The sequence below is a fragment of the Larus michahellis genome, chromosome 1, assembly GCF_964199755.1.
Source record: "Larus michahellis chromosome 1, bLarMic1.1, whole genome shotgun sequence".
Classification (NCBI taxonomy): domain Eukaryota; kingdom Metazoa; phylum Chordata; class Aves; order Charadriiformes; family Laridae; genus Larus; species Larus michahellis.
The window spans coordinates 118,620,080-118,684,599 of NC_133896.1; the positions used below are offsets into that span (position 1 = coordinate 118,620,080).

At 41.6% G+C, this 64,520-nt stretch overlaps 1 protein-coding gene across 1 annotated transcript; it reads right to left on the minus strand.

Moving 5' to 3' along the window:
* Positions 1–17,695: 17,695 nt before the first annotated feature.
* Positions 17,696–59,277, minus strand: ADAMTS5 (ADAM metallopeptidase with thrombospondin type 1 motif 5). The gene is made up of 8 exons (XM_074600185.1): positions 58,213–59,277; positions 46,430–46,562; positions 31,377–31,544; positions 25,092–25,375; positions 23,671–23,854; positions 23,060–23,235; positions 22,038–22,213; positions 17,696–18,518 (listed from the first exon to the last, which is right to left on the minus strand). Exons 1-8 carry the CDS (start codon positions 59,140–59,142, stop codon positions 17,942–17,944), a joined length of 2,628 nt encoding a protein of 875 aa, XP_074456286.1. The 5' UTR covers positions 59,143–59,277; the 3' UTR covers positions 17,696–17,941.
* Between the last annotated feature and the right edge of the window lie 5,243 nt (positions 59,278–64,520).

Genomic DNA, 64,520 nt, shown 5'->3' on the forward strand with positions numbered 1-64,520 from the left:
GCCTGGATACAGAATCTTCTTTCACCACATTCTCCAAAGCTTGTCCCCTTGACAAGTCTTTAGTATTTTGCTCAGGTAAGGCATATGGCTCATATAATCATTTGTTTATAATATGGCTATAATAAAAAAAAAAACAAAACACCTTGAATGTCAGGGTTTTCTTCAGGGAATGAGCTGGAGCATATTCAAGAGAATTTGGTGGCACCTGTGGAAAAGCTGTGCGCAGACAAGGACGCACCAGCTGGCTTGGTTACTTTTAGTCACCAGAAAGCCAAAAAAAGAAGACACAAGGGAAGTATACACACAATGTATAGTGCGTGTAGTGTGCATACTCCTCCTGTGAGGAGCTGGGTTCTCTTTGTGCTTGTAGGACAGGAACGAGATCTACTCACTGCCAAGTAGGAGATTCTGCACAACGCCCACTGTTCAGAGCCACCGCAGTGGTTTCATAGATTTCACGGTTACATTTTGGATCTCATTGTCACAGCTTGTTGAAACTAAAGGCTTACCAAGATTAGATGTGTAATAGGGATACTCAGTTGCTATAGGCACTACTAATATAAAATTCAATCATTAACTTTAAAAGGTCTGTATTAACATGCAATTTTAATATCTTGTATTAAGCCTAAATGAAACAAATACCTTTGTGTCTCCCCAAGGCCTTCATAATTTTATTTTAAACAACTTCATATTAGTAAAAATTACGCAAGTAAGTCTTGGAAAAAAAAAAATTAGATCACTCCACAGGAATACATTGCAGGGGGATGTGAGGGGCGGGGAGCAAAGCATTTTTCTGAAAATCATTGCAGTGTGTATAACCTTCACATTCTGAGGGGTTTTGAATTCACTGCAGATATTTTTTGTACCAAAGAGGATGTATAGTTTCTTACACAAGCTTAAAGATAACTTTGCAATGAAGTAAGAGCTGGAGGACGTAAGGGGGAGGGATGATAGGGAGGGAGAGAGTTTGAACTAGAACATTACTAATTCTCACAATGGTAGCTCAGTGAAAAAAAATGCTGCAGAACAAACCTGCCTTCATCCAGTCAATTTTTGGAAAGAATTATAGCCATTTGGAACGGAGTTTTCACTTGAAAACTCTTTGGAAACAGGATACTGCTCCCAAGTACTTTCAGCCCTTTTGAGACCTGGAATGAGATTCATCTCACTCAGCTTCAGACATCTGCACTGTAGCTGTCTACATCTGAACCCTATGTCCCTTTGTCACTGGAAAGAAATACACGTTTGTAATGGGGAATTCATCTAAGCCACTATGGACATCTACTGTAGGGTGAAATGAATAGCATGTGTGAAGTGCCCGTTTTCTCTCTGTTGAATCTGAAAGGCACCTATAAAGACCGTTTCAGATGCAGATTCAAAAGTCCATGAGAGAGGAAACCCCTACCCAGTTTCAAAATATTTTTTTTTTAATTTTTGAAAGGCTATGAAACAGTTGCTACAGTTTTATGTATTTAGACTTTAAAAAATTAATAAGAGGAACAGTGTAATATACTCTTGGCAGACAACATGCCACCGGAATAATTTATGACCACTGTTTTTCTTCGTGGACCAGCTTGCATAGAAGTCAACCATTGTATCATAAAGCAGTCTGTAGAGCAGTCTGAGGCCAGGGATGGATTTGCCTGATCAAAGGTGGAAGCTTTCTCCACATCTAACAACCTAGATGCTCTCCACCCCCTTTACAGCCAATGGAGAGGCACAGCTCATCTTATCCTAAGCTCAATGGCAAAAGCCACAAGTCTCATACTTTTCAAGTGCCTACTTTTCTTTGTCAATTAGCAAAGGTGCCTGGGCTGACTAATTAAAGGCACTTCAAGAATTGCTGTAGGCAGGACCAGTGCTTCTGTCTGCCGTGGGGAACTGCTTCCGTGGATGCAGCTGCAAGAGGGGACTTGAATGAAAAAAATAACTGAGAACGTCAACTAGATGCTGAGAGCAGCTGTAAAAAATCCTGGTAAAAGAGGAACAGTTGTTTTATATCTCTATTTTAGAGCCTAGAAGCCCACGGTATGTTCTTGGCTGTGCTTTTGCTCACTGTGTGACTTAAAACAGGGTAATGATGACTTTTATGTCTTCCGGTTGCTTCATCTGGGAATCAGGGGTAAGGATATCTTCTGATGCCTCTTTGTTTGTCACCACTTCATTTGACCTGTGTCAAGCACAGGCAAATTCTCAAATCTTGCAGCTCAACTTCAGAATTAAGGGAAACTTGGGGATATTTGATTAGAATTATGCTTCAAATAGTGACACTTTCTTTTAGCTAGCTTGGTCCTGGATCAACCAAGCGTAACTTGTTTGGGAGAAAACCCAAGCCATGAATTTATCAGTGAATCCTTGGGGATACAAAATTAATTTTATTTTGCGGCACCATATGTATATGCTTTGCCTTTTCTTCTTATTTCTTTTCATTCTTCTGTTGCTGCAATGCACGCTGGCTCAAATTTGGGAACTGGAGACAAAAGCAGGAGCAGACATCCCTGTTGGTGTACAGCCTTCTTTTTTGGAACTACTCCACAGAGAGAGCTTGTGTAACTCCACCATTAGCCACACAACTCACTTGCACACTAAGAACATGCGTGAGGGGGCCACTTGATGACTCCGGCCATTAAGCTAACCAGTGGGAAGGGGTTTTTAAATACTCTGAAGTGCCATTTGCAATAGCTCTCTCTGTTTATTGTATAAAAGAAGCTCAAATGCCTAACATAGCCATATAATACATCACACACGTGGAGGCAGTGAAAATCATTCTGAAGGCAAAAATGTCTGTTAGGTAGGTACCTCATGGGGAGAAAAAGGGTTTTGATCAGTGAAAACTGCATTGACACAGAGTACTAGGTGATGCAGTCTTGTTGCTGGGCTTGGAATTAAAACCGTAGTAGTATCAGCCTTACAGTTTTGGATTGGACCAGTGTCTCTGCTGTTACTGTTCCTTCCCCTCTAATTTTCATAATTTCAGGCTTGTGTAGTGTATGTGCTTTTGGGTGCTTACACTGTCTACACCGTGTTTCTGCAATTTTTTTTTGCAAAATATCTTGTAGGCTGAAGTTACTGTGGTGGAAATGGTTAATCATCAGAATCTGTGCAATGCCTAATTAGTGCTGGAACTCGAGTCTTACCTTTTTCTTACACCATGCCAAAAATCTCAGAGACTTGTATCATGATGGTTGTGTTGCATTTTAATAAAACTTCCAAATTCAGTCTATAATTCCTGCTTTGTAAGTGGCTGTTCATCTCATTGTTATCAAGACTCTTGATCCATTCCATTTTTTGATGTTCTTATACATTTGTATTCATTCGCTCTACAGGGGCTTGAAAGACTAGCACATTAGACTGTTTGTTGAAGTGGTCTCTTGCAATGTTTTCTCATAATAAGAGAGCATGAAATCATCCAACTATCTGCTGGAAAATGTGCTAATTATTTTCTGAGTGGGTAAAAGGTCACAGCCAACAGGGCAAGGGAAAGACAAGCAAGCTCCACATAACTGTGCATTGGAATTACACCTAGGGAGGGAAAATAATATTTATAAAAGCAGTCCATAAAAATAATTTTAAAGCTTTTCTAAAAGCTTTACCATGTTGTCAAACAGGAAATATAAGAATTATTCTGTGTCAAGACCAGAAGGCCTACTCATAGAAGCAGAGTTTTGGTACTAGCAAAGAAAAGGAATATTTTATTTTCAAATTCATAAAGCAAACTTTGATCATCATGCAGGAAATACACCAGACTTCAGAAATCCTGCCACTGACCTCTATGGTAGTATAAAACTGAGAGAGAAGGGGAAATAACTCACCAATTTTTTAATTACTATTATGCCAAGACTTTTAAGAGAGTTTGAATTCCAAACGTGCATTCAAGAAAAGAAAACATTTTCTTTCATTGAAGAGCCCGGAGGGGTGGCTGGCTTTTCTCCCCCAACTCCCCCGAGAGTTTTTTTCTTTTTTCTTGTATGTATGTGTAAAAATACAAAATCACTTGTAAGAAGTGCGCTTAATTCCTCACTCTCAGCTCACATTTGTTACAGATTTTGTTTGGCTTCCAGTTTGCCAGAAGGGAAGGGAAGAGTGTGCTCCAGCCAGGGAATGCTGCTGTCCACTGAAAAATGTGTTTGGATGGAGCAGCTCTTTTTCATGGATGGATTGTGGCTTTTGGCAGCAGAGGTGGCAGGAAGCAGTTGCCATAACTACTATACCATTAAAAAAAAAAAAATGCTTTAAGTAAAGAGACATTTTTGAAATTATGCTTTTATTAACAATCCTGGTAGAATCAAGCAGTTCAATATGACGGGTGACAGGATGCTGAATGTGGTCTCTTGGGTGTAGGCTAAGGATACGGTTTTAGGCTATATTCAGGCATTGGCTTGTAAGGTACATAGGGGAGGAAAATATGTAGACAGCCAGAGAACTGAACATAATCTGCCTTGCGTGGGATTTCAGGGCTTGGCTAGAATCACACTATGGTGTTAAATAGCAGACTAAAAAAATAATAATATATGTTTTTCAAAAATTTCAGGGATGGGATTTACAAATTCACTGAAATGATTTAGAAACATGAGTTACATTTTAAGTCAACACTAAGGATTCGGCCTTAAGTGTAAGCATAATTTAATATTTATCTATATTCAAGTGACAGATGCTACTCAAATAAAAAAAAGATATAGTTGGTTAACACTGAATATTACCAGAGTAGACCCAGGGATGGTTTATACTGGGTCAAACCCAGCCCAAGGTTTTTCATCCTCAACATTACACCACGTGTTATTGTCGCTGGCAAATTGCTTTGGCAGTTTTCTTTTTGGTATTGTTGGAATCACAAAACATTTCACACTGCTAAAATAACCTCTGTCTATTGCCATAGGGATACCAACGTAGTTTTTGTGGTCCTCTAGTTACTTTCCTGCAGTGCTTTGAGACATGTCCCAAATGACCAAGCTATTTATTTACTCACGAGACCTTTTCTGAACTAGTCAGGTGAATTGGACTCATATCCCTGCTTAAACACTGGTTCTCAGACAGGTTTTATCCCTTCATTCTCCCAAGTTTCTGAGGTCATCACCTATGGGACTGTCCCTCAATGAGCCTTTGCAATCCGTGGTCATGGTGCACCTTCAGCTGGGACCCTTACTCTGGTCCCACGGAGAGAAGTGCTCCCACATTCCCGTTTCGTTCAGCCAGCAGCTTTCTCTTGTGTAATGACACCAAGAGCCCTTGGGGTGCTTGTTAATCAAGCTTAAGCCTAAATCCCTTGTCTGTGAGGTGCATTTCCTATGGTACATCTTACTGACCCGAGCGGGTGTATCAAAGACGCTTTCTAGCCTACCTACTAACCCTTTGCTTCAAAGGCAAGTGTGGCACTAGGAAGTACACTAGGAATGACCAAGTTACTCCCACCCCTTTGTGAGTTGTAATGTATATTACAGCTACAATTGCTTCTATGCAAGAGTAGGAACCTCTTGACATATCTAATTAAATAAATCAAGTAAGACTTTATTTCAAGCTTTAAAAGGGCTTAAAATATAACACCATTTGGACTGCAATTTTCAGGATTTTTTAGTAACAATATCCGCATTCTCATAAATAATCAGGCTATGAAGTCTCCAGCTACTAGTTCTAATGGAAATCCATGTTTATTCTTATAGAACCAAAATGCTCCTTACATTTATCTGATAAGTTTAATCTTGTATGAAATTATCTTAAACTGTCTGAGCTCCTTTCTTAGTTAGTTCTTGTCCCTCGCTGTACTTAACTGAAAAGTAAAGCATTTTTTTCCTCTATTGCTACTCCATTCTCTTATTTTAGCTGTTCTGCTTTATATTTTAAAGTTTACCCCAATATAGGGATTTCTACAAGATCCAAATTAACTGCCTGAGTTTTCCAAAGTTTTTGGATGCTGCGTGGTTATGGCTTACATCCAGATTCAAGATAGAAGAGATACTGTTTGGAGATACTCTTCCTTCTTAGAGATTCCCCCCCCTCTTTTTTTCTTTTGTAGTTGTAAATGAGAAGTAACTACATCTCCTAATCTTTTTGCCAATGTCTTTTTTTTCCTAATCTACTAGGTCATTATCATTCTTTTTTACATATTTCTAGAAATCTGACTAGGTCTGAAAACAAACCAGGTGATGATTTAAATAAACATTGTGAATGCAGCCAAAGGAAATGGCTCCTGGGGTAGAAAGTGCAGGCTCTGGGGAACAGGAGCCCAAGACAGGAGTCATGCTGGAAATGCCTTCAGCAGGCTGAGGCAGGCAGAGACCTTTTGGAGGCAAAGTTATTCCACAGTAACCTCACAACTTGTCTTTGGTTCTGGCTCTGGCTCTGCCTTGCCTTAAGAAGCTATTTTTGGGAAAAAAAATAGCCAAAAATACACAATGAACTCATCCCAAAATAATAATTATTTTGATGGAGAGGGAAGCGAAACATCCTTTGCTTCTTTCTCCTCTCCTCTGAAGGAAAAGTTCTTCATATATATTTCAGTTCACTATTTCATGTTAATCCGATGAAGGGCTAGGATTTTGATGGTGATTTCCGGCAGACATGAAGAGGCTGAGGTTTACACAGAGAAGTCCTGCAACTTTCCTTCTCCCTTTGAAGTGAAGCTGAAGAGCATTACAGCGTGTCTGCATGGCCAGGACTCTGACTGTGTGTTTTGGCATTTGAATGCCAGACTGGTTGGTAATTTCCCCTTAAATCCTTTCATAGCTCAAATTCCTGTCGAAAGGACCTGTATCTCCGTAGCTGTTGGTTTACCATACGGAGTCTGTCTCAGCTATCTGCGGCCACTCTGCCATTCGGTCTACCCCTCAGAAGCAACGCGGGTTCACGTGCTTTTATTCGGTTGTGTGCAGCATGTATTTAAAATGAAGTATTGGCCGAAACCTCTCTCTGGATGGTTGTCAGATCTTCGCATGCCACATAAATATGAGTGTAAAAACATTCCTCCCAGCCCACACAGAATGCATCTAACACTGTTTTTTCTGGATGAAACCATCCCTAAGTACAGCGAGGCCTTCAGCAAAGGACCACTTCCAGTGGGCAGGGCCCTGTCTTAAATTGACCACTTTAAAGTGCTCTGAAAGTTTCCAGTATAATTTTCGTTACCCTTTACTTACGGACCACCTTTACTAGGTAACTAAGCTTGTTTGCCAACCCGTTGGGGAGCTGCCATCTAAGCAATTGCCTAGGTGGCCTTCTGCCAGCTTTCAACTATTTCAAGATGTGAGTTACCTGATGCTCCCAGGCACTACGGGACCGTAGCGATGTTCACCGCGTTGCTGCCTTCCTGCTTACCAAGCAGATGTTTCTCTGTGGTACCTTCAGGGCTTTATGGCTGCACAGGGTCAGTTTCCAATGGGCCTCTCTGCTGGATTGCCAGTCGAGGGCAATTTGCATATTTTTTTGCAAGGATGTGCACTTTATGCGTATGGCCCTTCTGTGGTTACCAGTGTAGCTAGGGCAGAATTTGCATCTGCAAACCTCACCAGGGCGTATGGCCTTCGATCATTACAGCAGATAAGCAGAATTATCTATGGGCATGAGAACATACGAGAAATTATCCATGGCCATGAGGATGAGACTCCACTCTGATGAGACCCAACCTGGAGTACTTCATTCAGCTCCAGAGCCCCCAACACAAGAAGGACATGGACCTGTTGCTGGAGGGAGTCCAGAGGAGGGCCACAAAGATGATGAGAGGGCAGGAGCACCTCTCCTGTGAAGACAGGCTGAGAGAGTTGGGGTTGTTCAGCCTGGAGAAGAGAAGGCTCCAGGGAGACCTTAGAGCGGCCTTCCAGTACCTAAAGGGGGCCTACAGGAAGGATGGTGAGGGACTCTTCATCGGGGATTGCAGCGATAGGATGGGGAGTAACAGTTTTAAACTGGAAGAGGGTAGATTTAGATTAGATATTAGGAAGAAATTCTTTCCTGTGAAGGTGGTGAGGCACTGGAACAGGTTGCCCAGGGAAGTTGTGGTTGCCCCATCCCTGAAGGTGTTCAAGGCCAGGCTGGATGGGGCTTTGATCAGCCTGGTCTAGTGGGAGGCGTCCCTGCCCATGGCAGGGGGGTTGGAACTGGATGATCTTTAAGGTCCCTTCCAACCAGTTCTATGATTCCATAATAATTCCATATAATTCCATAATTCCATTCCATAATAATTCCATATAATTCCATAATTCCATTCCAGCTCCCATCAGCAGAGGGCCTGGACACAACGCCTGCTACTGCAGCAATTCAAAGCTTAAATGGAGTAAGGGCCTCAGTGCCTCCAGAGCAGAAAATGTAAAATCTGTTTTGACTGCGCTCTATCAAAGTAACACCACAAATGTGTAAGTAGGAAAAAAGGTGATTAGCAGAGCCGGCGCTATAAAAAGAATTAATTTATGGTACACACCTTGTGTGAAGCACTCAGATGAGCTAGAGACAGGCTTGTCCTTGCACATACGCAGGATCTGAAAGTTCAGCCGGCTTCAGCCCTTGAGACAGCCTGAGAGCCGATGCCAGCAGGGCTCTGTCGCGGCACTGCCAGGCTCGTGCCCCTGCCCTCCTCTTCTCCTGGCAGCTGCAAGGGCAGGGGGTGCCGTTCCTTCCGTGCCTGTCCGGCAGCAATTACGGCTTCCCAGGAAGCATTTCTGCTAACACGAGTCTGTTTAGCAGAACTCAAGCTTACGCAGTCAGAGATGTGGGGGGGGGTTTGGCAGATTTGGGTGCTTTAGGTAAAGTCTTATTGAGACAGAGGAATAGATGGAAGAAATTAAATAAAGACACATCAGTGAACCAAATTACAGGGAGGCAAAAATACATGCTTACGAGCTTCCTGTGGCAAAATACATTAAAAACAGTAAAGATTACAGAAAGCAACACTTCTTACCCCTTATGCCTTCTGAAGCACCCCTCTCTCTCCCATAGCTGTGAGAGAACGCATGGAGAACATGTGTTCTCCAGAATTTCATCCGACTATCCTGTCTTACTCTATTTGTTTAGCAACACTTGGAGCAGTGAGGCCATGGTGGCAGCGGCCACAATGGCTGTTTTAATAAGCTCACCCTTAGGTTGCACATCATTGCTCCAACAAAGCTTTCTTGAGGAGCTGCTTAAGAAAATGTCAGTGTGCTTTCACTTAGATGCACTTTTCCCAGAATAATCAAGGGAAAGCAAAGAGACTGCCGCCCTGGTCCTCCCAGCATGGAAAATAATAATTTTTCCTCGGCTTTTGTTAAATTATTTTTTCCCACGCATTTACTCTTCAACCCTATCCTTGGGTCAGAGTAGAATGCTGAGTGGCCTAAGTGTGATTAATTTATTACTTTAAACTTTGCAGAGCACAGCATAAGGAGAGTGAGGTAACGGCATAAACAATGTGGAAAGACTTGAATATTTTCTAGTTTAATTATTGGATATGTTTCGAGGTTTCCAAAACTTATGGTTTTTTTTTTTAAAAGGATCAGTTTGGCTAGAGGAACAAAATTGGATCAAATCCATCGTGCATCCACACCTAAAAATGAGATTTGGGTCTGCAAGTTGAGAGTCTTGGGAACAGAAGTCTCCCTCCTCATATATAATTACGTATAGTTTCTGAAGAGGTGAAATGTCACATTATGAAGAGATGGAAAATACATTAAGAGAGAATGAGTTCATCTTCCTGATACAGAACAGTGCCTGCACAGTAATGGGATTATGACAGCGTTGGACATTTGAGAAAGTCTATACTTCTGTCTCTGCTCTATTTGATTTGTATACAAATGGATTTCCGTTCCCAGTAAGGGCCTTCTCTGAGCTACTGCAAACTTTAAAATGGGACATAAAAATGGAATTTTGGGAAGATATGACCTGCCATAATTACTTGATGACATTGAAGCTTGCTACACAGACAAAAATACCAAGGAGGTACTGAAGTATCTCTGAGGTGGTAACACCTGTGGAGTTCTCTAAGTAAAAGTAGAGGACAAAGTTGTGGCATAGTTTGCACATCTGCTGTTTCTACCTGCAGGTGGGCAGGAGGAGACAAGGAGCTGGTGGAGGTTTTGCTCTGTCCCAGCCTCCTGGCTGAGGAAGGACACAGGGAGGGATGAAAACCTGTTAGTCAATTTTTACCGAAGAACGTAGCAGATAATTCATGTCCCTAGACCCTTGAGACAGGGTAAATGGTAAAACTGCCTTCTAGCAGAGGTTTTTCACTTCACCCTTTGCTGCTGTCGACCACTGTGTTCTTTCTGAAGGGAAGCAACCATTCTTATCACTATCGAGCGTAGATCTAAAAGCAAGATTTTTGGAAACATCTTTATATAGACTATGTAATAGTAATATTACAAATATCTAATATTATGCATATATAGAGAGACATATAATGTACCAAGGAGTAGCAGAACAGCTCTCTTGTAATGCGGTTCAAGCAGATTTATATGTAGTGTAACGGATTAGCCAAATTTTTCTGAAGACCTTGGTACCGGCAGCTCTGTAAAGCTTCACTGCCGTTGCTTGAACAACCTAGGAAGAAAAGTTATTCCTAGGCATATATAAATTGTTTCTGTAAATAAAAGTCAATTTCATTTACAATTTGCAAAATGAAATACAGCAAAAACTCCACATTAAAAAAAGGCAAAATCCCAAATTCATAAAAATGCCAGGAATCAACAGATTAGACACACACATGGGGTAAGATTTAGACAGGATGAGTTTACTTCTACTTTTGGAAAGAAAGCATTGTTTTCGGGAACAAGAAAAACTTCAACTTAGCGCTGTGGAATGAGAAAGGATAAGCAAGAAATCAGCGTGCAAACTGAATTATAATGCATAATAATACAGTTCTATTAGAAAAGTAAATCTTGGTAATAACGCCTGTTAAGAGCCGCAGTTCAATCGGAGTGGTGCACAACTGTCTCACCAGCCCAGCCCCCTACTTACTGCTCTTACCTTTCCTTTGACACATACACGGTACCACCACTGCTGCACACAGCGTACACCGCCACTACCCGTTCTGGCAGGTATTTACCACTCTTAGACTGGTTTATATGGCTAATGACGAATCTCATTCTGAATATCTTAATCCGCGAATTCTGCGGGACATTGCGTTTGGACAGAAGCCACGGATTTCACGGGGGGCTTTGGGGATGCTCAGGAGATGACAGGTATATGCGATCTTTCTGAGCAGCAACAAACAGGAACTTCGTCTAAGGGTCTGGAGAGGCACTAAAATGCCGCTGTCTGCACTCTCCTGTTCTATTTCACGACCCACAGACACACTCCACCCCACCACAACTAAAGCGCAGTGTTTACACACAGAAAGAATATCAATGCCTTAATGCAGGGATCAGCTCACACTGTCTCATCTGTCTCTAGGAGGGCACAAATGGCAAACAGTAGCCCACAAATATACCATATAGAACAAGTATTTTGGACCTATGATACAGTTTATATTTATTACTTTTACTGAGATCACAGAATCAAATGTTTTAAGATTACAACTGGTAAATTATACATATGTAATAGTTTACAAAACAAAATATTGGCCTTCAATGTGTCATAGTACAGTGTAGACCTTGTACAATTCAGTTCAAATGAATTTATATTTTGCATAATATTTATGATGTAAACTGGCTGACATAGCAGTGCTCTATAAATGTTAACTCTCTTCGATTAGACACGTACTAGAATGAAAAAAGGGTTTTTGACACATCTTGTTTTTTCAAAGGGTACTGGTATTTCATCCAAGTTATCTGCAATGCACAAAGTGACACTTTCCAGAATATGCCGAGTGTATAAAGAGGCCCATGAAATAAACCGAGCAAAACCAAACGTTGTGCTTTCCCATTAGTCTTCCCTACAATACCTCTCCTGTTTTATCTTATCTGATGTTAGGCAGATGACCTGGCAATAGCAATTAAATGGATTTATTGCTATACAGGAGTATTACGCCGTCTCTAATTTACTTGAATTCAGTCTATTATTTCCTGTATCTGATGGGATTTTAACAACACATACATGCTTGCCTGTCAATGAGTATGTTTCATATGATAAACTATCTGAAAATTTCACAGTTCATAAGATAAATTGTGTAAACCAGTTCCTATAAATTAAAAGACAAATTATGCTGTCACTTAAAGTGGTATAAGTCTGAAGCAGCTCCTGCAAAGCCAAATGATGTAATGAAGTTACTCAGAATTTACACAGGTATAAGTAAAACTGGTGTAACTATTTTACCCTGTAAGTGGGAGTAATGGAGACCCAAATACTCGTTTGTGTATATATGTACATGTTTGTGTTTATATATGCACAAGTATACACACGCGCACACAAAAAAATATGCATTTGGCCACAGATAAGTTATACATGTGCCCATCTATGTGTTTCAACACGGGCTGCGCAAGGCTGAAGTACGTGGAAATGATTTTAGTGTCCTTACAGTGACCGGGAGCCTCTACAGACAACTTTCAGGGCAAATGACATTGCGAGTTTTGTTTTCGAACTGCAACTCTGCGGTGCCCTGAGCAGTGGGGCAGTACCAGCATGTGTGGTGCAGTGTGTCCGGAGAGAAGTTCTTACACCACTCACCTGGAAAGACTAAGAATGTATTTGGGGCGTTTTAAATTTTGTATGCTATCACTGAAAGCTTGCACTGGTAATAAAATCTTCTAAACTACAAAGTTACTTTTTGTGGTGCCAGCTGAGGACCTGACAATTTCGTTAAGAGTCATTACCGGTACACATGATAAACCAGAAATATCTGCATTTGCAGCGTTATTCAAAACAAGAATGTTGAAGTCGCTTTACTATACAAGCTAGTATCAGTGTACCCACAGTAAAAAACCCTTTTGAAAATGTTACCAATGAGAAGCATGAATGCAATGATGCACTCTGGCAACTCTATAAAAATTAAAAAAAGGAACAAACCCCTCCAAACCAGCAACTTTTTTTCTTAAAATTGCAGCCCATGCTCAGAGAATCTAATCTTGGCTCTTGCCATAGGCTCCATCTGCCTCAGTGACACAGAACCCCACGGCATTCATTAGCCCGAGGAGAAACACTCACCTGAACACATTGCCGAAACCCCACAATTATTAAGGCTTCATCCTCACAAGTCCAGTTTAAAGCCTGGCCTGCCCTAAGGATGGTCAAAGTCAAGGCTTATAGTAATTCCCTGGCATTTTGGAGTGGGTTTTAAGTGAGGGAGCATCACCCCCTGGCCATCGCAATTTCATCTAAAGCCTTGTGGCTGGCTCTGGGTCTTCGGGGGTGCCTGGGTGGCAGCAGACACTGGGCAGAGAGGCTGAGCTGGAATTTAACTCGTGTGAATGTGGGCACTGAGAAGCAAGATAGCTTTCAACAGTCTGAAATGGATTATTTGGGGTCTGTAGTACTGCCCTTATGGTGAAGCAGCTACAGAAGTCATTTGTATTGTTAAATAAACTGACTGTAGAAAAGCTGTAGGTTTGTCTATATTGCATTTTTTCCCCTTACACTGGGCCCAAAACAAGTTCCCTTGAGTACAGCAGTAGTTGGACTGGATGAAAAGTGGAAGCAAACAGATATTTTTCTTTTCAAGGAAACACCGGGAATGCGTGCTTTGCTGGCTTTTTTGTGTCTAACTTTGCCTGACGTGGTGCAAAGAGCTAGAATACAACGAAGTAAAACACCACAAAGCCTTCCAAATTGGGGTTTTGACTTTTTATAGCCATATATACATATTTATATATGTATATAAATGGTGGAAAGACGGAGAAAGTAGCTTTTTGAATGGTTCATCCTTCGTAAATCACATCATACATTGTTTCAGCTCTATTTTTAAAGAGGCACCCAGGAGTTTCTCTGTAGCGTTTTCACTTCAACACAAGAAGCCGCATGAGAGAAGACGCCCTTGCCACCCTGACAACTCAGAGAAACTTCATTCCCATCTAGAGGACTCCCACTGACTAGAAGCCTGACCTTGCTCCCATTGACTCCTACCAGCTCCGGTGGTAAATCCCGGAGACGTGCAGCATGAACCGCAGGCACCTGTGCGAAGTCAGTCTGTTGTCTGACTTCTTTAGGAGATGGTATGTGGTTGTTTTTTTTTTTTTGGTCCAGAGACCTTTATGACTTGCTAGTTGAGAGATTTTAGAAGCAAAGCGTAACAAGGAGCTTTGAGCTTGAGGTGTCACAAAATCAAAAATCTACGACTTCTCTAAGAAAAAGATGGTAGCAGAAAAAGAATATACATCTATACAGTGTGCACACATGTATACACATATACTCCTGTTTCATGCAGAAAGCTTTCTAAATAAAAATATACAAAAAATAACCAGTGCCATACATTATGTAAACTCACAAGGTGTACTTTCAACACAAATTTGAAGCATAAATTAAGAGAGCAAGAAAGAGAGAGACAGAGACGATAGCAAAACATTTTAAATATAGAATTTGCACAATTGGTATTTTTGTTAAATAAGAATAAATAAATTCATTACATCCGTTCACATACCAGTTGTAAAAACAATAAATTATTTTATTTTTTTCAGTGCTGTGTTGCTTTTTTTTTTTTTTTTTTTTACAATTGTGATTAATCCACAAGATTATTCCCTCTCCCCCTTGTGATAAAACTGTTTCCACAGGAGGGCAGCTAAATTTAATTTCTTGTATACAGTCAAACCAAAGATGACAGGCTTTTTCCTAGTGAGATTGTCTTATTTGAGAAGCAGTTGCTCTAAAACCCACCGATGTTTACGGGTACAACTCCACCCAAAGGTGCTGGAGATGTGTGTCCCCAAAAGTCAGCAAAGAGCAATGCTCCGGGTTTCTATCCCCTGGATGCATTTTCTGAATCCTGTTTGGCAACACTCGGTGGTAATGTAAACAATGACATAACAGTGTGAGTGACAAGGAATTTAGTTGAGAACAGAAGCTGAAATGACAAAGTCACATACCTTGCACCAATTTTTTTCATCAGTTACATGAGATATAGCCATGACTGACACAAGCAAGGTTTGGAACTGGAATCTGATTACAGAGAACAGCTCAAAAGCAAGTGCAAACTAGAGCAGGCTGACCTAGTATAACTTACACTTTTAGGGTTGCTGCCTTGGTCTGTCTCCTTTGCCCTCTCACCATCTAAAGGCAACTGCATTTTGCTTATCACAGAATCACAGAACGGTCGGGGCTGGAAGGGACCTCTGGAGATCATCTAGTCCAACCCCCCTGCCAGAGCAGGGTCACCTGGAACAGGTGAATGCCTCATGCCAATTTGCTTCGTTACTACACCGTCGAAAAGGGAAAAATCACTCTAGTGGTTTGTTCTCATACTTATTTATTTTTTATAAATAAACTCTTTCTATGAAAAAAGATACTCAATCTAAGGAAGCATTAAATTTATACCCGCGTATGGTATTACTCTTCTGGAGCCTGAATAGCATCCAAAAGCTTTACTCATCCTGTTGAATATATAATAAATTATTACTATGATGCAAACACAAATACTTGCACATTCTGTCTCTATTATGATAAAACACATGCCACTTAATACAGCAGTTCTATGTTGAGACAAATGTTAAGTCTACACTGAGACGCATTAAGTCTCCGTATTTTTCCTCTCATGATGGTTTCTATTTGTTATGAACTTTTTTGAGAGGTTCTAGAACATGTTTAATACATATATATAAGTACAAAAATTAGATTATTTGAAAGGAAAATAAGACACTTCAAAATGATCCTCTGTTAATAGGAAGAGAAGGCATAAGTCTTAACTTTCTAGAACTCTGCAACTATTCAGAGCCTTGATCTCAGTTCTTAGGGTGGGATCACAGACTAAGTGGGGAATTTTCCTCAAGATCCACAATTTTGCATAGTCCTACTCCTAATAAAAAGGCCACACCATTCTTGGAAGCTGAAGATGACTAGTAACATTTGCTGGCAATTCATTTTGTCAGAGGAAGAGGCCCTGCCCCTATTACTGTTTATTTAGAACAGGCTACACAAATAGATACTTCTCCAGGTTTCATACTTGTAGATGTAGCATTTCTATGCTGTGTTGAAACCATCACATGCTTTCTTAGAGTTCATACAAACATGCCACAGTTGCAAAAACATGTTTGTGTCAGCCTGGAGTGAGACCTGCCCTTCTTGCTATGCGCGCCAACAAGTTTTCTCTCCTGATCTCACGACTGGGATTTTCAGAGGTGCCTGGGGTATTTCAGTGCTCCAGTACCACTGACTTACAGCTGCGAGGCTCGTCTGAAAATCCTCCTGCAGTCTCATACTCACCTGTGGGGATGAAGGGAGGAATGAAAAACAGACGAGATTCTTTTTTCATCCACTTATTACAACTATTTCTTTTGGTACCTGTTATTTTAGAGCTTAATTCAAAGCCTGCTGATACAAAAGGAAGCGATTTTGACAGGGTTGCTATGAGGCCTCCACCTGTTACCTGCATAAGGTGAAATGCCCATCCTCGGTCACAGAACTTCCACCAGACAAGAATGGGATTCAGAAGCTGCTGCCAGTGAAAACAATTACTAGTACGGTAATTGTTACAGTACAGCTACTGCCTGTACTGTGGAAACAGTCTTATTGGTATCGGGCAAGTCCTCCACATCCTGATGTGGTTTGACTTCCTAGTCACCCCTCTTCCTCCCAGATGTGGTAGACATACAAAACATGAATGCCTTCTGTAGCTTTAAAAAAACAAAACAAAACAAAACCAAAACCACACACACAACAATCAAAAAAGACAAATAGTTACAAACTTTTGCTGGTAAGATGAATACCAGAGTTAGACATGATGGACAAAACAGTGATAAAATATTAACTGCTTGCTGTGTTTTTTTGACCTTTATAGCCTCTTCAGAAGATCCAGGTACATTACACATTGTTAGATTCAAGGTGGAAGCCATAGAGAAAATAACAGAGAAAGCAGTTGAACACAGCCTCAGAATATCTGAGTTAGAAGACACTTGATTATCTTACCTGTAATTTTTGGTTCTCTAACTAGTTTCTACAAAATACAGTATGCCTTTGTTTTATGGAAAGAAGAAGCTGGCAGCCATTGTTCATCGACAACCCGGACCCCAAGCTGCGACACAGCTGGAACTAGTGGAAGGTTGACAAGCAAAGTGTACACAAATTCCTTCTAGCAGCCAAATCCTCCTCCTGTGTGCACCTGACACACACAGGGTGAGGAGTCACTGATGGTGCTGGTATTTCAGCAACGTACATGCGGGAATCCCTGGTCTGCAAGCTGCTGCACTGCTCCTTCTCAGAATTACTTGGTGGAAACACAGTATTTGTCATAGAGTAATGATCTGCTGTCAGGAAATTCCTAGCACGAAAATGTGTTTCCTTTTGTCAAAACCAAAAGGTATTGTTTTTTAAAACCAGCAGCAAGCTCTTCATTTTCCAGTAAAACATCTGCGGCCCTTTCTGAAGAATGGATCGAGTCCACAAGGGCTGCAGATATACTTTGGTCAATCACTTTGCCTATGTACTTTGTCTTTTGATTTTTTAATAGAACCAAGTGATATAAAGTGACATACCAAATGAAAGATATTTACAAAACAGTATAAAACAAGCTACTGTGGTATCATGGGTACATGTGACGCTTTCTAAGCACATACTGTATTAGAGGTAGGTGAAAAAGGGGAGATGATTCTGTAACCTTCAAATATCCCAGGATCCTCCATTCACTAGTTTTTCTTCTTTTGCATTATTTTATTTTATACTTTTGCAGACACAGAGGGCTTATAACAACTTTAATGCTTAGTTTTTTGACATATTAAGATCACCCTACTATTACTTAAAGCAGTGCACATCTTCATTTGGTCCAAATAGGCAGATTCTGCCCATAATTTGAGACTGTATGTAAGTACATTGAAGCCTTTGCTTCTCTCTCTGGGCAGACCTAATACCAGTATGTCAACAATGGCTTAATCAAACCTCTTTCAAAGAAGGTCGCAACCACAGGTTAACACTTTTTCAACAAGCACTGTTTAAACGCTGACGGTCTCTGCGAGAGAAGACATCCCTTAGCTAATTTTCCATGCCCGTCTTTGCACTGGACAGTCCTGGTGTGCCATCCCGTGTCACATGTTCGAGAACAAGAAAGCCACGGCCCCGTAACCCAGCGGGGTTGCGTGAGCTGTGGAGTTACTTTGCTGGTGCTGCCGCCGCCACTGCTGGTGACAGAGTTAGTCATTTGCCCTTGCTTCTTTGGCACGAAGAAACTGTAGCGGACATCCACTGGTTGAGTGGGGTCAGTCGCAAGTATCTGCACAATAAGAACCTCTTTTGTGGCAGAGTGTCCCATCGCGTGCAAGAAATCATCTTTGTGACTCCAGCCGCTGTAGTTCATGACAGTCCCATTGATGTCAATGATTGTTTCTGAAGTGGAGATCATGTATTTTCCATTAACAAGGTACTCACCGTTTTTCTTTTTCAGGGCCAGGTAGGCAGTGAACCTGCTCTGGTCCTTGGTCTTGAACTGCCGAACTTTGATGTGGGTTGCCCCTTCCGGGATTTTCACTATATCCGTGTAGCCCTTGCTGAATGAAGGGAGAAGAAAAAAAAGTATTCAGTAGCTGGTGTGAAATAAACCTCAGGTCTTACTGGAAAGCCCAGTGAAGTCACTGGAATGACACATCTTGCTTCATTTTAGTTCAAGCCCTGAATCCATCTGGCTTGAGGCTCATCTAAGATTAGTTTAACAAGGTTCCACTGTTTGTCTATTGATTTGTTCTTTATGTTCTTGAAGAAATATCTACCACACTTGAGTTGCTTAATCTTAAGTTTTAGTAACGATTTTACGTGAGTCAGATACAAGAGGAATGAAAAATAACAGATAGCTTATATATTTCAGCAAAGGGTGGGAGATATGAAATACGATGCACGCTTTGCCTGCCAAGGAAAGATAATGAGATATGCATTGGTTACAGCTGTTTCTTGCTGTCTTTGCTATAATGATGATTAAGGAAAGCATGAGCAGAGTAACAGCTGGATAGAGGTACCTTGGGATCATATAAAAATAATCTTGATCACTGAGAAAAAATTTGTTTACTTTGAAATTCATAAAGCCAAAGATTAATTGTCAAGTGTCTAATACGAGGTGCACCCAAATGTTTAATTGGTACCACCACAGAGTTCTCTCAGTTGCTACTTATGAAGTAACTTAATGCAGATTAGAAAAAGGTATTTAACTCTTCTACGGAAAGTGACAAGCATTCAAAACCTGCAAGCGTGCTGGAACGTATCATTATCTCAAGTATGTTATTTGTTTTAACTTTACTGATATATAGAAAAAAATCTGAAGACTACACATAGCTATAAGCTACCAGCTGGACTTTGGAGACATGCATTTTTCGTTTCTAAACCTGTGACAAAACATTCTTCAAGTATCTCATATCTGAAAAGTTTAGTGCTGAAACTTTTAGAAAAAAAGGGATGAGAAAATATACTAAAAATATATAGAAGTGAAGGTGTCTCCCTTGGGATTGCCTAAAGAACAGACTGATAATTTCAAGAATTTTTTGGCTGTAGAGACCGCACAGACTACAGATTAAACGCTTGTGCTATTCCCCTGCTATTGCCAGCCGCTATGGGACAATGAATAAAACTCTATTGATTTAGCACCTCCATAAACCTGAAGGTATATGGTGCAAAAAACAGGCTGGGGGGACTCTGCTCTACAGTACCGCATACATATTTTTACGTAACAGTTGCCAAAATAACTCTGTTATTAACATTAAAAATGTTATTAAAGTTACAAAATCATTTGTTTAAAAACTAAAAGCAAAGCTGGAGAATTCCAGTCATGTGCACAAAGAACTTTAACGCTCCACGTACAGAAAGAAGCACTTAATTCTCCTGTTTCACAACTTCTGACTATTTGGCGTTACTGCCTTTTTAAGAAAGTTCTTAGGAAACAAGTTTTCCAGAAGATTATGTTTTGATTGCTTTAAAAGAAAAAAGTACAAACAAATGTTATTATGGCAATTGTCTGCAACGGGAAATACTAGTTTCCCCTTGTACGTTTAATAGTTTCCCAGTACATTTTAATGAACAGGTTGCTACAGTTCGGTTTCTAATGGACAGCAATGTAGGAGCTGCTATTTTTCAGTGTAGAAAAGATAATTTTACTATAGCCACTGCCATTTTATATGCATAAACAAGTTTACAGACAATTGAGTTTTCACTATTTTAATAAGGGGTTTAATTTAAAGTCAATTGCTCACATAAGGGAATTGTCTCAAGCAATATTTCCAGCAAAAAATAAATCCTCGTCACCCCAACATTAAATCAAAATCAAGTTAGAACATGCTTGTTACTTACAGGTTGACTATTACTTTCTAAACAGGACAATATTTTGAAGGCATTGAGGTTGAATTAGTATTTTATTGTCTGACCAGTCTCACTTAAGTTAAAGGTATGATTTGAGGAGTAAGATGGTAACTTCACAGGAATAATTATAATAGAATCTCACCATTTCCAAATATATCTATGCTACAAATCTGGCCACACTGAAACTCATGGAGTCCCTTTAACATTTTTGCTGGAGCCTGGATTACAGCAAAGGATCATTACTGAATCCCATGAAGTGTATGTCACACTGTCTTCTTCATTTAGACATCCCAAACATTTCAATATTTACAAATTGGAAAAGATTTGGTTTATATAATAACTAATTTGGATGGAAAGTCATTCTTTTTGGCAGAGGTGTTTTGGCATCCTTAGGTGAGTAATCATTGGTTTACCAGGAAGAAGATTAGTTATGTTTATTTTTAGAATAAATTCACTTTCAAAGCCATTTTTGGCTGCTATTAATCAGTATGTCAAAATGTATAGAAATAAAAGGTCATTTCAGGAGTCAGATTTCAACTTCTGGTAGCTTTCAATATGCTATGTAAGAATTTGGAAGATATAAACCAAAATCAAGTTTATGTACATTTGAAAAGATAGTACACTAATGGAGTCACAGATACCGAGTAGAAATTGTCAACTGAAAGTTTCTACGAGTAGATCACTACAGCAGTCCTGTGAGAGCTTAGAATCTGTATAAATGATAATTAAAAATCCTCATTTTCCTATGAATCTTTATAATTGAAGAGGGAGGGTAACAAGAGTTCAGACAGAAGGCAGACTTACTTGACATTGGTACCTCCCTACAAAGCTTGCTGATGCCCTCAATATGGTCAGGGAACACCATGGGGGCAGTTCCTTCTATTTTACTTGTATTAAGTTTTATTACAGTTAAAAGCTGAACTCTGACAGAAAGATGTCTCATGGATAACTGCTATAAATATTTTGACTTAAAAAAACCAACCCATCTGGAGATTGATATTATGCCAATGGACATGAAGGGATATAGGAAATGCCATGTTTAAGCCTATGTTTACTTTTAACATCTCATCTAGTCATCTAAACTCCACATATGCTCAGGAGTATGAATGTATTTTTAGGGTATAATCTCTCTCAGCTATGAAGGAAGACTTTTACAGCTGTGCTCTAATGCTGTCTGCTTCTCTCCACAAACTACACAAGGAATTAGTGTCGCTCAATCAGGTGGGATGTCCTCATTGTCATTCAACATCAGATGAGATGAAACATGCTCTCTGCGTGTACTTTCTAACACAGCATCATCTGGGAAATGCAGAGGTTTGGATACATCCAGATTATTCTGACTCCAAAAACTTTCTGATTCATTCCTCTCTTCCCTTCCTCCTCTCGTCTAGAAACCACAAGCCATCTGACCAGCAAGATTAGCAAGTAGCACAAGATACTATGGCTTATTCTAGGCAAACTTCCTATTACTGGCGGCTCACCTGTATCACTGGCACTTTGTGTCAGAAATGGACTGGGTACAGTGTTTTGCCAGTTGATTTTTTGGCATTTTCAGGGTATAGTTAAGAGGCCAGCTGTAAACATCTGGAAAGCGCAATAAAGCACAGGCAATGTACTTTTTTGTTCAATCTTCATGTGAAAGTAAATTGCATTTCGGGACAGAAAGCAAGCAAGCACATGGCACAGATGCACAACAGGATACATCTACTAATACTCAAGATCAATACCTCTTTTTGGTAAAGGTTCCCATGACTTTTGTGCAGCTGGAATTGTCTCCTCCACACACCCCACATTTGTCATATTGGAGCTTTGAACCAATGATGCCATCACAACCAGTTCGGATGCATTTTCCACGGACGCAGACTGAATTACTGTACGGTCGACACTCAGTACCATCAGTTACCTAGGCAATCAAGTGACAGTTAGTTAAAACTACCAGGGAAAAGATTTGCTTTTGTGAATCTGACTGGCAAAACCCAGTTGCTTATTTATGTCCCCCATACAGAACAGAGTGCCTACCCTGACAGCCCAGACTGAGTTTCTCTAACGTTCCCAGCACAAAAGCTGATGAAATTTAGCAAAAGGCTGAAAGTAATGACAGACAACTCCACTGTAAGGCTCTAAAATGACCCTGGCTTTAATGATGATCTCACAGCTTATTCATAATAACAGTACTTGTAGATAGTGTTGCATTTGAGCTATCCAGGACGAAATGTGACCTTCATAACATTTCAAGGCCGAAAACTGCAAGTATAAGTGTGGGAGACATTTCAGTTTGAATTGCATCTGATATAACAAACTGGCCACAAGTTACATCTATGGTAATTGGCTAATTATTCTAAACTAATTAGCTCCATAAGAGTTACTCTCAACTCCCTTAACATAAGTCAGGGTAAGACTTATTCTTTTGCTCATATTACTCTTTCTTCTCCAGAAAACCCCAGAATGACAGATGATTCTCCAGGTAGAAAACCCTTTATCTACTACTGAAAACAAAGTAGTGCAGAGAGCACTAAGAGGCCCATATTTTTTATGATTCTACATACAGAGATGTGGAAAAACTTATCTCATTCTAGAGGCCAATTCTGGCCCTAATATATAACCAGTGGATCAAACCATTAAATCTAATCACGCAGTTAAATCTTTGAATCATATGATTAACTTCTTTTGCCTTGTTATAGGGAAAGATTTCTAAGATACAGGACACTTCTAAACTGGAGCATGAAATCATGATTGGAGATGCCATTACCTTCTGAGAAAATACCACATAATAGCCAGTTCCTTTGGCTCGGCAGGTGAGCTTGCAAACGTCTCCGGGAAGTACTCCAGCGTACTTGGGGACCCATTCAACAAATGTCTTGACACCCTTTGCGTCAGACTGATAGCCATTCCTTGCTTCACACTGCTCTTGTCGGAAAGATTTAGCTGTAGAATTATTCACATCATTAGTGACTATTTCAGACCACACTGCAAATATCATTATGCCCATCTATTATTCCAACTTCTTTTTTACATGATTTTTAAGTTATGTCACTTCACCTCTTTAGTTAGAACTGGCCTTCAAATCCTTCAACTGTTTTAGCTTGGAAATCTTCCCATGACATAATAAGCATTAAAGGACTAAAGTCTGCATTACGGTTCATTTTCCAGGACTGAAATTCCTTTTCATTCAAGTGTCCTTTCTATATGGCGTCAGGGTGGGGATGGGGGAAGAATTACAGTATTGTATTAATGATGAATGTCTTGCCTTGGTAAATACATTTTGCAGAAACTACAATGCACCTTTGTTGTTTCCTTTCACAGTAGCTGTTCAATATTTACTATCAAGGAACATAGAGGCTGGAGCACGAAGGCACTTACCATTTGCCGGGCAGGGTGCGACGTTGCAGGAGCGGTAGATGGCCCTCTTGCCGGTGCAGTACCGGCCGTTGTTCCTAGGAGCTGGGTTATTGCAGTGACGATAAGCAAACTGCACTCCTCCGCCACAGGTACGCGAGCACTGTCCCCAAGGCCCCCAGGACCCCCAGTTACCATGGCTTGAAGCCTGAAATATATGGAACAGCAGGAAGTAAGGACATCATCCAAGCGCAAATAAAGGTCTCAAAAACACTGCTAATGTTTTCCTCAATTGAAGGTGATTCCTTGGTCATTTTAATCAGGCATAACAGGTCTTAGGAGCCTTCTTGCTCCCAGCAGAGTTAATTTCTGTCTTTTATCCGCACATTGATGACATCTCATTTGGCACTGTGCATGCAAAGGCAATAGTAGGCCTTGCTCTGCACAGCTGCCTTCAGCCTGTTTCATGGAAGACACCCATGCACCAGAAATAGCGCCCATAGTCTCGTGTGCTGCGGTCTTATTTTTTGCTATTCCTACCATTAGGGGCCATTAAACTAGCTCCAGGGGATTCGGCTCCCAGAATATGTTCATAAGGCTAATCTATGATTAATTAAATGCAATTATTGTGATGTGTAGGTATTGTTCTGAATTACCGGCAAGAGACGGACTTGTCAGATATAGTTTGCAACTCTGTTAAATTGGCTACCTAGAAAGAATATTGCAACAGCATGTAGAAGTATATAATTCCACGAAAACAGCTGTTATAAGGGCTGTAGCTTGATTGAACGCTTGCAATAGTTTGCAAATATCTTCACAAAGCTCTACAAGTCCATACCTTTTCTGTGGATGTAACAGAAGGGCCAGTGCTACTGTCTACCCAGTAAAGTTAGAAGCATCTGAACTGTGCAGTTGACAGTTCTCATGAGCCTGGGGACTCTTCAGATGTATAAAGTTGACAGAAGGGATTCTGTCATTGGAGGTACAAACTTTTCTGCTGCAGAAATTATGTTCTGGATGAACTTCATCCACCTTTCTCTTCACTACAGTTAGGGCCCTGGGGTCTCTCAGATGAGGGCTGTAAATTAAATTTACAGATTTAATTTACCTTGCATGCCATTGACAAGAAGTTGGGAAGCTAAGAATAGGTCCTTGACAATCCTTCCGTATGAGACATGACTTACCGAATGGGCAAATCCTCTACTCTAAAGGGATGCTCCCAGCTTTCTAGGAATGAAATCTTTCATATTTGAAGAAGAAAACACGCTTCCTGAAACTCGGCAGCCTTTTTCCTATATCCCTCACCAACGACACTCCAATTACATGCCAAAATATAAGGCAGCTTTCAATCTGACTTCCATAAAGTCCCCTTCACTCCCACAAAAGTCAACGCCTTTGAGGATCTTGCCTTCTAAAATTCCCTAGGGTCACAGCTGGTAACTTACTGAGTAGTATTTCTTCTTGGTTTTGTCAACGCATTTTCCCTGGAGGCAGATCCTCCCTTTTCCACATGGTGTTCCCTCCACAGCAGGCAGCTTCTTAGTCAGACAAACCATCTGACCTTGGCGCACAACTGCACACCAGAGGCGAGAGCAAACATCCATACCGGGACACACTGTGTATTCGGGTCCAAACGCCAGTTTGCACTGACGAATGGCATCGTAGGTTTGTCCCGGAAGCTCCTCGGGGCCCAGGATCTGCTTTCTCGGTTGGTCCAGCAAACAGTTACCTAAAAGAGCAAACCAACCTATTATTACTCATTTCCTAGTTTTCTCTGCAGTGCTGGAAATCTGTCATTCAAGTCAGACAGACCGATAATGACATTGAACCTTATTCAAAGGATGCTGACGTGAATGGAAAGGCTCTCTGGGGTGTCATCTGGTTTTGGAGAAGGTCATACTATTGCAACTGTGTTCTCACCCAGCAGCGTACCAGGTGTTGAGCTGCTTATTTCCAATCTGAGGGTGTAAATGAGTTTTACTCAGGTCCCTTTTGGCCTTTTATCCTGCTTTCCTTTATTTGAATTTACTCTGAACACATTCCACTCTATTTATCAGTCTGTGATTTAAGGAATGATCAAGACTCATGGCAAGCTGTCATTTGAATTTTGAGACAGAACGTCAGAAGTGGTAAAGCTTCTAAAGGAATGCCAGAAAACCCACAAAAAACAGACTTGTAATCAATGAAGCACTTAAAAATAAAAGAAAAAACCCCAACAGATCAAAGGAAAAATATAAGCTGTGTATCAAAACTAATGTTGGCAGTAAATCTGGACTGGCTTTCCTTTCTGGACTGGCTTTCCTTGTAAGGAATAATACTTGGCTGCTTCTGGAATTAGTTTGAAGAGGGCTATCCATTTTATACAGAAATACATAAATAACAGAAAGAAAAGAAAAAAATAGCATAAACTTAAAGAATTGTATATGTGTTTTGAGATATATTGCAGAGATCAAGATTTATCTGGCACACTAAAAATGAGAATTCACATTTAGGTTCTAGAGGGTCTACTGATAGATTTTTTTTTTTTACTATTGAAAACCTCAGTTGTTGACATGCAGAACTATTTATTCAGTGTAACCTCTTTTACACTTCATGAAAGGGATATGTGGTCTGGGCAAGCTTCACTTACCCTTGGCCAAAATAACTTACCACAATCTACCTCACTTTGGAACTTACACCAGTATTCTTTAGTTGGATCATGGGTGAAAAAAGGCTATCTATAAAAACATCACTACTTACATGAAATGGAATAGAATTGCAAGCTATGGCGGTGAATTTCAACAAACCAAATACCCCATCTCTCAATGGCCCGGGTTTTCCCTCCAGAATACACACTTACTGCAACTGTTCTTTTCCTCTAAATACTAAGGCCAATTAGCCAAATCAGATGCAAATTCTTTCTGCAGCTCTTTCTAACTCCCTGTCTTGTTAAACCTGTTCCATTTGTCCTTTTCTGACCCTGATTTACCCTTGCCTTACCTTTAATCTGGATTATGCTGACTTTTTTAATGTTGACAAGGTGTGCCAATGCTAACTAATGAGCTGAATGCCATGAGATAAAGACAATTAAAAGTACTCTAGTGTTCAAAGCCTGTCTAATGAGACACGGTGAGGAGAGAGGAAGCACAGATATTTTTTTTCTGGAGTTTCTGAAAATGACATAATTGGCCTCAATTGCTGTCAAAAAGAAACTTTGTAAAAGTAAGTAACAGTGGAAGTCCTACTTCATAGAACTTGTGGTGAGGCAGGAAGCTAGTACAGTGTTAGAGTGGCGATGGGAAGGCACTAGCATGTCAACACTCAGTAGTATACACTACTATTGTATATATGCTGCAGTTTATCAAACTCTCAAGTGGAACTCTTATTCAGTATTTTAAAAAATCATAATAACACTAAATTCTGCCATGACAGACATTGCTGTCCATCACCGAGATCTACCATGACTGACATGACTGGAAATATAAATCTAGAGAGAGAATGGTCAGAGAATGGTTTGCCCTGGGCGCCCTGATTGAGAGGGAAGAGAGGGCTTCAATTCACTACAGTACATTGCAACATACAGAGCATGTAGATATTGCTATTCCCATTTTTTGTCCTGAGTACCAAAGAACATCTGTGCGCCCTGCAATAGAGCAACATTGCTGGCTGATGACAGTGTTAATTAGAGTCATCTCATTATCTCTCCTCAATGTTATGTGCAATATATCTTGGAAAAAAACCCGACAGAGTAAGATCTGTGCAGGAAGCAGATAACCAGGATATAAATTAATTAAAATAGAAATAGTCCTTGTTTCAGGTTGCACAGAGCACTGAGCACTCTGACTAAACACAATAAATTGCAAGCAATCACACCACAGCCTAGTGGTTGGCATGACAATAAAGGCAATTAGTACCTTAGGAGAGTGTTGGCTAAAAGCAAATGGAAATAAATGTTACTGTCTTCTGGACACTAACTGAGCCTTTTCTTCCTAAATGTCGAACTGCTGTCTGGGGTCATCTCATGAGTGCAAAACAAATGGTGATATCATGACAATGATGTTTATAGTTCTCAGAGTGGGCCTCAGGAGACAGGGAATCAGCACCTTGATCCTCCCCAGACCTCCTGGCTGACCTTGGACGAGACATTTATATTGGGATTTATTTAGCTGACTTTAACTGTATGTAATGCTGGTGTCTGCAATTGAGTCAGCTGTCAGATGTTTCACTACTCTGGCAAATGAGTTTATAGTGTAATTCAGCACCACTAATGCAACTGATGAGATCAGTCAAACAACTGATGCCATTGATTAGACCCCTCTGCACGACGATGGGAACTTAAATACCCTGTTCAGGAGTAGCTGCCTACATAGTAAATACCCACATTTTATAAGATGAGTCCGCTGTCCACCATCACTTTCCAAATTTAGAAAACAGGAGCATCAGTACTTGACAAAGTAATGTTAAGGAATTAGAAAGTCAAGACTGTGATGTTTTCTATTATAGTAGTATGGGGTGAATATCTAAATCTACATGGGAAACTTACTTAAAGCTTTGATAAGACATTGACTGTTGTCATTTGTTGCCATTTGTAACAGAATACTGCCCACAGATCCAGACTTCTGGAGTTCACTCACAATTCATTATGCTTACCCATAAGGAGCAGCAGATGAAGCACTTTATTTATTTCCTCACACCAATGCTGCCATGCCCTGTTTGTCACAAAGCACAATTCATAAGCTCGTGCCCATTCAGACCAAAAGCCCAGTGCAAACTGCTTATCCTGCCTATCAGAGAATGGAAGAGTCTGCTCTTGTTCAGTGTTTCCCACAGAAACTATACAAAATCTGGTCGCAAACATCCTAAAAGAAAGGCTGGTATGCAAATATCTGTATTCTTTTGTTGCAACTGCTATTTCGTACCGTCCCTATCTACATTATGCCTGCAGCACTGCTCAAAATTACACCTGAATGGTTAACGATTTTTTCCTCTGCCTCACAGCACTTGAGAGAGGTAGGATTTTCTTCTTTCTATGGGAAGATCGCAGGAGAGCTCCTTCTTGAAAACAAAAAGGGAGAGGAAACACTGCAACTATAGGACAGTACATCTGCGACAGCTAGGGAAAAAAAAATGAACAACCCGAAAAGCAGGCACATGCTTATTCTGAAGGAAACACAGAAATATGGCATGTTTGCACTGTATTGTTATCAGCCCAATGCAGCGTGTGAAAGGCAGTGTCGTGCTCTACTAGGATCCTGTGGTTTCTGGTACACTCAGCGTACACTACAAATGGGAATCATGGAGCTATGAATTCTGGCTGGAAGAAGAAAATAAAACCAGAAGCTCCCTTCCTAAAAGAACGCATGTCCTTTCAGCGCAAAAATTTGAAGAAACTGCAATTTAAATCGTTAACTTCCCTTTTTACTTCATAGATAGTGTTTGTGTGTTAAGACAAATCTTTGATTTAAATAACTGAAAAACGATAAACTTCAACAGAAAAGGAAGACCGTTACTTAGAAAAGTTCTCTGAAGGCCTGATCTATCAAGAAAAGAGATTCCTGAAACATTGTACATTTGAAATCACACCAATTGCACCAGTAATAAAATCAATTCCCCAAGGACTACGGACCTCTATGATGAGAGGTTCAAATTTTCTATGAATTATTTCATCACATCGACAACTCTTTGAAACTACATGCCTGAGCAGTAACTACTCATGAGTATTAGAAACGGCAATGTACCCTAACCCATCCGTTAACAGACTGACAGATCCAAAGCCCTTTACGTGCAGCAAAGAATACATGACTTTGCGAAAAGCGTCAGCAGTTGAGGACTGCCAAACTTCTTGTACAGGACAGGCTGAGAGAGTTGGGGCTGTTCAGCCTGGAGAAGAGAAGGCTCCAGGGAGACCTTGTAGCAGCCTTCCAGTACCTAAAGGGGCCTACAGGAAGGATGGGGAGGGACTCTTTATCAGGGAGTGTAGCGATAGGCCTCAAACTGAAAGAGGGTAGATTCAGATTGGATATCAGGAAGAAATTCTTTCCTGTGAGGGTGGTGAGGCACTGGAACAGGTTGCCCAGGGAAGCTGTGGATGCCCCGTCCCTGGAAGCGTTCAAGGCCAGGCTGGATGGGGCTTTGAGCAGCCTGGTCTAGTGGGAGGTGTCCCTGCCCATGGCAGGGGGGTTGGAACTAGATCATCTTTAAGGTCCCTTCCAACCCAAACCATTCTGTGATTCTGTGAAGTCGGCGCTCATGATGAACAAGGAGACCATAATGCAGCTCTGGAGGATGTGAAGCTCCTACCTACTTTACTGAAAAAAACCTGGCCAAGTTATAATCTTAGACCTGTAGAACATTGAGACTAGGTCCAACTCATGGATAAGGGTCCAAATTTCAAGCACCACCCCAGGTACAAACAAGGCAAAGGTGAGGTGGGTGGGAGAAATGCTCTCTTTGCTTTCTTTATTGTTGGAGACAGTAGCTAGCTGGATGCATAGTAAAGAGAAAAAGTCAGGCCACAAAAAAAAAGGGAAACTATGAGAACAGCCTTTCTACTCGCCTGCAGCAGGAGAGGAACAGAAGAGGAAATATAGTTCAGAGTTCCTTGCGCTCTCTGAGAGATCATTCGTGGATGGCAAAGGAGGGCTCTTTTTTTCACTCCAGTGAACTGTACTGTACCTCAGTAACTAAACTCAAAAAGGAAAGTTCTCTTCACATGTGGAAACTAACTTGGTAATATTAAGTCAATGCCAGAGCAATATGGACCATAAAACAGGACGGTACAGATTAATGGATCTAATAAAATTGAAAGAAAAAATGAAGTCATTGTCCAATAGAGGAAAAAAGGAGAAAATATTTCAGAGCACACTGAAATTAGCCGACAAAATATTTAAAAGCAAAAAAACCTTTACATTCAGCAGACACACCATACTTTTTATCCATAAGCATTTCAGTTACCATAACAACTTGATCCATTCACTCAATTATGTCATTTTTATCTCAGCATTTTGGAATTTGAATGGTTTGTTTAAGAACTGCAGTTGCTTTGGGAGCACAATGAAGACTGCAAAATTCATGAAAGAGCGAAGACTATGCTTTTTTATTACTACTTTTGGAGAATGAAAGTTTTGCACTTGTTCTCCAAAGGGTAAATGACATATTTAACAAATATTAGTCACATCAGTTGGAAGGTAAGCTTCCAAGTAAGAAGTAATCTTTTATCACATACAGCTCAGAGGAGTCTTAATTCTTGCTTACAGCCCCTCTACATAGACATAATAAATACAATGGCATTATAGACATAATAAATATAATGGCGTTATAAACATAATAAACGTCATTAATGGTAACAAGAACACATACACTCTGCTCATATCTGTAGTCTAACATTAAGTAGCCTGTATCACCCGTTTTAATTTCTGCGAGGAAAAAGCCATTCTCTTGTGTCCTCAGTTTAAAGTACTCTCTGAGCTTCTATCTGTGGCATTTGAGAAGACAAGACTAATTTCAGGCTTTTAAAAAATTACTGCCAACACACACTCCATCAACTTTTTCTTTTCTCTTGCATTTAAAACATGCAAAGGGAGGGTGAGCCTCTGCCAGCCTTTTAGACCTTTGCCTTGTTTTGCAAGCACTTCCAAGATAGTCCTGAAGATGAGCAAGGAATGAGCAAGCTGGTGTAAAATGTTCTTACCAAAAAAACAGATCACAGTAAAAACTAACATGTAGCTGAGGCAAGGTGTGATAATACGTACCATGACCATCATCGAAAAATTCTGTTATAGTTGCCGAAGTGCATTTGGACCAGGGTTTTGAAGCATCGATGCTAGTCAGAATGGAGGACATCAGGCGCTTATCTTCCATGGAGCCAAAGTTCTCCTCACAAAATTTGGAGTCATCATGGGAAAGCCCAAGCAAGTGCCCTATAGAAATTAAAGAAATAAATAAAATGACATGACTATCCATAACTGAGTTTACCAGCTGGAGCTTAGAGTCAAAGTAAAATGAATTGTGTAATTCATCCTAAAATTTTGAACAGCAGCCCAAAGCAGGCCACCTGAAATGTGGTATCTCTGCTTGAAGACAAAAAAGCTGTGACAGTTTACACTATTGCATATAGCAAGGAAGTAGTGCCATCAGCTGACATGTCATTGAACTGTGCTAACTGAAATCTGATGAAAACTAAAATGAACTGCACTCCTTTATATTACTCAACAATTTAGTTCTGTTTTTCCAAATCATCTTCAGCAAGAAAGACTAATACTTCACTCTGTAAACATGTTCTGCAACTGTCTAGAAAGGTGCTACAATGTCTTTCTAAATGGACAAAAATGCTATTATTTATGGAGCAATCAAACAAACTGTATGTAAATTCTTAAAGCGCACTCCTCACTGAGGTGCGAGTACTCTCTACAGTACATCAACAATCTGAATATTTTCAAACAGTCACATCCATACAGACACTCTTGTTTTGTGGGAGGGTGCTTTTTAGTATTGCTTTGGTTAGTGTTTTAGTTTTGCTGGTTTGTTTGGTTTTTTATAAAATGTATAAGGTATTGGATATTTATACTCCAGAAACAAAATAATGGCACACAAAACAGCACATGATGGAACTTGCAAAAATCCTTAATGTCCAGGGGAGTTCAGTCCAGTGCTAGATGAGTTCTTTTAAGTGCAACTGCAACCTTTTCTGTAGATCAGTGATCCCCATCTTCTCTAGTCCCAGGGCAACAATAATAGATTGCAGGCAACACACTTTGTTCCCCCTGTAAACATCAGGTTTAACTTTAATTTCCATGCCCACACTGGATTATTTTACTATCCAAGAGCTAAAAGATTGAACGGGAACCAAAGCCACAGAGAGCTCAAGCCTGACCTTAACACTCACAGTCTTCAACCTAGGCCAGAAGATGATTAATCAGACAACCAGGGCTAGACCAAGAGTGCTTTAATGATAAGGACAAAGACCACCCATCAAAGAAACTACACAGAAATAAACCTGATGCCCTCAAACAGCAGCTGAAGAGACACAATGTACTATTCTGCAATAATTAAAAGCCTTCTACATACCATCAGATTCATGTTTTGGTATAACGGCTGTAGACTCCTGTAAAGTGACACGAGTAGGGACACTGATTGCAGGATATATTCTAATATCCATAGTAATATGCATGACAATGGTAACAACAATACAAATACCTACAATATAGGTTGGAAAAGAAGAAAACCAGCATTTTTTATCCATTTGCCTTATATAAACTTGCTGTTACGTTGTTTTCATCTGCTTTGGGGGAGAAGCCAAGAGGAAAGACATGGAGGCAGCACTCACTGCCGAGCTGTATCTGAGGTGAAAGAAGTAGCTATCTGACCAGAAGACTGCGTTAAGGCTGCAGGAGATCAGAAAACAGGGTTTCTGTCCTGTGAGAGAAGCCAAGGTATCATCTGGCAGCCTTACTCACATGTTGCGTTCCTGACCTAAGGACTGAGCTACAGGAAAAGTGACAAGAGGACCTCGATCTATCACTTCTAGATTTATCTGTGGTGACCGAGAACAGCCAGTCTGTCTTCTGCAGCAACTGAACCCCCACTGGAGGGGAGGTGGGACGGAGAACGAAGAGGGCATTTCTCTTGTTTTCTCTCTTCCCCTGATGTGCACATGTTTACCAACATCATTCCAATACAGCTCCTGTTTGAATAAAAGGCCCTGTAGTATTATAAATGCTAGCAGGAGTTTATTCAAGGAACCTGGGTTAACAATGATGAGGGTTAATACTCCTTTCCCTGTTACTTTTGTTGCTAATTGCTATTGCAATGCTGTATCACAGGTAAATTTCTGCAAAAACATAACGAATCAAACTTTTATACTGAAGGCATGTCTAATTACTGGTGTGTTTTATATGCAAGATTTGGGCTTATTTTTTTTCTGACAGGTAAAACCACTTTCCTTTGGCAATACTTATTATATATGGGCCAGATAATGCTATTTTTATTCTACTGAGACACGGCTGAATATCAGTAGGTACATGTCAAGTTCCAATCTGATATAGCACTATATAAATACTTGCTCTGGAGAGAAGACAATCTCTTTGTTTTATTTAAGCCAAATGCTGGTGTTGAGCAAAATAATTCACTAGTAAGATTATTATTTCGAACAGATGCATTTCTCTGACAGAGTAACCAAATAATCAGTGCATCGCTTCTAACCTATAGAGCAAATTCTGTGGACGTGTCATAGCCTAAGTGTTTAATGAATCAGCAGCTTCTGTGCCAAGAAGGACTGACTACCTCTGACTTTGCCAAAGTCCTAGACACTGACAATGAGTGTCTTCGGGAAACTTAAAGATGATGTTATTTTTGGCTGCTGCTCTATACAGCGTTATTGCTGAGCCTTTATTCATCCTAAGGCCCTGAATGGTACCAGGTCACACCTCTTGTCTGAGAACTATGAGCAGAGCTGACAGGTTAATGAACCTCAACACATGCCTAGTAGCAATGTAACTAGAACCATTTTCTGCTGACATTAAGTAACTCCTTGTAGCATGTTTCACCAGTGTTTCACTAACTTAAGCAAACATTTACTAGAGAGGGCTTTAGGCCTGTCCTCAAGCTTTTGTTGACGGATCCCTCAAGATGCGGCGCAGCTCCCCATTTAAATCAGGAGGGCACACGCTCTGCTTTGCAGAACTGTTCAGGGGTTTCAGCCAGTTCCTCGTATTTTACTTGAATACGTGCACTTGAATATGCATATACTACCCATCAATTACACAGAAATATTTGCAAAAAATTAGCCCAGCGAGCAATAAAACAGCATGCTGGTTAGATCTAAGCCTCACTATAGCAATCTCCTCTGAGACAACTTGTATGCTTAAAGGTTGCAGGAAGAATGCTCTAATATTTAATGTCCCAAGACTGCTAGTAGTTGTAACACTGCAAGAAATTACTTCACTGCAGCATGCTTGTGAAATAAGGTAATGAGGTTCTGTCAGTGAAAACGGAGTCTCATTTCAAAGCCATTGGGCTTGGTACTAAACAGCTCTGGGCGAACAACAAAAGCTGGAGAATTGCTGTAAGGAGCTTGGCTGAATAACACCACGTGGCACACAATGCACATTCGGTGTAGGACGGGGATAATAGTTGGGTGCAAACCAGCAATCTGAGAACTTAATTTTTCAGAGCGCTCAACATTTTATAGCACCATTCAGAACTATCGCAAACTCTGTGATATGAAGGATTCAGTCTTGTAGGGCAGAATTCAAGTTTCTTAACCTTAACATCCTCTGACACCACTCTGCAACAGTCCACTCATTTAAGATATAACTTTGCTCTCTGTACAAATCCCTTTCTTGCATAACCGTGCTTCACCTTTCCTAACTTGGTTCATCTTACGTGACAGACATCCCACATGAGCACATGATAAAAGGCTTAATACAGGGCAGATACGCACAGGCCTGGCCAACAATGATGCTTCTGAATGTGCAACTTGGACATCTCTGTGTTTTTCTGCTACCTATGACATTCTTTTAACACAGTTTTTGTGTGTGTAAGTTCCTCCTTGCACCAACTTCATCATCCCTGGTTTTGGAAAGACCTCTTTGTCTTTCCTACATGTGTTTTTCAACCCCGGCTCCTCCAGCAGTACGATTTGTAAGCAACCTCAGTTTAGACTACCTACTGCCAGAGCAACGTGGTCACACCACATCAAACTACGGAAATCCTAGAGCCAAGCAATGTGCATGTCCCTGGAGCAGGCCAGGGAGCATATTGTGCTTCAGCTTGCTCCTGGCTTCCCTGCCTAAAGCTGGTGTAGTTTCCTTCCCTCTCTACTCCAAGGCGTGCTGGCTCTGCAGAGAATGTAACCGCTGGACTGTGGACTGAAGTTGTCCTTCCTTTTTCCTCCTTCATATAGACAAAAAAAAAATCATCCTTCAGATATAAGAAAGCTTGCAGCCAAATTTCAAGCTCTTCACTTTGAGCAAAGAGACTGAAATTTTTTGCATAAAATGATTGCAAACTAGTCTCCCTCTCATAAATGGCCAGACAGTCTCTGTGGAGTTGTTCAGAGTAAAAAAAATAAAATGAAATGCTTCTCAAGCGACTACTCAGCACAGAAAATTTCATCCCAAATGATCGGGCAAAAGCACAGGAAACTGAAACAGGGTCATCTTCTGGAAAGTGTCAAGCTACTGACTTCACCTTTAATTAGAGTACAGCATAACTTCTCTACTTTACAGTGATAAATGGGGTGAACTGAGGACATACCTCATTAACAGTGTCTACTTTGTCATATTAAATCAGACCATTGTTCTAATGCATGACGAGAACTAAGTCACTTACTTGGCAGACTTGAGCTTTTTGAGGAGAAGCTTCCCCAAGTATTTGTAACTCTCTCTTGTTATTTTTAAATTTTTTTAGAAATTATTTTAAAAAATCATGACAAGGAAAGAAGTAGTAAGTAGCGAATAATTTCCAGATTAAATTATTCTGATTGTCTGTAGTTGAGCCTCTAAATTAGCCACCAGTGATGTTAGTAAGGACAATAGCTGTTTATAGCATTAAATATATGGATTTTAGCTCTCCATCATACTGATTTGCCAGTTACACTGATTTGCCAGTTAACTTTGTGTGCATGCTTAAAACCACCATGAATGCAACTTTCAAAGAATTCTATGGAACTAAAATTCCTAAATCTTATCACAACCTAAATCTTGCACCGTCTTAACTTTGCCTTTTAAGGCATTCTGACCAGACTTAAAGCAGATTAAAGCATATGGCAAATTTCCAATGACTCTTAAAACTGTTTTTGCATTTCATGAAAAATAATCAAAATTCAAAATACTGCCTAGCCAGGGTATGCCTTTTTTAGCACAGAAGTGAGAACAAAGTACTTCTACACCTGCAGCCTTTGTCCTTTTGCATCCAAGAATTAAAGAAGCGACACTTCCCTTCCTACCTGAAAAGTCTCCCCCACCCCTCGCAGGTATGAACATGCTGGTATTAAAACATATTGTTCAGGACATTAGGGTGGTTTCTGGAATTTACTGGCGGGGTGCTTCCTTTTATAAGAACCAAAGTGAAAAGGTTACAGGTGATCCTTCAAGTGATTGTGTATGTAAGCATAAATCCAGAGAAAGCTTTGGGCAAAAGCAAAGACTTAAGGAACATGAACCTTATTAAGAAGGCTTTGAAAAACAATGCCAGCATCACACCATTTTGTACTACTATCAACTTCAAACTAGGCTATTGAAAAAAAAAGAAAAAAAAAGGCTCCCAGCAGCTGTGTAAAATGATGACTGATTGAGAATGGGCTAGTAGATCATCTGATGTTTTCTACTTAATGAAGCATCTTACTGGTGTTGACAGTTCCCACTGAGTGAAAATGACATAATATAATTTTACCAGCAGGATGGTGTTTAGTTAAGTTATGCTGTAGGAATGCACAAAATGGTAAAAGAAACAGATGGCGAGGAGGCAGGGTTTACCCTCGTGCAAGTGAAGAGGAGCTAACCTTCTTGTAAATTGTTTCCTTCCTAAACAGCAAAAAGACCAACGACCTACGTGGACTGACAGCCTTCCCTCGCAGCCTTCCTTCTCCCCATGAGGCGAGACAAAGTGTGTCTATGTCGGTAAACTGTTGCAGGTAGTATGAAAGCAACCTGCAGACTTTAGACCCTAGCATATTTTGGAACATCTCTGCAAAGGGCTCTTGGCACAACTCAGTCCGTTGGGAATCTGAAGCAAGAAATGAAGGAGTCAACAGCAGTCATCAGCCCACGGATCCCAGCTCACCGGCACTGTCTGCATCTCTGATAGTGGACCTTGCACTGCACAAGCTTCCCTATCCCAACAACTACTGAAAGCCAATGCCTGTTACAGCCCAACAGGAAATAATACCCCCAATGGGTTAAAAAAGAACTCCTACACCTTGTAGGAATGGGGTGTACATTTCTAGTATAAGGTGGGAATACTCCAAAGCAATTATGACAAGTCAGATAAAACTTACATCTTCTCTAAATACCAGGACACAAAGAACTCTGCAGGCAAATGAGGAGCGCATCAGAGCTAAGTTGGATACGTGGTGAAGCAAATCGCACTGCAGCTATTTTCTTCTCAGGAGCACTGGGAAGAAAACCTGAAGTTTGGATATTTCTAAATTTTCTTAAAATATGTTGCCAGAATATCTGTAGAGGTTCTCTGAGTGAACAGCATGCCAAAATTTCTCTAATCTGATTTATGTTCCACTCGTATCTCAAGCATAGGAATAAAGAAAACAAAAAGCATCCCCCAATGTCCAGCAAGTAATATCCAGCTTTTGCTAAAACACAAATCATCATGGGTCTGCTGGGAAAAAACCCAACAACCTTGTTTATGGACATACACAGATCCCTAGTGCTTGAACTGAACAGCATGTCAAAGTACAGCTCTTGCACTGAATTTGACCACAAGACACATGCAAAGTGACACAGCACGCTAAAAAATGCTGCAGGCATTACAATTTGTTTTCTTAGAAAAGCTCAGCTCCGATGAAGCATGTGTTTTTCAGTGAGGTCATGCCTTTCACCTAATTTTCCGTGGGGATGACTGGGGTGCAAAAGAAGGTCAAGTGATTTGCCCAAAGTTACCCAGTGAGTCACTGGCTCTCACGGGATCAGGATTCAGGAAGCTCCTGGCTCAACATTCCTTGGTCTAATCACCAGCCAATGCCTTCTGCATGAGCCTCTCGTTCTCTCCTTTTCTAAACAAAGATTGCATGCCGTAACTCTTTTAAAATAAAGCCATTTCTTTCTGCACGTACTGTTTTTCTAACTTCTGTGAGTACCTGACTCTTCGTTAAGAACTGCATACTGATACCACTCAGAAATCCTCTTGAAGTCATAGGAATTTTGCATAAAAAATGATGGACCTAAGCAATAACAATTAATAAAGTTGGGTTTTTTTATAAAACAGAGTGTTTTGAATTACGCCAGCTTACAAAAAACATGCATAGAATAGAAAACTGGCTATTCCTCTTTCTTCATACTTGAACTTTCCTTCCAATTTTCTTTTCTTTGACTGCTATCCATCACTGATGAAAGAAAAAAGAAAAAAAAAAAATCACTCTCTCTTTTAAGTCTCCAACCCAGAGGCAGTTTTTAATATTTCTGGCTTAAAAGAGTTCTTCAGACTGAATGAAACAACAGTCTGAAGTGCAGCTTCTTTTCAGGAGCAGACATAAAAAAAAGCCACAATCAGACATTCATACACCAGTCCTGCAGACTTTACACAAAACAAACTTCTGCTGAAACGGCTTGTTATAACAGACTTCTGTGGGAGATCACAGATACATCACCCCCGTCAGACAGACAACTTGCAGGCAAGATTCTGTCCAGGCGATGCAGAGTAGGCAATCAGAAACCACTGTGTCCACACAGATGCATATAATCATTAAAAGGATGTGGTCTTGGAGGTCCATGCTACATCTGCTATGCTAATTAATGGGGCATGTAGAAGATAATTTTAATGAAAAAGTGGGAGATGGTGACACCCATTTCACATCTGTCCAACTCAGAGTAACTGACAAATAATACAATTCATGGTTAGCTGATGGTAAATGAATGAACTCTGGGAGAGCGGATACTACAAGAATGCAAAAATTGCATTGCCTGCTGACTGTTTGCTGGGTAATTCTGCCTTCCCCTCTGTACCAGAAGTACTTTCCGCACAAAAACTATGTGATCATACCAGTAGCATCTACATGCCAAGGAGGAAAGTAATCCCTACTTTACCCTAAAATCTGGAAGACTGGGGATTCAGGCACACACAGACTTCTTTCAGAATCATAGAATCATTTAGGTTGGAAAAGACTCTTAAGATCATTGAGTCCAACCACAAACCTAATGCTGCCAAGTTCACCACTAAACCATGCCCCTAAAATAACTTTTGATAATGATTGTTCTGAAACACTAGGCAAAACACGGTTTCATTCTCAATTCCCTTATGGTTGCAGAGATACTGATATTTCACTCTATATGTTTGGCTTTAAGTTATGATGTTTCAGGATCTGTAGCAGCTTTTGAAAGCATAGCACTTGTTTAATCTAATTTTTCATGAGGTTACACATACACAAATATCAGCAAAACTCCATAAAAACCTCAAAAAGCTCGGGCAACATTAGTGCTGTGTCCGAGTTGCTTCCTGAAGTCTCTGGTTAAGAACTTGGCTTTCCGTCTCCTCACTGCTCTGTCTGAATCGCTTCACAGACGTTAAGAAGGCAAAGACCCCCAACCTACTCAGACTTGAATGTACATGGTAGATAAAGAGAAGCTCAAGCATATTCAGAATCCGAGGATTCATTTTTTTCTACATCATACCAATTTCCCTCCTCATTCTCTCCACTTTTCCATACAAACTGTGTCAGCTTCACTAAAAAAAAGTTTGTTTTAAGCACCATGTGTGCTGCAGGTGGAACAATTATCTGTTACATATAAGTTAATCCAAACATTGTTGGGCAACCCAAGAATTTGTACCCAAAATTTTAACCAGCGACCTTTTGTACAGTTGATGGGGTTTTTTTGAAGCATGAGTTAAATTTTTTGCCTCACTCTTCATTCACCTCTTGTGAAGGCTTAGCTTTGGCTGGCCATGCTTCCTCCTAACCAAAGGAAGTATGTTCATGAGAGCTTAATTCAACAGCTTTTGCAAGCAGAAGTTTAGATAGAACTTTGAAAAAGATTCAAAGAGAAGGAATCAAGCAATTTTCCTGATGTATGTCATCAGAGAAGACTTGGATGAGTGCACTCTCTCTTTTTTGTTGTTTTAAGAAAGCAAATCTGCCTAATTACGATTACCTGGATATTTGCCTAAACTTTGTCTGTCATGAAGGAAACATAATACAAAAGTCAGACAACCTTCACCATTTTTTCATGCGCCTATGAGATTCTGTGCCCTTGGCAACGTATCCTCCTTGAAATGAAAGGCTACAAAAGATTTGTACCTGTCAAGTCTGAAGCTTGTCTTTATCTGCTTTATCTTGACAGCCTTGAAATCAAAGGGCTACATGTTCAGCAGTGGAAAAGAAAAGATGACCGTATTTAGTTACTTTTTGAGTGTATACAAAATGAGCACGTGGGAAAATATGGAAAGGGAGTATTTTTTTGACTCTTCTATGGACACCAAAAACAAGATTACCATTTAAATATCACAGACATAGTTCTTGGTTTCATTTTTTTCTGAAGAAGGGTCAGAATTTGTTTGCTATAAAGGTTACATAGGTTAGACATGGTTGACATGGCCTTCTTTCTAGAGAGGCCTACAACTCAAATACAGGCTCAGGGCTCTGAATAAATACTTTCAATCCACTCAGAATTCAGCAAAATGGTATTTGGATGTATTTCAATGAACCACCTACGTAGGGACCCCAGGAGCAACACCTCACTTCTAAAACGGCTTCCTTACATAAAATTATGCTCTCTAATAAAGCACTACACTTCACTGACAGCACTCGTGGCATTTTTGTCCTCAGAGGTGGCAGATGCCACAGAATGAAGGCATGCTGAAAAAGATTTGGTATTAAGCATGGTATTTTCTAGTTTTAGTTTCTGTACAGTTCCTTGATTTTAGGTGTTATACAGTAGGGCTGTGGAGGAAGCTGTGATAACTTCACCTGACCACGGCAAGTGAGGCTGAGAGGAGACCTTGAAAAGTCATCTTGTGCATCCCTCCGCCCTAGGGTAGGATCAGCGTCCCTTAAGCCACAGCTGTTTCAGCCAGCCGGCTCCTGTGAACCTCCAGTAACCAAGATTTCACAGCCTCCCCAAGCAATTCATTCCTGCCTTTAACTGTCCTTCTGGTTAGATGATTTTGGCTAATGCTTAAAGTAAATCTCCCTTGCTGCAATTTAAGGCCATTACCCCTTGTGCTGTCCCAGGTGGACATGGAGAATGATTTATTACATAAATTTTCGCAATGATTTTTTTAATATATTTGAAGACTGTTTTAATGCCTCCCCTTTGGCCTTCCCTTCTCTAAAGTCACATGTAAAAGATAAAAGAAAACTAATGAACAGAGGTTTAATTAGTTCCATGTAGCAATTTTAAAGCTATATTCTAAAAATAAAACACTTGGAAAGAACATCAGTAAACCATATCACTCAGGAGGATAGAAGGAGTAATGGCATGCCAGCGTGGTTGCATAACAGAGAAACAGGAACTTTGCAAAAGGTCAAATGAACATTACCACTCAGCAAAAAGGCAGCGCTTTCTCTGTATCTCCTCTTAAAAAAAAAAGAAAAAGAAAAGTTCTTTGAGATTGATGGAAAGAATAAAGATACATATAATTTACGTTATTGGACACTTGAAACTCTCACTGAGCTAAACTGGAGCTTTGCCTGCTTAAAGACTGCAGGAAGGATGCTTTTGTATTTAAGGGCTAGATGGAAACTCAAGAGACAAGTTTAATACTTGGCTTTCCTTGAGACTTCGTGATTTTAGAAAATTACCTATTGATAAAACAAGCAGTAGCTTCACTTATTTTCTCTTGAACTCTTCTCATTCTGTTTTTGTAGAAAACAAACTCTTTAGAACGGTGGGCTGTCTGTACTGAAGTATGTGGGACTCCAGCATAGGAGAAGCCAAAGTCATCAGAAACTTCTGACTGTGACTGCATCGCAAAACACAACACCAGGCTACTAAACAAGGAATTGCCAGGTACTGGATATATCCCATTGCAAGAGATGTTAAACTGAACTTCAAATTGATTGGCTGTGTCTGTTGGTGATGTTGGATCATGCTTATCTTCACAGGATGGCTTGTAACTCAACACGGTAAAGCAACAAATCTCCAACCCAGAAGTCCAGAGTATTAGAGTGAGAATCTAGTTATTTTTGTTTCCTGATGGTTATTTTAATAAGGGATATACGGAGAAGCAATATGCTAGTGCTGAGCTATGAAAAACATTAAATAAATGTTGAGATTACAAGCAACCATGGGTTCTTTAATGTTTTTCTCCAGATGTCTCTGTGAAGCAGGGATGTGCATGAAATAAGGAAACACCTTTTTTTTTGTACGAACAATAGGGTGATGAAAGCAAAGGCTTGGAGAATGTCTACATACTTTGCCTAAGCTAGCTAAGACATCCCTGCAAACCTATGGAGGCATAGCTGAAGGAGTTGCCTGAAGTCAAAAAAGACTTCCCTATGCTGCGACATGGAGCTGAACTGATGATTTCAGGCAAGAATCCAGAAGACTATTTTTTGTGACAGCAAAGCTACTGCTGTCCAAACTGACAGCAGCATGTCCCCCACTAGAAAATAACCATATATGGATTTACCATTAGTGGCTAGATGTCTTGACAGGCTGTGATTTAAAAATAACGTTTATGCCATTAGCATTGCTTCCTAGCATTCCATAGCACTGCTTCCCTTTATTCTGTGGAGAAACTGGATTATCATGTTCAAAGTTACAAGGTCTCCTATGTTTTGCTGCATTACCCTGATTTTCTGCATTTGACACTGGACACAAATTATTCCTGTTTTTCATACATAAGATTCAGGTCCTACCTCGTCAATCTTTACATATGGATCTCCATCTCTTACTGTCAGCTAGTCTATTGTACGAAGAATTTCATTGCATCTATTTCTTTTTGTGCTCTTTGGAGATTTTGCCTGTTATTGCTGCTTATTCATACTCTCCCCCTCAAAAACCACTGGTCAAAATCCATCTATTTTACCTGAAAGAAACAAAATAAACATCTAACACATAATGTGGTAGACAACCTGACAACAGAAGCGGCAGTACCTTTATTCTACAGCGGGCTGCTTTTTGGCTTCCTATGCACGTAACCAATCTGAGCCCCTGGTCTGTGCATCATCCTGTTTAGTTGAGCTGCAGTCCCATTTACTTTGGTTGCCTTCCAGAGAAAGAATACGATCCTCACAAATGCTCTTGAATCCTTCAGAGCGGAAGCAAGAGCATTCAGATCCCCTTGAAATCAAAGCAAGGACACACAGCCATTCTCCGGATCAAGTCCAGGTTAATGATGCTGCATCTGCTACACATGCACACACAGCAGGGTTATTTAAAAAAATGGAGACGGTGACTCTGATTCACCTAGCAGCTCACCTCGCTCTTCCTACTGACAGAAAGGAGCATCTTTGACTTAGAGCCCTTAGCATCCCCTCGGTCTTGCAGGGCATGTCCTATGCTGGCAGGTGAACTCCACTGAATAACTAAGCTGCTGTAAAATTAAAGCTACACCCTACCCACAGAACAGGGGGAACTTTAAGACTTCTGAACTGTAGGAAGAAATCTGGTCTCCAAATAAAATAAAGCAGGGTTTTCCCCAAAGTGCTTAACTAAAGGGTATCCATGCCACACTTTTATTTTTCATCCTTTTTTGACCTTTAATTTAATGTAAGTACTCAAGCAATTTTAGCTGTGTTTTCTTCTCAACTTCTCCCACTTTAGGCCACACACACAAAGATCATTCTGTGACTTGACACCCCTCCTTTCTTAAAATCTTATGGTGAGGAGAAAAAAGGATGTTATTTTAAACAACCTCAGACTAGAGTTTTTTTGTCCATTACGGTACTTATTTATCCATTTCAATTCATGCCTTTTTTACATTAAAATTATAGCTTTTACAGATTCCTGTAAACTTCTAGGTATGAAAATGGCTCTTTTTCAAAAACGTGCTTCTAGATCACCAAAAATAATTCACTTGTGTTTACATTTTCTTTGTGTGGAATTCAAGGTCCCAATATGTGTATTTACTGCTCATCCCTTTATTGATCTATGTTCTTTCCTTTTTAGTTTATCTAAACATGTATTTATTGCCAATAAAATGGTAGTCAAGATGCACTACCCACCTCTTACACATCAGACATATCAACACTGGCATCCCAAGAAGATTCCTCATCCAACCTCCCCAGTGCCCACTAACCTTCGGCAGTAAGCATTATTTCTGGACGCGAGAGGATATGAGCAGTCCCTCTAGCAGCCTGGCCTTTCAGTGACAGGCTAAGTTTGCCAATCTACTTGCCCCACTTGTAGAGTGAGATGGGTCGTTAGCTCATGACGGGTATTAGCTACACACCATCCAGGTTTAATGCCACTAAACTCATCTGATGTGAAGTTGTATTTGATGTATTGCTGTACTTATCTCCAAATGCTCGGAATTAGTGATTCCAGAGGGCTTTTTCTTTTACTACCAAACCACAGAACCATAGAATTGTCTAGGTTGGAAGGGACCTTTCAGATCATCTAGTCCAACCACCAACCTAACAGTGACAAAAGCCATCACTAAACCTATGAGGCGCTATGTCTACCCGTCTTTTAAATACCTCCAGGGATAGTGCCTCAACCCCTTCCCTGGGCAGCCTGTTCCAATGCTTAATAACCCTTTCAGAGTAAAAATTTTTCCTAATATCCAGTCTAAACCTCCCCTGGCGCAACTTGAGGCCATTTCCTCTTGTCCTATCACCTGTTACTTAGGAGAAGAGACCGACCTTCACCTCTCTACAACCTCCTTTCAGTTAGTTGTAGAGAGCAATAAGGTCTCCCCTCAGAGTCCTTTCCTAGAGGCTAAACAACCCCAGCTCCCTCAGCCGCTCCTCATAAGACTTGTTCTCCAGACCCCTCACCAGCTTCATTGCCTTTCTGTCCTGGGGACTCATTCTGACACAATATTTTATGTTTTCATGCAACATATGATCCTTCTCCAGCCACTACCGATTTCATTTCTTTGAGACACCACAAAAGCAGCAGGGTTAGGTTCACTAATTGTTGAAGGGTCAAGTCACTGACATGCCAGCTGCTTTTTCATACTTGGTAACCTCCGGTTGCTGAGCCAGGTATATATAAGGCACACAACTCTTGGGCTCTACCTGCTAGCTACTTGAAAACTGAACTACTGCAATGATACTCCCAAAGCAAACTTTACTTTGGTTTGGCATGAGGTACAAGGCAATTCAGAAATTGGCTCTCTCTGAAAGTTCTCCTTTCCTTGTTATTTCCTTCCAAGAATGTTTAAAAAAAAAATAGAAAATGTTCTCCACTTCTAAATTGCTGTTCACTCACCAAAGTGAATAGCCCTCATACCAAATGTATTTCCAGTGAACACAGCTCAGAAAACATTAGTAAATTCAAAATAACCAAGATGGCAAGCAGTGTCTCTCAAGGAATATATCATGACAGACGTAATGTCCCAGAACATGAACTTTCTTCCTACATTAAATTGCCGTCCACTGAGGTGGAGACTGAAAGAAAATTTTTTTGACCAAACATTTATCACCTAAATACTATTTCACTTATTTCAGGAGTCACATTAGTACCATATTTTACTATGAAAGTGGAATTTCCATACGCTTAGAAAAAGATTAGAATCCTGTTGTGTTTTTTTTTTTTTTCCAAAAGCCTTCTCTGCAGGTAGTACAACGTCCCAAGAAAAAGTTTCATTAACAGTAGAGCATGCAAGTAGTTCGAAAACATGAATTATTTTCCAAAGTTCATGCAGTAAATGCAAGTGAATTACAATAGATGGGCTTTCTCAGGGGGGACACGTACTGACATCTTTGGACAGTAGCAGCAGCCTTTGAATTTTCACTTCAACTACTGCTTAGAAACGACACTGTCAGAAAGGAAACACCTACTGTGCGCCTTCACTTGCCTTCTGATCCCTTATTAGTTAACCCTGAAGTGCATATGTATACAGCCTTAATCCCCAAGTGAGTATCTGGACCAGGGGAAATCTGGAATTAATTGCGAAGTATTTTGGTTACTAATGCAGCTGTTACAAGTGTTTGATTTGGCAAGCGAACAGAAAAGGCACTGCATACCAATTTCGTGAGCCACTGTAAAAGCTGCATGGAGGCCGTCATCTTCAATCACTGCACAGCTGCGCTCAGGAGAGCATATGGTCCCAACGTCTGCCATTCCCAGAGTATCACATGAATGATGCCCACATAAATCCTGCCCAGGAAGGAAGAAAAAAAATAAATCATTAAAATAAATTTTTACACCCATAGGTAACAACAGGTTAAAGTCACCAACCCTTTGCAAACAGCAGAACCTGGATTAAAAACATCAATATATGCTTCCATCTAAAGATGTCAATGCAGTTTAAAAGCATGATGACCCAATACCATCTCAGGTAAAGAGTCAGTGATAATAGTTTCATTGACTTTAACAGGATTTGGATACTTTCTGTAATTAATTATTCTTGGTTTGTATTTCTACAACGCATACAGAAGCTCAAACTTGCATTGAGTCAGGTACTCAAAATACATGCTGTAAAAGCATTTCTTCACTGACGATAAAAACAGAAGAAATATTCTCTTTATTTACAGAAGGTGAACCAAGACCCAGAGAGAAAGCTTCAGATTCCTGATCAGTCCTTGAACCAGACATCACCTTTCTTTTCAAAAGGCAAGCCTTATACTTGCACTTCAAGGAATGAGATTATTATATATTAAACCTCATGTCACACCTGTCAAGTAGGATAATGATTAATAATGTATTACCCAATATACCAAATATTTAAACAATTCTCAAAGGCTGCTTAAAGAGTCAGTGATATGACAGCGCATAAAATCCCTTGATTCCTAGTCTTACTAGCACAACAACTCGATCACATGAGTCCTACTTGTAGATATGGGATGTTTCCAAAAACCATACAGGTAGCATTAGGTTTTTCCTTTTCATTCCAGGATGACAGTGATAATGATGAAGGCAGCCTTGGTCAGACATACAATGTTTTAATCATCAGTAATAACTTTTCAGTGCTTCTAATGAAGCAGAGGGAAGAATACTAGCCTGAATGTACATATATATGCTTTTTTGGTTGAGAAGGAAAAACAGGTACCATGCCATTTGGAACACTCCTAGACATTTCATTGTGGTTGAATGAAAATGTCACTTTCAAGACATGACAGTATTAACAAATGTTATTATCAAAACGATCAAAGAGTACCTTTTCCCCTTAATTTTTAAGATTCTCTTCTTCCCTTGAGATCTCCTTTTATAATGACTTCCTTTCATGAAGCCTTTCATAATTAATCCATCTGAATAACAGATATCCTGTATGAGGCTCCAGGTCAACAACCTTCACTAAATATGAGTTTCAAATTTAGGCAAACCTGAAAATGCACAGGATTCAAATCCCACTGAAGCCAAAGAAAAACACACTGAGTTCACAGATACGACAGAGCATTTCTTTACAAAAAAACCCTGTAATTCCACCCCCCCCCCCCCCCCCCCCGTTGAAATTAAGAAATTGTCAAGCTAAAATTACATAGCAACATTACATATATGGAGTAAGAATTCAGGATCAGCTCTTCTGGCTTCCAGGTGTCTGGGAACTCTTCTTGGTAAGTGCACTCTTGGTGCTACTTAATGTCAAGATTTAGATGTTGCAGTACCAATGGACAAAACAGTCCCACAGAGAAGAGAAGGAATAAAGTTCAAAAGTGTTTCAGTTCCCAAATGTTCACAGGCATAATCCATAGTTTAAGAAAAACTTCCATTCTGTAGTAATGCACATAATATGCAGGGAATTTTCTCTCTAACCCCCTGGGCTCCCACCCTTGACATCCAATTAGCTCCCCAGATTTTGCTTCTGGCCCTGCATGAGTTATGGGAAGGTACAGAAGAAGGATGCCCTGTTTCAAGTACTTTAAAAGGAATGCATTTTTTTTCCATTTTTTTGGGGGGCAAATAAACTAATCATTTGCAGCACCTCTGGACCAATGCTGGAAGAGGCTCTAAGTGAGACCGTGTCACTATAGCGTCTATCATCTGGGGCATATACAAGGAAGATGCAATCCTTAAACTCCTATTACTTTTGCTTAGGTTCATGTCCATTTAGCCCTTTACTTCTGAATCTGGCCCTTTCAGTCTCAGTGTATGTTTTACACAGAGCACACTCTATGTAAACGTAACTGTAACTGATTTACCTACAGCAGCATGAGTAACAAAACCCAGAAAAAAACCTATGTGCATAGTACCAATAAAAATACCTTTTCAGGGTGATACAATCAGTCTAAATAAATGAGTGTAAGCTGTATAGGAAGTAAGATACTTTTATACTAGGGCAATTGGAACTAAATACACACAAGCAGTTGAACTGAAATTCTTACACAAGTACCAAAAAGCACCTAAATCAGACAGAAAGCAGCTTACTGGAAGAGGTCTAAATTATGCTGAGGTTGATAGTGCCAAGGAATACATTAGTTAATTCAGGCCTTGTCTCTGCATGCAGATTCTGTGTCATTTGGTCTTTTCTTGTATTTGGGTGTCATTATTACGTAGATACTTGCATCAGTACTATTCCCAGTATGGGCACAATTATATCAGCCCCCAGATGTCTTATGCCAGTGCATGATTTATTTCCATTTGCATACAAGAAGAAGCTATGCCAGTGATATGGTATGAAGCTATACTAGCAGATGCAAGCAGACCTCACTATGATTCTCCAGATTTGACGACACAATTATAATTAAAAGAATATAATCTTTCTAAGCAGGCAATCTCATAAACTTCCTTAGAGTTACTTCTTATGGGATGTGTAGAGTATGGAAAATTATGACAGGGACGTTAACCGTAAGCAGCCCTTCTGACTCCTGGCTGGTTAGTAATCCTAACCTCAACATTTCCAAAGCTATGCACAGGATTGCATTATGCCACCTTCATTAGACATTATAAAAAAAAAAAAAAAAAGCTATGTACATATACAAGCACTAAAGGACATAGCAATGTTTGGTTACTTTTCATATGTTACGTGTTACTGACATTTCACCACACTGCATGCCTGGGTCTTCCTCAGAACTCCAGTCACTTCATCAAACCACTGTTCCTCTATTTCCATCATTTCCCAGAAAGTATGACACATATCCACACATCTCAACATGCCACTAGCAACTTTCAAGGCAGTGCTCATCTGTTTAACAGTTGGGTAGACAAAACAAAGCAAGCTTTATGCTTTCTTTATGAAATACCTTGATTTTGGGTCAGATAAAATGCTTTTCTTGAAGGGCTGTATTAGTTAAAGGTTGTTCCTAGGAAATCCCACAGCAGAAGATAAGCGATTCTGAAAACTGCTTATCTGTAAAATTACCTAGCTCCTCCAACACTCCAGGGACAGCTGGAAAACAGCTGTCCGCAGGTGGCGTGGGACCAACGATCCCCATAAAGGAGAAGAGAGGAGAGCAACTACCCTGTGGTCAGAAGGCGGTGGAGAGTGACAGAGTCAAGCCCCATCCCCTTCAGCCGGCAGAGTGACCACCTCCGTGCTGCCTCCCCGGCAGGCTCAGCAAGGAGGCTCCCAAACCCTAGCTGGGCAGTGGCGGAGGACGCTTCTAAAGGGTTTTGGAAATATTTTCTGTCCTTAGCTGCTTTGAGGGACATCTATGGGTTGCCCATCTGCTGCTAGAGCAGGGCATGCGTTGGCTATGCTTCGAACAGAGAGCATGTGCTGAGCCTTCTGGTTTTCGCTACAGATTTCAGTCCTCAGCGACTGCACAAGGATGCATTTTTTAAGCTAATTGCTGACATTATCAATAATCACTTAGGCAGAATACTGAAGACTCAGCTCCATTATGTTCTCAACTCATATTCTCATTTATTCTCTATTTCTCTTGCCTCTGCATGATTTCAACTTTACATAGTATATAACGTACGCATAATCGAAGCCTATCAAGTGGCATCTCTGAGACAAATATTCTGAAAATTTTGCTATCAGGTCAACTCACCATTCCCCAGATACATGGCCTTTTCCAACAGCATGATTTCGAATGATGTTATTGAAAATCACACCTGGTTACACTTCCACTGGTTTAAATCTTTATGGCAAAATTTCTTTTGACTTACATCTCCTGTAGCTGTACTGGCCATGGATTATTTGTTACCAGCATCAATAGCCAAATTTTTAGTTTTCTTGGGCAGTCTTGGAAAGCAGTCTCAGACTTTTATGAAATAAAGTTTCTGGAAGTACATTAAAAGTTTTTATTTCCCTTGAAAATAATTTTTTGTTAAAAACAGACCCTGATGTAATGATGCAATCTAAAAAATCTGTGTGGGTCTCCTCAACTTTTCATACTCCAGCTAAAGCACTAAGAAAGAGGGGACTCACAAGATACTTAAAACTAGTTTCCAATGATTATTTCACTCTGGTGTGTAGTTTCTATTTAAAAAGTTAATCGCATACTCAGATCTCTCTATTCATTTAATTGTCTCCAAATAGCAGCAGAAGCGTCGAAGAATAAGTGTTTCTTGATATTTCTAAAGAAGGATTGCAGAGTCTGGCCCTTAATCTGCATTACAGTAGTTTCAAAATAAAAGAATGACAAGGAAATACATTTGCTACACAGGAGGCCATAGATGTTAAGACTTAAGCTTTGGCAAAGGAATGACTTAGGAAAAGTGAGCTGTACATCATAAGACTAGTAGTTAATTAGACAGCTTATTAAAGGCCAAGTTTTCTTGGCATTTGTAAGAACATCAAGAGCAGCTGGCTGTTTGCCATGTATACGTGGCATTGTTGTGAATGAAGATAACTGTCGTGGCTCCCTGTTGGAGCAGTTAATTTATTTTACCTGAAGTTCTTTGATTTGTGCAGTAGGCTTAAAAGCAAGAATAAACTGTTTAGTGAAACCTGATATTAGGCCAGAGCCCGTGGACCGGATCCAAAACAGGATTTAAGCACCAATGCAGACAGTTTGGTGGAATGCAAGGGCAGAAGAACAAAACTGGCTCATATGTCTTTGAGTTATCTACCCTTCACAGGGCTTGCAGTTTGTGACCTTATAGGCCTCAAAGTGCCTTTTTTATATATATATATGTATATAAAGGCCTTACAGGTCCACACTTTTACAGTGGTGAAATAATATATTTCAGTGTCCTGGGATGACGAGTGCCTATGGCCCCCGTACCATGCAAGGACAGAGTAAGAACATGCCTAAATATTGAGTCTGGTGAGGAGGTAGTTTCTGAAGCCATCATACATAGCATGCACGTACTAAAGTTAGCCCAACAGGATATCACCCCTACATTGGGTTTTCTTGTGTTTCACCTTACCTAGAATTCAGAAAGGCAGCTTAGCACTTAGCAGCTCACCTGAGCAGCTTAGCTTATACTAAAGCTCGATTAGGTTTGTGATGCTTAATGTTTCTCAGTCTTTGCCCCTGAGGGAACTCAAGCCTACAGACATTCTCAGATCAGATGTATGAGAAACCAACAGGATGAGGCTTCCTGTTGGGCACAGCTGCACATCATCTTCTTTTAAAGCACAGCTTTTACATCTCTATGTGTTTGTTCGCTTGCTTTCCTGATTTCTTTCCAATGGCTCATCAGTCAAAGCCTTTGCCCAATAAGAAGGTGCTTCAAATTCCTTTGAGGGATGAGAATACTTAGAAGCACATTTCTTAGGACAGTGCTCTATGGTCTACACTAGGCTATGGTCTACAGTGAAGGTCTTCACCTATACATACATGCAGGGATCTGTGGCTCCTCCTGTAGCAGACCATGCACAAAAGGTTTCCCTAGCCCTGACTGCAGTTAGTGCTTAGGGCGCTTGGTGAAGGGACTTCATATTTTGTGCCTGTTCCTCATCCTGCTTCTGTATTTTACAAGGAAAAGTCCCTCGGTAAATTACAGAAACAGCCTTCTCTCCGTGCTTTGGGAACACAGGCCGCCTTGCTCTAAGCGGTGGGCTCCAGTCAGCGGCTTCAGGTCACGATTTCTCTCCTTCTCACCATATGAATCTTGAATTACTTGCTAAACACTGACATAGCTTTGGTCAGAGGGGTGGAAAGTTTCCTTAACACCTGGAACAGCTTACAACCTACCGGTTAAGGACCTCTCCTGGGAGGTGGGCGATACAGACCTAAAATCCCTCAAGCAGAGGAAGGAATTAAATACGACTTTCCGACTTCCTGCAGCAGCGTTCCCACCGCAGGCCTGTAAAGAGAGGGTAGGGCCAGGCGGTATTCGGGACCCACACATCCACCCTCCTCTGGAAAGTGGGTGGAAGTTTATTAATGTCACAGCAACGCAGAACGGCACATGCAGAGGAAAGTAAGGTTCAGGCAAATAGAAAGTATTACGGTTATCACCCAAGGAGCGCATTATGTCTGCAAGTCAAAGAAGCACAGACCTAAGACAAAAGACCACCAAAGCTATTGAAAATAAGGGCTAACTGGTGAACAAAGTAGTCAGGGAATCATCTATTTTACCCCTCAAATGATACTATGACACTTAAAAAGAGAGACTTCACAAGCCAAAATGGTGGAAGGCTGCCCTGGAGGAAGGCTGCTGTGAAAAGTCCTCTTCCTGAGACACTGGTAGGTCTTGCTTATGTGGATGACCAGGTTAGGGCACCAGGGAGAGGGTCTGGTTATCGCTGTGAAGCGAGGAAGGACTCCTGTCAGACTCACTGAGATACCTGAGATACTGCTGGTCCTCCCATGGCCATATTTTGAGAAGAAAGATTGAAGTCCAGCTACCTTTCGAGGAAAATAGGAGTGGTGATACCTCCCATACTGACCAAAACAAAAAATCACATCTTTTCCTCCAGTAGTTGAACTTAAAATAGAGGTCATCTTCCTTTCAGGTTAATAAGCTAAATTCAGGACTAAGTTTTGGGCATTTGAATCTCAAATGTACAGAGCTGTCTTTCTGAATTCTAGGTAAGGTGAAACACAAGAAAACCCAATGTAGGGGTGATGCTGGGCTAACTTTAGTACATGCATGCTACATATGATGGCTTCAGAAACTACCTCCTCACCAGACTCAATATTTAGGCATGTTCTTACTCTGCCCTTGCATGGTACGGGGACCATAGGCACACGTCAGCCCAGGACACTCTGCAACAAAGTATTAGAAATAGAGCCTAAACTGGATTAAGCTTTTACACTCTGAATATATGGATTAACAAAGCTTCTTTTTTTCCTGAAGTATATCAAGAAAATACATCAGCGTTACGTAAATGACAGATTATTTAAAAAAATCGACACAATGCACATAAAGCTTTTGGACTCTGCATGGGGAGGGGAAGAGCAAACCAAGTTTCAGTTATGAAACCAGTGACTGGTGAACAAGGAAAAATGTGTCATTTAACTTGCCTAACCCATCGTTCCTCTGTGGGGAAATTCCACACCATGTCTAGATTAGTGTGAATCATGCTAGTTCTCCCACACATTATGTCCCACTTTATTTTCCCCAGGGCATTATCTAAATGTATTAGATTTGCAACAAAATTGGTGAAAACAGTACGAAACTGCTAGACACATCACATTATAATTTCTTCAGAGTAATAATAATAAACATTAATGAACTATATTCTATTGACCATTGGTACGGTGACCTGCTTTACTAATATGCGATAATGATTGTGGGAAGATGATAATATAGAAAAGAAAAGAAGAAAGAGCTAGAGCCAAAGAAAGCATGTGCTCCATGCAATGAAATTATCATCTATAGAGCTGAGATAATCCAAAGCTCACTGTTAAATTTCAACAGCACTGTCAGATTGACAGTTAAACTAAATCACACACCCAAGACCCATATAATTACTGTGTAGAAAAAGGCAGGACAGCGGCCTTTGGCTCTAGCACGAGCTTTTTGTTAGAGCCAGGCATGATGGTACTATCACAGATGATGCTAACAAGCACTCAGGAAAGTATTTCTTCTTGCTCTTGCTGCCTGTATCTACTGTGAGAAATATCTATTTTACTTTTCACATGATTCAGAATTGGGGTGAAAGGAGAAGAAGAGAACTGGATTTCATCCAAAAGCATTCAGTAGTTCACATGAAATTTAACTAAGGGTCACTAATGAAATAGATTGGATGAATTCTAGAGGACAACTGCAAAGCAGGCTAGACCTTGGAAAAGAACAGTCTGAGTTCAAGTGCAGTCTGCAAGTCACGTCTAATATGTTTTTTATACCATGACATATAATCTGGCCAGTATTTCGTTGCACCCATAAAAACCTGAAGACTGAAGATAACCTGTTTCCAGATTCTGAGAACTGTCCGTGATAAAAAAGCCTAAAAACGGACTAAATTCTAACTTTGCCTCTGACTTCACAGCCATTGCGAGCTAATCTCCAGGGGAAGAGGGCTTTACAAGCTCTTCCTCCTCCTCACCACACAGCCGCTTCTCTACCACCACACGGGGTGGAGGACTCACCTGGCCACCAGACGATCGAATCCTTGCATCACCGTATTCTGCAGAGGATGCTCTGAGGATGCATGCGGCCCAGAAATTTACAGCTGCTGTGAAGGACTCAGCCACAAAGTAGTCGAACAGCGGGGGACCCATTTATTCTCTAAGGTTGTTAAGGCCAAACGGCTTTAGCGAGAGCTCTCTGAGGATTTATTAGAAAATTATCACCTTTTGGTAGTGACAAATCAGACCTCTGTCAGGCTTGATACTGGCCATCGTGGGTCAAAACAACAGATTGAGACTACTGGGAAAATATAATTCTCCTTATTAGATTTGGGGAACTTCAGTAGTCACTGTGGAACCCAACTATGTTTCTGCAATATTTAGTGACAGGTAAGTTATGTTCCCATTGAGGGTTTTTACAATATTCTACACAGGTGATAACAATGACCAGACACGTTGCTGTAGTCTTCCTTGCAGTTACAGGGTAAACAGATTCACTGCAGCTAATGGATAGTTATATGGTTCTTGCTACCACTGATAAGCCTTAAAATAGTTTTAACACCATCTGCCTGTGAACTGAACCGATGTTCATGTTTATTTACTATTTACTGTGCTCTGCAGCACCATTGCTTTAAAGCCTTTATCAAAGTAAATACAGATTATGACCAAAAGTGAGTGAATGTTTTAATCCGGAATCAGTAAATCTCCTTCTAAAATTTTTTTTGCATGGGAAGTACTTCCTAGTATGAATGATGATGTTAATAATTTGAACCGCCAGTACTAATGATATAATAATGGAGAGCTGCTAGCACACTCTCAGTCGATGAATGGTTGTTAATTTATCTCTAAACAGGTAATGACAACAGAAGAGGAGGAAGCGATGGTGCTGAATTTTGATGGGATTCTTTCTTTCTAAGGAACTCGAGTAAAGCTACTATCTTTTCAGAGGGACTCTTTTGGTGTCAAAAATAACATCCAAGTAAATGTCACTCCAGAAGGATGATAATTATTATATTAGAGACTTGTATGGTGGCAGGCACGCATAATTTAGATTCTGGCTACACATAAACAGTTACATACAGCTGAGGACATGCATTCAGCTGACAAACGATTTGCAAATATTATTTTGTTGACGCAGAGACACAAAGTTCAAGGTGGTCCCAGTTAGTAAACAAAGACGGAAAATGTACCTCACACATTTACCCCATGCCTAAAAAATAAGCCATTTAGAAGAAGACATCTGGATGTTCAAAAATTAGCATGACGGTATTCGGAGCCCATCAAAACATGCAGCCATGGCTTGGCGTCTAGTAGCTAAGCAACCTACTTCATACATTCAAAACATAGTTGTAAAAGTTGGATGCTCCTGCCAATTGCTGCCACTCTCATCGAAAAGCTAAACTGGAAAAAATCTCTCTGTAGTTCAAAGTGGGGCTATTTTCTCCGGGAAACATCTCTACTGCTTTTTCATCCTTTAACCCTTTTCGTGTTTACATTCCAAGAGGAGCAAATAGATTCATGTTGACATTTCAAGTGTAAGCATATAAAAATCGTGTGGACTCACACATACTCCCTGCAAAGAACATCATGAACACATGTAGCAAGAAACTACAGTCTTGTGCTTATTGAGTCAAATACTGAAATGTAATGTCAAACAATCTGCGTGTGCACACAAGCAAATCACTAAAGCAGATTAAGTTATACTAAATTGCATTGAGGAGCTAATCCCATAGCTAAACGTGTTAAAATGTAAACCAAGAAAACGGAAGCCTGTGCTTTTTTCTTGCAAAGCATTTACATCCCTAAGTAACAGTGCAAGCAGTATTTGCATCTTAAGAGTGGAAGGAGACCATGGGAACTGTGACATTTTGTTTAGTTTAGGTACTACTTACATCCAAAAGAAGTAACTCTACGCATGGAAGATGTATTGCTCAGCCTTTGAAAGTGGATTAGTGATTAGCAGCACACTCTTATTCTGGCAGGAGGGCATCCATGCAAAGAATTACAGATAAGCATCTGTAAAGCAAGTGCACTTTAAATTCACATCCTATCTCAAACCAAATTAACTTAATAATTGACTTTAAGGTTCACAGTCTGCCACCCTAAAAGTTTCTGAATTGTAATAAATCCCAGGGAAACGAATGGGAATGCTGGCAGAGAAAAAGGCTCCTTAGTGAAAAGTGATGGATTCTGGCCCAGGCTTAATTAATAAGCCATTAGAAAGGATGTTTATAGCGAAAAGCAAGAGCAGTCTGACCCAGCCTAGGTAGCCTGCTTCCATTCAGATTATAATGACAAAAAAAGGAAAGCCTGCAAATCGGACCGATGGGCTTTAAACTGCTAAAAAAGGCTCCTGCTGTACAAGTGATGCCTGACTGACACAGAACCTAATGTTTCAACTATTTACAGCTTTAAAAGCAAGCCAGGCGCTTTTTTTCCTCCTTCTGGAGCAACTCCTTCCACAAACCATCCAAAGCATCCTTTTTGGCAGGCTCCTATGATGTAGAAAAGCAGGCGAACTCAAACGAACGGAAAGTCATGCAGTTATTTTTTTCGTACTTGGGGAAAGGAAAAAAAGAAAACACCAAACCCAAACCGCTGAAGGGATATTCTTACAGAAGAACTTCATTGCATAAACTCGGCCACATGTCTACTAGAGCAATGTCCCTTAACGACCTCTGGCAATGCAATTAATTAACAACTGGGCAGAGAGCAAGGCACAGCTCTGCATGGGTAAGACCGGCCGGATCCGACCCGCTGTTGATCACTTGAAGAATGGGAAAGAGACTGCATCCCCTTGCCACCAGCCCGACTCCCTCAACTTCTGCAGCTCTGTTTACCTGCGGTTTGCATTTACGTCCTACCCTTGAACCACAAGCGCTGCCGGCTCCCAGTGTGGTGGAGCTGTTCTTGCTGGAAATAGCATCTCAACGCGCTCAACAAGCAAGTCGCGTGGACTTTTAAGGTGTTCTCCACCATTTTTCCCAAGCAGCTTTGTCGGGGGACTAATTTAGGCTAGCGAGGGCTATCAGCCCTTTGCCTGGACCACCTCCCCGGAGAGAGAGAGAGAGGGACCATGCGTGAAACATCTCACTGGGAAAGATAAGATGCCACCTCAGCCGAGTCCCCCAGTCAGGCACATGACCACCTCTCTGCCTTGGCAGGCATCCCAGCACCGCACTGGCAGGAATGACTGCGTACCTGCACCAGGGGGGTGACCTCGCAGGGGAGGGGGTACACACACATACACAATTTGTGGGTTTTCAGCCCCTCTTCCATCCCCGTCCACTACGTGCATGGCTGCTGGTCCCCGTGGCGCAGCGCAACCCGAAGGAAAGGATGAAGGGGTGAACAAAGAGGCAACCACTGGGCTGGAGGGCTGCCACGTTGCAGCCCGGTCACCCCACCACACATCGCTGGAGGGACAGCAAGTGGTCGTCGGTGGGGGCGATGCCTACCTCGCGGGTGAAGAGGATGGCGGCGTCGTAGTGCTCGTCGTGGTCGTCGTCGAGGCGGTTGTGCTGGTGCTGCCACTTGCAGAAGTTCTTGAGGGTGGTGGCGGCGTTCCTGTTGACCTCCAGCCCTTTCTCCTTCTCCCCCAGGGCAACCACCTTCACCACGGCCAGCCGGACGTGGTTCTCCAGGCTGGCGTGGGCATAGAGCCGGGAGGCGATGGAGGCCAAGGTGAGCAGGTAGTGCTGCAGCCCCTTCCCGTACTTGCGGACCATGGAGGCGTCGGCCACCAGCAGCAGCTCCACCTGCCGGGCCCGGGAGACGGAGCGACGCCGCCGCCGCCGCCGCCGGCCGTCCCCCGCCGCCGCCGGCCCGGCCGGGTCGCGGGTCTCGCAGCTGGTGCGGGCCGGCACCGTCTGGAAGCTGAAGGCGTCCCTGCGGAAGAGGTGGGGGGAGCGGGCCGGGCCCTCCCCGTAGATCCGCGGGTCGGCCGCCACCCCGCCGCGCCGCGCCGGCCTGAGGGTGTAGCGGGAGCGTCCGACGGCGAAGAAGCCGTCGAGGCCGCCGCAGAGGTTGAAGACGGCCAGGGAGCGGGGGCTGCCGTCCACCCTGCCGCGGTAGTAGCAGCGCGGCGGCCCTCCGGCCGCCTGCCCCGCCGCCTCGTCCCGCTCCAGGTCGAGGAGGAAGCGCTGGCCCCCGGCGTAGAGGACGTAGCCCGCCTTGCCGCCCCCCGCGTAGGTCGGGTCGAGGCGCCGCACGATGCCGCTGGCCCCGCGGGACGGCCCCGGGGGAGGGCCGGGACGGGGACGGGGTGGCGGCGGCCGGGCGGCGGCGGCGGGGGGCGGCGGGGCTCCGTCGTCGGCAGGTGCCGGCGGCTGGGGCAGAGCGAGGTGGAGCTGGGCGGCCAGCAGCAGGGAGAGCAGCGTCGGGAGCATGCCTGCCTCGCCGGCAGGAGCGGACACGGACGTGGTGATAATTAATAGTAGTAATAATAATAATAATAACAACAAGAGTTGGGGAGGGAGTGGTGGTGGAAAGAGCCGGCCGGCGGAGTGCGGTAAGGGAGTTAAAGGAAGGGAAGGAAGGAAGGAGGGGAAAAAAAAGGAGGGGGGGAAAAAAAAAGGAAAAGAAAAAAGAAAAAGTTCTCCCTCCCAAACTCGAGTCAAGTGTGAGTGGGAGAGAAAAAAATGTCAACAAAAGCCGCTCGCGTGTGAACTTTGTGTTTCTCTGCCGGGAAGAGCCGGGAGCACATGGAAGGAGAGAGAGACGCAAAAAAAAAAAAAAAAAAAATCCCAAATCACTGCTGCTGGGGAGGCAAAGGAGGGGGAAGATGAGAGAAAAAGGTGGAGAGGAGGCTCGGACCCGGCAAGTAGAGAAGTTTGAGCACTTCCCACTCCTCTTCCACTTCTCTGCTGTAGTCACCGGATCATCACCAGCAGCAGCAGGGGCAGGGGGCAGGTCTGCTGCGGCTCGGCACTTTCTCGGACTCCGGTGGGCTCCCTTTCCTTCTTTTGCCCCCTTTTGTTTTGACGAGAAGGAGGAGAAAGGGAGAGAAGAAATTCAGGCACCAGAAAACCGCCTCGATCGTCTCCGGTGAGATGGTTAAAAAGGAATATATTAAAAAAAAAAAAAAAAAGGTAAAAAAAAAAAAGGCGCAAGAAGCGGAAAACGTCCCGGATTTTTGTAAAAGCCCCCTCCCTGTATCTTTTCTGTTGTTGTTGTTGTTATCCCCAGTCTGACGATGTGAACAAGAGGAGAAGGGAGAGAAATGTGAAGATGAGAGGAGGTGGAACAATGAATTTATAGCGGAATGCCATCCTGCAATGGCAATTTCAACAATTCGTCACTGCAGGCTGCCTCTTAAAGGGAGAGCTTCAAAACCACCACTCCCACACTTCCTTCTCATTTAATCAGACAGAGGGAGAAACTTGAGGGGAGGGGGAAAGAGAGAAGGGGGGGGTTGCGGGGGGAGGAGAAAAGGAGGGAGAGGGAGCGGGAGAGAGGGCGGCAGGAGAGGGGAAAGAGAGGGAGGAAGCCGGGGAGGAGAGAGAGACCGGCAGAGAAAAAAAAAAAAAGTTGGTGTATGAAAACCGCAAGATTTCCCCTTGAAACGCTTAAAGCCACAGAGTCACCCGGTGTTCGAGCTGTCGCCGCGGGCCGGGGGCGGTGGAGCTGCGCTTACCTCGCCTCCTGCCCGCTTCCCCCTATCTCCTGCCCGCCGCTGCCGTTCATTTTGCAATGGGAGGAGGAGGAGGAGGAGGAGGAGGAGGAGGAGGCAGGTTTACTCCTGGCTCTCGGAGGGGAGGGAACAGGCCGGGGCTTTTCCGAGAGCGCCCTTGGGGCGGCCGGGGGGAGCGGAGCGGCTGCCCGGGCTGGGGGTCGCGCCCCCGACCCTGCCCCTGCCCCCCGGTGTCCCGGCTCGTCCCCTGCCTCTGCCCCTTTCTGGGGTCAGCGGTAGCACCAAACTTCCTCCCTTTGTTTGGGCGGCCGCGGCTCGTCTGCACCCAGCCTGTCATTAAGTCCCGGCAAGCTGTCATCTAGTTTGGGCGGGCTGTGATTTCCCCTGAGCCCCCGAGGAGGAGAGAGGGCGGGGAAGAGTTAATGCTGGCTTTGACCTTTTGAATGACTTCAGATACTTAGATCATCCCCCCCGCTGACTGACACACGCATCCACTCACCCTGTCCCCTCGGCTTCGCGCTCCGACAGGGACACCCCAAAGGGCAGATGTCTGCATTTACTCTTTCATCCGCCTTTTCCACCTTAACGCTGCCCGGAGAGTGAGAGGAGATTGGCAAACAGCTCGCTGTCTGCCGAGATCAAGGGCTGGAAGGCAGCCTGGGCTCCGGGAAGGGGAGAGGAGCGGGACCCCGGAGGAGTCTGACTTGTGCTGGCTTCCCTCCTGCAGAGGTACGCGGCCCGGCATCACCAGGTGCCTTGCCTTGCTGTGAGTCAGACACACGGGGAAACAAAAGTGCTTATTATCTCCTGTTCCCTCTCCACGTCCCCAGACGGGTGGCAGGAGCAGGTGCTCTCTTGCTGCAGGACTCCAAGGGGGATGCAGCTCTCCAGTCTCCTCCTGGCCTGCCAGCAGCATCTCAGCCTGACCGCTCTGTCTGCAAGGGAACGATGTGCACATCTGTAATACCTCGTGGGATGAGCACCGTGGTGGCGGGATGTGCAGAGAGTGGCAGGGCAGCAGCCGCCTCTGTAGCTTCCAGAAGCTGCTTCGAGAGTCTAACGCTTCTGTAAAGAACAGGTTAACTAATGCCACAAATGTTTCAAAAATTAATATTCCCATGTAAATGATTACATTAACATAACCCTGAGGTTATGCCTATGAAATATGTAACGCACCAAAGTTTTGCAGGTGTGCTTTCTTCTTTTTCCATTTTTTCCGGAAATGGTGATACCTACCTGCGAACACAAGTTCCTTTTTTTTCAACCTCCTGGTATTTCTTTTTCTACATTTCAATATTTTGTCATCATCAAAAATTCTTGACTGGAGTCAGTAAGTTCCAAAATTAAGAGTTATATATCAGGAAGGTCACATGACGTTTTTTTGGCATTGGTCCAGGACTATTCAACATTTTAAAATTTAAACATTTTCTCAGTTACTTTAGTTATAAAGTTAAGACAGTTGAAAAAATTTCAAAGGGAGGGAGAGAGAAGAAGAAGGCATATTTTGATTAAAAAAAAGAACCTGTAATTTGTCTCCCACTTTGTCTTGGATGGCTTTTACTTTTCATTTGAGGCTAGTAGATATCTGTTCAGCACCAACAATGTTTTTATTGACTTCACTGGGACCTGATCAAGCTCTGGATTCGCATATATGCCTGGGTCCAAACTCCCAGATACCTCTGGGAGAGGGGCTACAGATGAGATCTGGGATAAGGAATGTAGTTTGGATAACAACCTCAGAAACTCTCATTAAAAAAGTGTTAGTTTGTCAGTGAAAAGGCATATGGTGCACAAGAGGCCAGTGTAATGTTCTCCCATGCTACAGCATAATTCCAACTGTCCAGCCTAGGAAAAACAGGAATGCTTAGAAGGGTTAGCGGTAATTAAATGGTGCATCTCACTGCTCATCTCTTGTGTTTTCTTTGATTTCCCAAATGACAGGAAAAGTTGGCTAAGCCTCCACAATGCCCTGTCTCACTGAGCAAGGAACCAGGCTTTCCGGGAAGGTACAAATTAGCCCAGGCAGATTACCCCATAGATTATGAAGTCTTTCCTATTTACATTTCAAAACTGTAGTAACTCAGCAGTGCAATCATGGAAAGACAGGTCAGTCATGCCTCATTCAACAGGAGGAACCCTCTTCTGCTCTGAGAGTCTTGAAGTGTAAGGATAAATCACTTAAACGAGTCATCTTCTTTTTCCTCCCAGTTTTGCCCTCTTAGCCTCTTTTTTACAGTTACAGCATTGCCTTTGAACAAGAAAGCCCGTTAGCGTGTCCCAAGTTGTGGATGACACTAAATCCTTGTCAAACAGTTCTGACCTGGAAATCTCAAAGCTGACCTTTCCCAGACGAGTGATACAGAGCTGCAAATCCTCAAGTAGCTTTAAGGCACAATGCAAGTTTTGTACACTTTGGGCCAAATTCAATCCTGATGTAAAAAGAAGCAGTCCTCTTGAGTCTCTGGGAGCTGCAAGCTGCTTTCATTAAGGTTGTATTTCACCCTTTGGGTTTGTCCATGAAACCCTTTAGGCTTGATCCTTTGAGTAACAGCCTCAGTAGCGGGGGATTCCTGATAACATCAGAAATATTGCCTTAAGCATTATAAACACTTATATGAAGGAATAGCTTGAGACACATGGAGATACTGAGAAAGTTGCTAATCATTTTACCCACGTGTCCTTCAAACTGTCTTATAGGAGGGTCCCATTTTACATCACCTCTTTTTCAATTCTCAGTCCCTTTACTAGGGGTAGAAAACCATGAATCCAAAGTGTCAACAAATTAGTCCTGTGTCTGCCTACAGCCCCTGGTCGAGGCCTAGCAGAGATGTCCTACCCAACACCACCTGTTTTTCACCATTAGCTTAGATCTTTCTCCTTGGGAATGAAAAAAAAAATAATTCTGTTCAGCTTTTATTGTTCTGGTGTTAGGAGTGTCTGACATTTCTATGTAATTCCACAGGGGAGATAGCAATTACTATGGGAGATACTAGTTTTGTCTATAGAATTATAGGAAGATCCAACCAAAGTGCCTGCTCAACGTGTTCTAAAGTGATATCAAACAAAGAACATTTGATAAACTTGTGTGTGGTCAACAGACGCCTGTAGCTGGGAACTGGACCCAGGTTTGCGTAAGTTCCTATCCAAGAATCTACCTGTAGCAACACGTGCCTTAACATGGGACAGCTTTGTACCTCCTGAGAACTGCAAGCCTTGAAAGCCTTCCTGGGACATTTTTAATATGCATATCAGCAAGATCAAGCTTGCCTGCAACAGGAGGCTATTTGCATCTTTATCCCACAGAAATCTATCAGTGATAATTTGCTGCCTTTCAAATCTGCTCTGGTTTATTGGTCTTGTCAGCAGTTTTAACAATCCAAACATTGTAATTATAATGTTCATGTCTATTCGTTTTAAAGCTTTCCTACGGTGATGCATTAAAACCACTGAAGACATTTATTTCTAAAGCATTCATTATTAAATAAAATACTCATTATAAGTAATTTTACAAAGAACTCTTAAAGATGAATATTTTTGGTTAGTGTTCTGGAAAGGACTAGGTATACTGGCATTTGGAATAAGTTACACAGCCTTTGACCCCCACCCTAGGACAGCGGCATAGTCAACATTGTCCCTTATTTGGACTCTGTGTCTTTACGTGGCTTGAATGCTATGAAAACCCATTCAGATGGAGACCTCCTGGCAGTTGTTTTGACTGCATCTAACATGCTTGTTGATATTGAAATAGGTTTGTGGTTGATAAATAAGCCAACATCACCATTATTGGTGTATCCTTCCTGCCAGTCTTACCAGATGTGTGGGGAACTGAGTGCTTCTGGAGACTGAGCTAACTTCTTCATCCTTCTCACGTTGCATGTGGCAAAGGCAGTAGCGGGAAGCTTGCTGTGGGCTGCACGTTCTCTCATTTCCACGGCTGACATTTTCTCTACACACGGCTGGCATTTCTAAGGAGTCCAGTCCAAGGTTTTTATAGACCCTAAATTATTTATTTAAAGGTCAAGTAATGTTTACCTCAGGAATGCCAAACAATTAAAAAGTGTTTTCACAATGAAGACACGGGCTGGTGTTCCTCAGTGCGCGAGTTCCTGGGTGGCATTTGTCACGTTGTACCTT

Coding starts and splice junctions, on each gene's coding strand:
- ADAMTS5 (XM_074600185.1), bottom strand. CDS start 59,142: ATGCTCCCGACGCTGCTCTCCCTGCTGCTGGCCGCCCAGCTCCACCTC. Junction 25,376..31,376: donor ATTTTTCGATGATGGTCATG/GTACGTATTATC, acceptor TTGCTCTTTTAG/GTAACTGTTTGCTGGACCAA. Junction 23,855..25,091: donor CCAAGAAGAAATACTACTCA/GTAAGTTACCAG, acceptor CATATATTTCAG/GCTTCAAGCCATGGTAACTG.